Source organism: Gymnogyps californianus, chromosome 2 (genome assembly GCF_018139145.2).
Source record: "Gymnogyps californianus isolate 813 chromosome 2, ASM1813914v2, whole genome shotgun sequence".
In the NCBI taxonomy this organism is placed as follows: Eukaryota; Metazoa; Chordata; class Aves; order Accipitriformes; family Cathartidae; genus Gymnogyps; species Gymnogyps californianus.
Genome location: NC_059472.1, coordinates 74,040,986 through 74,113,074, shown reverse-complemented (window position 1 = coordinate 74,113,074; position 72,089 = coordinate 74,040,986).

The following is a 72,089-nucleotide window of genomic DNA, read 5'->3' as shown; positions in this document are numbered from 1 at the left end:
GGTCTGATTTGTAACATTTTGTGCCCTTAATACTACAAATATAGATAGATTGATAGCTATAGAGATAGAGATAGATAGAGATAGATACAGATACAAAAAAAATTCAGATGGCCCTGTTACATTATGTTTCATTCTAGATCCAAAATTTTTCTGGTATTCCACATTTTGATTCAATCTGATCTCTTACATTCATCATAAACACTGAAAACACACCACTTGAAACAAAAGTACAGCCTTGAAAAGAACTGAACACATCTGTCAAAGGTTTAACATGCTTTGTTATCATTAATGTCAGTATAATTTGAAGATGTTGAATATCTCACACAATCAAGCTATAATGTGGGATTGGATTGCCACCTTTACTTCTTGTGATTAATATCATACTCTACAGAGAGTTTTGTTGATTGATATCAGCCAATTTAATCAGAAAATGAGGGTGACATCTCAAAGTAATCAATTCCAGAAAAGAAACTTTCAGAAGGATGGCTGGTAGAGCAAGATCATGGTGCAATGCTTTGTTCCATCTTTTTTTTTTTGTAATATCAAGTTTTAAAATCCAACTGTGTTTTTATTAAAGAACCCGGCTGCCATACATGTTGTACTAAAGTTCTGTACTATCTGAACACCCTTTATTGTTTCACAGAAAAAACAATCCTGAGCAATGATGCCAGCTCTTACGTGATGACAGTTTTTCAGTGAAGCTCAAAAAGGATCTTTTTTCAACATGATCAACTGGATGATCTTTTACATCTATTTTTAAATAATCTTTCTTTTCCCTCTCTAATGAACACATTGTATCTATGCAAGTGTACAAGCCACAGAACAAATTATCATCGTCAAATCTCCTCAGGCGGACTGCCTGTTCTCCAAGACAACTAGTAAAGCTGCTGTTAGGGTTTTTTTCTTAGGTACCCACAAATATCTTCAAAAAGCTAAAGAAGTGTCTGAGAGTCCCAACTTCTAGGAATAGGCTAAGGTTGTGTCACTTTGCATATGTATCTTATCCCCTGCTACTCGAAAATATACTCAAAAGTAAATTTGTCTTGAGACTATGAAAGGCATTGACAGCACCAACACATCCACGCCTAATTTAGGAGGCTAGTCTGTCTCCACTCCCGGTACAGACAGGGGAGACAGGTAAGTCCTTCAGGGGTCATTCAGAGTGCGCACTCAAGGAAGTATTCACTGTATTAAAACCTGGTATCTGCATTAGCCAACTAATTGCCTAGACTCCCTCTGCAGTGATTGAAAAGGAATAAGCCCATCAAGAAGGTATATCAAGCAGCCCCACATTAAGCTGCTGCTCCAAATCACTCTCTCTCTCTTTCTCTGGCATATTATGAAGAATGGCCTCCTACAATTGAGGCATAAACTTCTGCAGAAGAATAATCTTTCCCCACTTTGTTGACTTCTTAGTCAATTTTTCTCAGCAGCCTGGACCTAGATATATTCCATCTATCTATCATAAAGTCACCATACTACCCTTTTATAATGGAAATATACCTAATTCGGAAAGTCTTTCTGGTTTCGAAAATGAATAGAGCGGTCAGATTCTAGCGGGCTTAAGTACACATTTGAACATCCCTGGATAAGAACTTTGGAACTAAGCATACAAAGCCAGGTTTTAGCAATAGGAAATTGAGTAGTGAATAGTACAATGCTCTTCCAGTATGCTGTGTTCCTGCATGTGATATTTTAAGGATTTTTAAGGCTTTTTCCCTCAAGAAAAGATAAAAAATACTAATTAGCTTCACATTACCAAACTTATAGATTTTTTTTTTAAAGAAATCATCACTATTCTAGCAAATGGAACTCAGAAAATGCACTACGCATAATATACAGAAAATATCACTTAGCTGTTATGGTGAACTTTTCAAAACAGAATTCAAAGTGCTTTGTAGAAAGGGAAGTCTCAAGTGTCATTACTCATACAGAGCGCGGAAATTAAGGTATACAGACATAAGGTGACAACTTCCAAGAAAAAGTAAATGTAAATGATGCTGCAAATGCTATCTCAATTCCCTACACAATGAATTAATGTTTACCTCTTTCCTTGATTTGTATTGCCTTCTTGGTAACAAACATATATATAAAGCGTGCATATAAACCTTACACTATGTTTCCCCCTTTGCCAGTGCTTGTCTTCTCTGACTTTATTACTTCTTTATTTCTGTTCATAAGACACAGTTAGTATAGCTGACAGGATAAATCACCAGAACATCTCAAGACCTCCATGAAGTTTTGTAGAACTGAACTCAAAGTCATAGCATCTGAAAAGAAAGCAAGCAAGGAAGAGAGAAAGAGGAAGAGAAGGGCGGGTGGCAGAGAGAGAGAGAGAAACAAAGAAAGCAAGCCTACAGATCCTGAATTTGATGATGTTTTGTTCCATTTCCAATTTCCACACCTTGAACGAACCTCTAGTCAAATATAACCTGATGTTCCTGTTCATCGCTACAGGCTGTATTTAATGAAATCTTTAAATTTTGTAGCTATTTAGGGATTCTAAGTGCCTCAGTCCTTGAGAAAATAATTTGAAAATCCATTATGGAAAATGGACTTTAAAAAGCACTACACTGGTTGAATTTCTGACTTTTTCTGTTTATTGTTTACACTTTTTCGCATTAGAGTTACGATCAGTTAGATAGTGGTATATTTTTAAGTTACTAATACAGTGGCATGTCACTAGCATATATATATTACTTGCATTTTTGTTCTGTATTATTTAAACTGTACTAATCATTTTACATCACATAGCCGCCTGAGAGGTACACAGAGTATATAACCAGAATAACATATTTGTAATATATTCAATATAAGCACTTGCAATAAGGCAATTTCCAATATCATAGTATTTAGCACCCTTAGTGGTTTCTTTTCTTTGCCAATCTGTGTGTCCTGGTTTCGGCTAGGACAGAGTTAATTTTCTTCCTAGTAGCTGGTATAGTGCTGTGTTTTGGATTTAGTAGGAAAATAACATTGACAACACACTGATGTTTTTAGTTGTTGCTAAGTAGCGTTTATACTAAGTCAAGGATTTTTCAGCTTCTCATGCCCAGCCAGCAAGAAAGCTGGAGGGGCACAAGAAGCTGGGAGGGGACACCGCCAGGACAGCTGACCCAAACTGGCCAAAGAGCTATTCCATACCATATGACATCATGCCCAGCATATAAACTGGGGGAGTTGGCCGGGAGGGGCAGATCACGGCTAGGGAACTAACTGGGCATTGGTCAACGAGTGGTGAGCAATTGCATTGTGCACCACTTGCTTTGTATAGTTTAATTCTTTTAGTATTACTGTTGTCATATTATCATTATCACTGTTTTTCCTTCCTTTCTGTCCTATTAAACTGTCTGTATCTCAACTCACGAGGTTTTTTTCCTGATTCTCTCCCCCATCCCAGGGGTGGGGGGGGAGTGAGCGAGCGGCTGCATGGTGCTCAGTTGCTGGCTGGGGTTAAACCACGACAGTCCTTTTTGACGCCCAACGTGGGGCACAACTGGTTGAGATAACAACAAATCTGACTGGAATGTGTTAGAACAAATTTGTTGTAAACATTCGTTATATTAGTTCAATAGTCGCTGGTCACAATGTTGCTGTATTTGCTCTCAAAGTTGGTGCACTTGTTCTTAAAGGTGCGTTATGTCATACCTTACTTGCAGTATATGCTCCCTGTTGTGCTGTTTGTCACCCGTGGGAACTGGGCCAGAGTTATCATGTTGTCCTACTTTGTAACACTGGCTTATGATACCATAGATTTGCTGGTCATGAAACTAATCTGGTATTTGTACTCAGCATTGCCATCACCTCCATACTTCGGGAGCCATCTATCAGAAACTATTAATAATTACACCTTCTACCTTTTCTCATCGGAGAGCCAATCCACAGGGGAGACACATTTCTTCAGCTTCCCCTTCTCCTCCAGGCAAATTACAGTAGCTTTTGAGAATTTTGAAGATCCTTGGGATGTTCAAACCAGCATGTTCCTATTGCTATGTCTCCTGAATGTGTTCCAGGTCTTGTTTAAGGTCTTATTTAAGAATACCACCCAGAGATCTGCCCCGAGGCTGGATAGCCATGGGTGGCATGGCATGTGGGAGAATATGGGCAGGTATCTAGAGAACTTCTCACCTCCAATGGTTTGGAACTTCACTCCCAAACAACTACAGGACCCTGATAAAGTGATAGAATATCTGAAAGGAAAATGCTGTGGCTATTCCAAAGAGGCACAACTTATTGCACTGTGCTGGGCCCTGGCCAGTATCTACCAAACACTGCTCCATATTATGCAGCACCCGCAGGGGGAAGGGAGGGAAAACAGACCAACAGACACTGCAGCTACTCCAACCCCAGTGACAGGCACGGCGGCTACTTGAACCAACTCCAAATACACAAAAAGATCAGTTCGCTTCACGAAGGATGAAGATGAACCAGGGTCATCACGAGAACAGGAGGAAGAGGCAGAACCAGAGGTAATCACCCAACCCCTATCCCTGAGTGAGCTGCGGGATATGCAAAAAGATTTCAGCCATCATCCAGGTGAGCACATTATCACCTGGCTGCTCCGATGCTGGGACAATGGGGCTAGTAGCCTGGAATTAGAGGGTAGGGAAGCCAAGCAGCTGGGATCACTTGCTAGGGAAGGTCACATTGACAAGGTGATTGGACCCTAGATGCACGGGTGTGTGTATTGAAAGGAAAAACAACCACAAAAGGGGATTCTTCCAGTAAAAATGCCACTCCACGTTCCAGCAAGCAATTCCCCAGACAGAGTAGGAGGGCTTCTGACCCTCTTGAAGGGACCTCTAAGTCATTTTTACAAGAAGTGAGTAACGAATACTCTGACCAGGATTAGAGGGGCCCTGCCTCCAGCCAGGTGGAGGAAAGGGACAGCCGGGTTTATTGGACTGTGTGGATTCGATGGCCTGGCACATCACACCCACAGGAGTATAAGGCTCTAGTGGATATCGGTGCACAGTGTACTCTAATGCCATCAAGTTATAGAGGGGCAGAACCCGTCTGTATTTCTGGGGTGACAGGGGGATCCCAACAGCTAACTGTATTGGAGGCTGAAGTCAGCCTAACTGGGAAGGAGTGGCAGAAACACCCCATTGTGACTGGCCCAGAGGCTCCATGCATCTTTGGCATAGACTATCTCAGGAGAGGGTATTTTGAGGACCCAAAGGGGTATCAGCGGGCTTTTGGTATAGCTGCCTTGGAGACAGAGGCAATTGGACAGTTGTCCACCTTGCCTGGTCTCTCTGAGGACCCTTTGGTTGTGGGGTTGCTGAGGGTCAAAGAACAACAGGTGCCAATCACTACCACAATGGTGCACCAGCAGCAATATCGCACCAACCGAGACGCCCTGATTCCCATCCATACGCTGATTCGTCAACTGGAGAGCCAAGGAGTGATCAGCAGGACTCGCTCACCCTTTAACAGCCCCATTTGGCCAGTGCGAAAGTCTAATGGAGAATGGAGACTAACAGTAGACTACCGTGGCCTGAATGAAGTCCCACCACTGCTGAGTGCTGCTGTGTTAGACATGCTAGAACTTCAATATGAACTGGAGTCAAAAGCAGCCAAGTGGTACGCCACAATTGATATTGCTAATGCATTTTTCTCAATCCCTTTGGTAGCAGAGTGCCGGTCACAGTTTGCTTTCACTTGGAGGGGCATCCAGTACACCTGGAATCGACTGCCCCAGGGGTGGAAACACAGCCCCACCATTTGCCATGGACACTATTGCACAGGTCATCCATGAATGTAAAACATGCGCTGCAATTAAGCAAGCCAAGCGGTTAAAGCCTCTTTGGTATGGGGGACAATGGCTGAAATATAAATATGGGGAGGCCTGGCAGATTGGCTATATCGCACTCCCACAAACCCGTCAAGGCAAGCGCTATGTGCTTACAATGGTGGAAGCAACCACCGGATGGCTGGAAACGTATCCCGTGCCCCATGCCACTGCCTGGAACACTATCCTGGGCCTTGAGAAGCAAATCTTATGGCGACACGGTACCCCAGAAAGAATTGAGTCAGACAACGGGACTCGTTTCCAAAACAACCTCATAGACACCTGGGCCAAAGAGCATGGCATTGAGTGGGTGTATCACATCCCCTATCATGCACCAGCCTCTGGGAAAATCGAGCGATACAATGGGTTGTTAAAGACTACATTGAGAGCAATGGGGGGCGGGACCTTTCAACATTGGGATACACATTTAGCAAAGGCCACCTGGTTAGTCAACACTAGAGGATCTGCCAATCGGGCTGGCCCTGCCCAATCAGAACTTTTACGTACTGTAGAAGGGGATAAAGTCCCTGTAGTGCACATAAAAAGTATGCTAGGGAAGACAGTCTGGGTTAGTCCTGCCTCAGGCAAAGGCAACCCATTCGTGGAATCGCTTTTGCTCAAGGACCTGGGTGCACTTGGTGGGTGATGTGGAAAGATGGGAAAGTCCGATGTGTGCCTCAAGGGGATTTGATTTTAGGTGAGAATAGCCAGTGAATTAAGTTGTATGATGTTAATTGCTATATAACCCTGCCACTGTATGTCATCACTACTATAGTTTTTATGTGTTATATCAACAGTATTACAGTAAGAATTATTTAAATTAATGAAGAATGAACTTTGATAAAACCGAGTGGAACGCAGTAGTGATGGAACCAGAACTGACTGCAGCATGCAACAATCCGACACCACACACCATCCTCCTGCTGCGCCCAATGTCACCTGCCCGCCACACCACACTGAAGCCCGATCCTGTTTTGCTGACTGAGCGGACTTTGCATCATCCCTCCTGCCGAGACAGACTATTATGACAGACAGAGCCCAAAGTCATGGACTGAATGAACTCAATGAACATTTTAAAGGGACATTTAAATGGATATTTTAAAGGCTTTTAGATTAAGGGAATGATATCTGTGCATATATGTATCAAAAGACAGGAAAAGTGGTGGTGATTAATTGAAAATGTATTGGAAAGTGTGGGACCTGGACATGACGTAGATGGTATAGAATAAGGGGTGGATACTGTCCTGGTTTTGGCTGGGATAGAGTTAATTTTCTTCCTAGTAGCTGGTATAGTGCTGTGTTTTGGATTTAGTAGGAAAATAATGTTGATAACACACTGATGGTTTTAGTTGCTGCTAAGTAGTGTTTATACTAAGTCAAGGATTTTTCAGCTTCTCATGCCCAGCCAGCAAGAAGGCTGGAGGGGCACAAGAAGTTGGGAGGGGACACCACCAGGACAGCTGACCCAAACTGGCCAAAGAGCTATTCCATACCATATGACATCATGCCCTGTATATAAACTGGGGGGAGTTGGCTGGGAGGGGCAGGCGGATCACAGCTCGGGAACTAACTGGGCATTGGTCAACGAGTGGTGAGCAATTGCATTGTGCACCACTTGCTTTGTATAGTTTAATTCTTTTAGTATTACTATTGTCATATTATTATTATCATTGTAATTGTTTTTCATTCATTTCTGTCCTATTAAACTGTCTATCTCAACTCACGAGGGTTTTTTTTCCCCAATTCTCTCCCCCATCCCGGGGAGGGGGGGAGTGAGCGAGCTGCTGCGTGGTGCTTAGTTGCCAGCTGGGGTTAAACCACGACACTGTGTTAGTTGCTCTGTGTTAATCTCTGCCAATTAACACAAACATTTACAAAGGAGAGACTATTGAACAGACGTATATACACAAACACATATTCCAACTAAGTGCCTATTCTGAATTGCATATTTGCTTGTAAAAACTGCTGTTTGGCATTTACAAACTGTAGTGTCTCTCTGTTTAAGTCCTGTGGTATTGCTCCTGTTTAATTAGATGATTCCTATAACTAAATTGCTCATCAGAAATAGTTATTCACATTATACTCATTTTTCTTCTCAACACCTCTTGTGAGGGCTAAAAAGTATAACCCCTTGACCAAACCACCTCAGCTTCATGGGAGGGATGAAAAGCATTAAGTGAATTCAAAGCTTATGGCACTGGGAAAAGGCTCCTCACTCTATATCCTTGCTCTTTTTCTTGCGAGGAAGCACTGTCATGTCAGGAAAAACAGTATTCCGCAGAGTTTGGAGTTGTAGCCACTCCAGTCAAAAAGCACAGAGAAACCTCAAGTTTTTTAATATAATAATGACAGAGGAAGATTCTTTCAGTCTTGATATTTATACTGAAGAAAGACTTAAAGCTTAATGGGCATATCTATTAAGTTGTCCTTGCAATACTTTTTGAAAGAAAACTGGCCTTTGATTTGTGGATTCAGAGATCCAGTGAGGCCAGTCATAAAACCAGAAACTTCTCCCATAGGAATACATACAAGAAGAAAGCTCATGTGGAACACTCCCATTGGGAAAGTTTGGTTGGCTTGTTTGGGCTTTTTTCTGGTGAGAAAAAGTGAAATACTAGGAAAGACAGGGTGAAGAAGGATATTGTTTTTCTCCCTTATTCATTCTTGATATATATTTTTTTCTACTTGCCTAACTGCAAAACTATTACAAAAGGTTTTTCTGTATTTTATTGCAAGTTTTCATCTACAGTCAAACCATTATTTGTTATTTTCTTTAACTTCAGGGGGCAACAGATTAAAAACAGAAAAAAAGTACTGTTTCCAGAGGACCTATTCCTTATTCCAGAGGACTTATTCCATTATTTTTCTGCAGATGAAAGAATTTTGTCAGGAAAAAACCCATGCTTTCACTGCACCCTTTCCATCTATTTAAAAGTTTGCTTAAAAAATCCTGAAATCTAGAAAAAGTGATGTACTTTGTGAGAGAAACTATTGATTTTACATAGGGATGAAAACACCTAATAGAGTACATCTAGATTTTACCAGATGACTTCGATTTCTTATTGGCATGAGCAGGATGACAATAATCCGTGGGTTTACTTTAGTAGTGCTGTTATACGACTCCCTGTCTAAACTTTCCATTTAGGAGGATGGGCACATGGGTGTAGGAGGCTATGAATTGTGAACACTGTCCTACCAGCCTTATTCTAGTTATTGAAAAAAAGCTTTTTTCTCAAAATGAATACCTTCAATAGCCTGCATTTAAATGGTCACAAAAGCAGCACACTCATGATCTATGGATTTTACTGTCCAGATGGGATTATTACAATTCTGTATTTATAGGTCTCTCCCAGAATGCTGGCCATAAATTGTAACTCATTTGGAATGCAACAGCTTAGGTACTTACTCAGATAAAAAAAAGGACTCATATTCTTTCAACCTAGCTGCATTGCACTGGCTTCCTATTTGACAGCGTATTGATTTTTATTTCTTATTAACTGTCTATTATTGTTTATTAGGTAATGTTCCATCATACCCATCTTGGCTGATAAATACGGGCTCTCCTGCCTGTTCATTATGATCCACTTTAGGCTATCAGCTGTTGGCAATAGAATATTAGCATTTTATGGATTAAAATGCTAAAATTATTGATGACAGTAAGAACCCCCAGTTGTACCAGTTTCAAAAAGCAAAGAGAAAAGCCCATGGCCCACTTTGTGATTATGCATTAAGACAGTCAATTCTAGCCAGTATTCTACACCATATATTTCTTAAACATGCAGTAGTTTGTGTAGTCTTATTCCAGTAAATACAGAAAACTTGGGGAAATTTCCTTCTTGTCAAGCATTTCTATTTCCTTTCAAATTTTATCTACTGAGGTTACCGGAGGCCTGTATTGTCCCTTTTTTTCCAGCACCACAACATGCAAGAGTAGAAATCACTGTGTGACAACCCAACCATAAGAGTACAGATGATCTTTCTGTTAATAATTATAGTGCTATTCATCTGGCATTCTACTTCAGGTTATAATATGAGCTGGTATTAACCTTTGATTTAGCAAACTGTTTGACCAGTGATGTTTTATTGGATGTCTGATATAGTTTACAGTGAAAGTACTTAACTTAGGCACTTTGTTGGAAGGTGAAAGGAAAGCACCTGGTTAGATCTTTAGCCTTAACCTTATACATGAAACAATAACACATTATAAAACACAATTTATTAGTGCATAGGTTCCTACAGATAACTACGCTAGCATTGCTCTCAGTGTCATTAAAGACTTGTGTGACTGTCACACCGAGAAAAGGTTTCTAGTCTCTTACTACATATTCAGGAACTGTAAGCAATATATTTACAGGGAATCAGAATTTGTCAATGAAAATGTTGACCATGCTGCTGAAGTTGGACAGTCTCTTATCTTTCAATATTTTTGTGGATAGCTATCCTCACTGTTTAAATCTTTGCTGAGTCTTTTAAGAAGTTTATCTTGTAGCAATTAAATACATTATAATTATTCTGCCTTCGTCTTTTTCTGAAGACTGAGAGCCTATTTAGAGAACAAAACTAAGGGAGCGCTTCAAGCCTAGGTTTTAGAGAGAGAGGTATTAGAAAAATTAATTTTATAAGGTTATTTTAATGTCTGTCAACAGCTTTCATGTAAAATTCTCAGAAAGTTTAAGAAAGATGTGTATTAATTAACCTCCAATATGCAAAGAGAACATGAAGGGACTAGTGAGGGGAAAGATCCATACACTGTGTATAAAGCAGCATAGCTTTTCTGAATCACTCTGTGATTCACACTAGCTGAGGAGAGACTACAGGAATGCAGTGAATTGTTCATTGGATGGTAAGGACAGAGACAGAAGATGAGTTTTATTCTTCTGTTATTGAGCATGTAACCACAAGGTTTCCATTTTCCTGTAACAATTCATTTTTGCTGCAGCTATGCCAATTCCAACTCAAGCATGACCCAAAGCTGCACTCCACTGGCCAGCCTACAAAGGCTGTATGCTAAAATGGCAGCTACATCATTTGCCAGCTGCTGCTGTGACTACTGAATATGAGAAACACCAGCTAATACCATCCATGTGGTGACAGCCCTCCAAATTCTCCCCTTATTTTAACCCATGTGCTCAGAAAAGACAAAGACAGATTTTTCCATTATTCACAGAGAAAAAGATTCATAGACTGGCCTATTTCAGCCTAAAGAAGTCCTAATGTCCACACAAGAATTACAGACCTACAGTGGCTGTGGTTGTTGTTTTGCACTCTGGGAATGGCCTCTGGACGTGCCGTTCTGGTGCCAGCTGCACCGAGGCAAGAGACTCTCCAGCTACTCTCCAGCACTACAGGATCCCAGCCCTGCTGATCCTCTGGCAGAGCAGTTCACTCACGTGCTAATTTTGTTGGAGAGAAAGCCATTCCGGTTCAATTAAATGAAAACAGCAGAACATGCCACTCTGTGTGAGGTGAATTAGGTCATGTTCACACAGCCTCTCTACCAGCTATCAGGACCTTTCAGCAAGAACAGGCCCAAGAAGGACCAGGGGGCGGCAACTGCTGTCACAGCTCAGAAAAGCCCTTTGTCTACAATCAAATTTAAGAGCAGCATCTCCAGTGCAGATAATCGGAATTGCAGTGGAAAGGCATTTTAGACTTTGGTAGGCTCTGGCTTACCTCTGTTTTCATGAGACCAAGCAACTTTTGTCTTCCCCTCCCCGCCCCACCCCCCAAACTATTAATTAGTATATCTTATAAATTATTTAGGGATTTAACCTATACCAACACATTATGCCTTTCTTTCAAGCCAGTGTTACCATACAGACTTGAACCGCAAAAAGCCAGCCCAGCCCAGGCAACTGATTCAGTTATTTCACTTCCCTTTGCTACATTGACAAGGTCGTAACCTCTGTTTCTGATTTCCTAAGTGCTTATTTCCCCAAATACTTGATATTTAAACATAAACAGATGAATAATTTTTTGGATTATTATTCATTACAGGGTGGGAATGACATTCCACATACTTGAGCTATTTACTTGCTTCGTTGTGACTGATCTGAATGAACTTTTATATATGCTATTTTAAAACTAGCATATGGTTTCTGTGAGAACATGGGTACTAATAAAACTCCACTGCTGAAAAATTGTCCTAAACAAAATACAAAGGAAGATATGTGCATATTCACAATAAATCTATTACAAATGAGACCAAATATATGCAGAAAGTACTTTGTATTATTTATCCTATTCTACATCTGTCTCACTGGTGGAAAAACAGCAAACCTTCATTTTTCTGTATCTGATTTACATTGGTTTTATACTTACTCTCTTACACTTTGGGAGAGACACAATTGGACTTGAAAAATAAGGAGAGACACTTTTAAAATCCAGACAGTTGTAGCATTTAAATGCCTGATGACATTATGTCTTAGGAAAAAAAATTTGGAAATACAGAAATAACAACACTGAAGCTAGGTGATACAACAGCACACTTGAAACTCAGTAGGAAGGTTTCTCATAAAATGACAGTGGCCTCTCTCTAGAGATCAAACGCTCCGCTTTGTGGAAAGTAAGATTAAGAACTATGTAAGAAAAAAAAAGAAAATGGAAACATTCAAAGTAGTGTCAGTTACAATAACATAATTTAAAGTGTAACATAAATAATTTAAGGTGTAGCATAACATAAAATACAGATATACTGATACCTAATATACTTTATAACTTGCACACAACACAGTACGACTCATTACCTCTTTACCGTGGCATTCTCTCATCTGCCTGGAAGCTGCTGCTTTGTACTTCCATGCAATGAGAAACCAAGGCCTTTAGAGTATGCATGCTATCCATTAGATACTTCTGGAAAAATGAAAGATAATTTTAGACTATATAAATATTATTAATATGTTTTCTGTAACAAGCTGATTGCTCTCCTTCTTCCTCTGTCATAAAGAGAAATAAAAAATATCTAGAAAGCTTTAAATTAACTGTAGATCTAACCTAAAATGTGGATACAAACATGGTTTTGTTCTTATGGGAAAGTTTTAGAATTTCTAAGAAAGCTGGTATGCTGGAATTAGTTTCTGTAGGAAAGTGACTTCAGGTCCCACCTTTGCTGTATCCTAAGTACAGTGTACAGCAGCTTGGTCAGGGAAGATGGAAAATATCCCCTCTTACAGTGCTTATCAATAGACGTGTATCTAATTATCCTTACCTTAACACTTGAAAGGGAACAGATTGTTGTATTATTTTCCTACTGAGTGTAACTACACATGTGCTGCAGAATTAGAGTAATTTGGCTTCACTGGGATGGTATGTAAATCTAAATATTAATGAAATTGTAATAATAAATTCTCAGTAAATGCACGCACCCACACACATATAAAAATAATGTTAAAGGGCAATGCCATACTGTAAATTCTTTTATTTGTTTTTCCCTTTCATTTCCAAAACACTCAACATAGCAAAAAGCGTTTTATAGGCACTGTCCCTGATTTCTTCAGTAACTGAGATACTGAAAAATACAATAATTCATTTTAAATTTTACTCCATCTAACTGAAAGAACACTTCAATATGTTAAATATTAATTCCTTATTTTCATAATAAATCATCCTGGATATTTGACAATTCCAGTCAATTTGACAGGTGTCACTATTTCTGAAGAACTTATGAATTTTGCAAACTGATTTTAAATACGCCTGTATTAGCGGTGATAGCTGGGGCCTCTAAACCCATAAACCCAGGCATAAACCTGTATCCATTTTACCTTTTTTCATCACAGAGATTTCACCAAATCCAACTACTTGCAATACCTGAAACAAAATGATTCTATCAAATCAGAAGCAGGCTTTTGGGGTTTTTCTAAATGTAAAACATCACTTTCTCTTTGATATAAGTGACTCTTACTGATGTTTCAAAGACTTACAAGCCAGAAAATACCATAGAGAAATCTGCAGCATCTCTGCCTTTGAAGTACATGTGAGACCTGTTTTAAGCAATGAGAAACTGTGGTTCAGGGGAAAAGAAGTTTCTAATACTGCACACAGTCTATTAGATTTTTAATACTCTTCTGAATCACTCTTCTGAACCTTTTGAGGTTTGCCCATCTCTACTAATTATATTCATTCTTTACTCTTATGTAGCTAATTTTTCAGTTGTAAATTATTTCAATTGAAGTATTAATTTTAGTTTCCTTGAAAGTTAAGAACAGATTAATTTTGTGAGCTAAGGATGGATATGAATGTGAAAGTAGGACAGTAAAAGGATTCAGATCAGCTAAAAGTGCCATACCACCTTCATTGTCTAAGAACTATTTTTAAGCAAATGCTTAAAATATAGATAGGGATAGAGTTAATTTTCTTTCTAGTAGCTGGTACAGTGTGTTTTGGATTTAGTGTGAGAATAATGTTGATAACACACTGATGGTTTAGTTGTTGCTAAGGAGCTCTTATCCTAAGTTAAGGATTTTTCAGTTTCCCATGCTCTGCCAGCAAGCAGGTGTGCAAGAAGCTGGGAGGGAGCAGAGCCAGGGCAGCTGACCTGAACTAGCCAAAGGGGTATTCCATACCATAGAACATCATGCTCAGTATATAAACTGGGGGGAGTTGGCTGGGAGGGGCAGATCGCTGTTCAGGCATCAGTCAGTGGGTGGCGAGCAATTGCATTCTGCATCACTGTTTTTCTCTTGGGTTTTATTTCTTTCTTTTTTTTTCCCCCTTTTTTTTTGGTTATATTCCTTTTCATTATTATTATTATTATTATTATTATTATTATTGTTAGTATTATATTTTATTTTACTTTAGTTATTAAACTGTTCTTATCTCAACCCACGAGTTTTACTTTTTTTGATTCTCCTCCCCATCCCACTGGGAGAGGGGGAGGAGTGAGCAAGCAGCTGCGTGGTGCTTAGTTGCTGGGTGGGGTGAAACCACGACACTAGCGGGTGATTAACAAGAAAGCATTTATTTGACTAATTCAGACCCTTCTTCTACCTACAAAAGGCTCATGGGTAGTTCTTGATTTCCAGTAATGTATTGATTCTGTGAATGCATTCTGGAAGTAACTTTCAGAATGGGTTTGTTCCGGGTACATTACAAAGATGTGAATTCAAAGTAGATTACTGCATTGTGAGATAAGTCACATGATACTGGTTTTGACTTCCCAATGAATGAAATCCAGAATTCCCCTTGAAATCCTTTTTTCACCTCACACACACATGAGTACAGTTAAAATATATCAGTGGAATAATTATTGAAAGCAAACATGATAGGGGAATAAATGTTCTCTGAATGAAAGTGTTTAAAAATTCAAGCCTGTATTTAGAGATAATATTTTCCATTATTCATCCAGTTCTTGTTTCAAGTTGCTATTTTCCACCCTCCCTTCAGAAAGTATTTACTCAAGTGTCATTCCCTGATGCTACTAGTGGGAGCCATTAAGCTGTTGTCCTTTTACAAAGGGGCTTTGGTGGGAGTTTGCCTGTGGGATCTTCCTCTCCATTTTTATGACCTGATTAGAGGGAAGCTTATTTTGGCCTTTTTGTATCTGTCTATATTTTATTCCTACATTATTGGTTGGCTTTTGGTTCAAGGGCCTTGTGTCCTCTGCATATGACTGTTTCTGGCAAACAGCTGCCTCAATGTCTTAAAATTATTGCCTAGAACTTAGGAACTACTGTAATGGATTAAACCAGTCATTCATCTAAGTGGGTCAGATCTGTTGGTCTTATATTAATATTGTTGAAAGAAGTAGGTGTTCAGAATTCAAGCAGTCAGTCATGACTGATGTTTTGCATAACGGGAAGAAAAAAAAAAAGAACAAAATAAAGAGCTTAAAACTATTGCCTTTCAGCCTCAAGATTAACCATTAACAACATTTCTTTCAAAGTACCCCTGTAAAGCACTGTGGCTTTATGGAACATGCATTCATTTGTTTGAGGGCTACTTCTTTACTGTTTGTTCTGGTAATGAAGCTCGAGGCACAAATGCTGTCACATCTTCAAGGAGCACCAGAGCATCCAGGGAACAGCTAGAAGAGGATAAGCACTTTATTTGTTACATTTAACAAAAAACAGGAGAAATGAGAGGCAAAATGACAGAAAAGTGATCTTGGAACATTCAGTTCCCTACAAATTTGGGAAAATAGTTTTGTTCTTATTACCCATGCTTCCTCTATTTTTTTTTTTTAAATTCAAAAGAGGTGGGATAGTGCCTATCTAAATTAACAGTTGATATGTTTGGCATCAAATCAAATAAAAAGCTGAAAAAAATCCAACATAAATGCGTTGTCACATTGTACCGAGACACTCTGCAGTCATGACTCTTGACTTATGGCCAAGGCCTTATCACTGGAAACCGTCCAGTGAAACATGATGCAGCATATTCAAAACATTTCAATTTTTTTTTTTTTAATGGATGCCAAACTTATTGTTGAATACCAAGAAACTTTTATCAGTAATTAACAGATGATGCTGCTAGTTAAATTCGCTACACTGTTTGCTGCACATTTTATTCTTGTATTATCAGTGGATGTGTTTGGACTACAGGCCTTCACACGCAGTGCACCTCTGCTCTTTGATGAATGATGCATTTTTTTAGGAAATTCTTTTTAAAGTTGTGGTGGTTTATCATGCTTTTTGGAGGAAAAAGGTTCACTGGAAGAAAAGATACTTCAATGTTTATTTCACAGTTGTGATATGTAAACTACGCCCTGCTGCTGTGAGTCTCCCTGTATCTTTCTCTCTCACACACACATCATCCATTTACATTCAGAACATGACAAACAAGCTAGGGATATGATTCCAACAAGGAAAAGATTATATTCTGATAAAGTACTATCATATTACCACTGAAGCAGTGAAGAGACTCCCACTGGCACCAACAGGAATTGAGCTGGATCCCCAGGAACCTCCTCTTCCCTGCATCCAGACCCAGCAAACAGTGAAGCAGGGTGTCTGCAATTTAGATGCAGAAGAAGAAAAAAATACTGTCCCAGACTCTACCTGCCTGATATACCAGCATGACACAGTAGGTTTAGGTCAGTGCAACTGTGTGAAATCAACAGTTATTGCAACCGAGTTCAATATGCATGAGGAAGATTGAGAAACACAACTGAATTAAAGTGGAAATCAAAATGGGAGGTGTATTTTCGCATGTAAGGGGAGTACTTCATGTGCTGGAACTTCCCAAGAAAGAAATGGAAATCTTACTAGAATATCTAAGTTCTGCTTTCAGTAATATTTTGACCATTTATTTGGAGGCATAATAGATACCTGATATAGGCTTCACTTCTAAAAGTCTCTGAGCCTCAGCTTTCCTTTAAAAAAAAGTTTATTCCTCCTAAAGTTGTGAATAGAATCTTGAAAAAGTGATGTACATCACTGATGTAATCAGTTCAGGCATCTCTGCCTTATATTTATGTTTTTATCAGAGAGTAACTGCACTACCAGGTAAGCAGGGGTAGAGCCAGTAACATGAACAGTAAGGATACAGTGAGACCCTCTTAGTTCATTTAATTCTCTTTTTCTGACTTGAGAATGAAGAGGAAAATACTTTTCTGATAAATTACATAAACTCATGTTTAACTTCAGTGTGTTCTCCTATTATGTTACCAGCACATTACTTTTACTAGTCTGGCCTACCTCATTCTGCTTCTACTAGTTTTACAGAAGTCTTGATGGATATCCAGTGAATTGAGGTGCACTGGTTTATGAACAGGAACTGCGTATGTGTTGGAAAGCCAAAGGCATTTGCTGTGATATATTTTACAGCAATTTGCAAAGGGCAAGATAATTTTGTTCATTATTTTTATTCTGAGTTTTCCGAAAATGCTGGGGACTGCTCTGGAGACTTTCTTCCACTGTCTTCTACGAGAGCTAGAAGGCCTTCAGGGCATCTTGGGACAAAATAGAGTGCATGAGAAAACATCACATTTTAAAGTTATTGGCCCTTCCAACAACTATTAGAGCAAAAGGAAGACAAATGTTTGTCTATTTCTTCATGTTGTTCACTCTCCTTCTCACTTTACTGGTTTTCATGGTTTCTCGCATGTGTTCCTGAAGAGATTATTTTATAAACTCCTTCCCACTACTTTCTGCAAATACCTGCAAATGTTTGTAAGTCACTGTTTGTTTCTATGTCCTAACCATTAATTTCAAGAAAACATGTCCTGCAGCTTGACTCTTTGACACAGCTTACAACACTTTTTTTAGAAATTTAGAACAACTTCCAGCAAGCAAAAGTACATACCTTGTGAGATATATTAGTCAGTACAAAGCATTGTCTGTGAAATACCTTGAACAATTTGTCAAGCTATTTATCTAGTTGAAATCAACGAACACAGCATTTCGTACTGACTGATATCATTGCCTGAACTTGAAAGTTAGGATCCACCTTTTTATTTACAAATATATTGTATGTAAAATGGGGAATGAACAAAAAAGTAAATAATAGAAAAAATAATGGAGGAAACAAGAAAACACCTGCGGAAAAAAATGGGGAAAATTGGGACATTAAATAAAATAAGAAACTTACAGGGAAAATTAAATAATCCAGGTCTGCCAGATAAACAGAAGGATAAAAGCATCATATAACTCAGCAGACAATGTACAAAGATTGGGCATTCAAAATATACAAACAGAGGCCTAGCAGCTAAAAAAAGCACCAAGAACCAAAGTATTAACATAGTGTCAAATTACATTACATGGAAACACAATCTAGGCAGTGATGCAAACTGTGGAAAAGGTGAATAGACAACAAATTGCAATGACAACATGGATGCACAAAAGGAGCATTCTGAAAATGTGCTAAACCTTGCACTCCCATTCAGGTACAAGCATTGCACCCTCATAAGTGAACCAGGCAGCCTGCAAGACAAGTTCGAGGACACATCCACCAACAACAAAAGAAACAAGATAAGCTGCCAAGATTTCATACACTGTGACGTATTCTTTGCCACAGGTGCTTTACAGAACTGATGAAGTGATCAACATACTATGTGTAAAAGATAGCAACTGTTCATACTTCGACCATTAAGTATATTATTCTGCAAATCTGAAGAAGTCGCATAAGTGAAGCAGATAAAAGGACTACTGTAACAAAATTTCTTTGACAGGCAGCAGGAGTGGAAGGACTTTTAAGACAAGTAAATGCAAGAGGGAAGTAGGATATGAAACCAAGATGATGGATTGGCTCTCAGGGACCATTTTTACTGAAGGCCTGTGGAGCCTTTGGCTGTACTTAGGATTGTGTAAGTTCCAAGGATAGGAGAGCGCATCCACCATTCGCTCCACCATCAGTTCTCTAAGACCTGTGAATAACTGTGATCAAAAAAATTATGACGGCATGGAGCTTGCTGCCTCTTTGTTGTTCACAAACAGATGATAGATTGTCAAAGACAATCATAGAAACATAGCCATGGTTAATCCAGCCACCAACTGATGGCCACATGTACTAGGACATGAGTGCTCTAGGCTTGATGGTGGCATAGGACACAAAACCACCAACATCACAGATCTTCCTTTTTCAAATACATTTGGTATTGTAAACAAGTAGAACATTTTACTGTTGTTCCTAGCCATGTAGTTCATTTTTAGAGGATAGTTGTTAATGACATGCAAATCTTTAACTCCTTCAACTCAGAAGAACTTCAACACAGTTCTATCAACCACTAATTAAAGAGAGGAGGCTTGCAATGTATGCATAAACACAAAATATGCAAATTATCTCTAGTTTTCTTCATTATAATGGGAACTTAGGAACAGAGCAATTCAGATTCATTTATAGATACAACATCAAAAATATTTCTTCCTTTGATGGTAGCAACAGTAGGCAACTTCACTCCAGGCCTTGATTAGAGCTCATCTTATTAAATACAGAATCAGAACACATGAAACATCTATTCCAAGGACCTGCTAGTTTATAAACTAAAGAACAGATCTCCAAGGAAGAAAAAATATACTTCTGCTGAAACAGGTATGACCTGCAGATGCTTCAACAATTTTCTTAAATTACAGTGAATTCTTTTTCATTAATATGTCTGTGCAGCAACAAAGTATAAGCTAATTCTCTAAGCAATTATTTTTACCATTTTTGCTACTAAAATATGAGAAGACAATTTTTCAACCCATTCCATGCATTTCACGTAGTAGACTGATACTGGCTGTGAGTATTACAGTAGCAACATCTGTAGGGTGGGGGTTCCTTGCTGATATCTTCCCCAGATTGGCAGATTCTTATTATTTCAATCCTATCACATCAGTTATTAACATTTCAGAAGAGCTGTGATTTAGCAATATGCTCAGCTAAAGGAAAAATAGAGGTATTATCCCTCTACAGTTTCACACATCAGTACTGTTCAACGGAAGTAATCCACTACTGACCTAAGAAAAAGCAACTCTTCTTTGTGAAGAATGTTTATTTTCTTACAAATAATGGAGGCAGGCAGAGATCCTCCATCTGTGTAGACAAATACCTTCTTAGAGTAATGTGCTGGTTTGGGCTGGGATAGAGTTAATTTTCTTCACAGTACCTAGTATGGGGCAATGCTTTGGATTTGTGCTGGAAACTGTTGATAATACAGGGATGTTGTAGTTATTGCTGAGCAGTGCTTACACAGAGTCAAGGCCTTTTCTGCTTCTCACACCACCCCACCAGCGAGGGGCTGGGGTGCACAAGAAGTTGGGAGGGGACACAGTGGGACAGCTGACCCCAGCTGACCAGAGGGATATTCCATACCATATGGCATCATGCTCAGCATATAAAGCTGGGGGAAGAAGAAGGAAGGGGGGACGTTTGGAGTGATGGTGTTTGTCTTCCCAAGTAACCGTTACGCGTGATGGAGCCCTGCTTTCCTGGAGATGGCTGAACACCTGGCTGCCGATGGGAAGTGGTGAATGAATTCCTTGTTTTGCTTTGCTTGCATGCAGGTTTTTTGCTTTCCCTGTTAAATTGTCTTTGTCTCAACCCACGAGTTTTCTCACTTTTACTCTTCCGATTCTCTCCCCCATCCCGCTGTGGGTGAGTGAGCGAGTGGCTGTGTGGTGCTTAGTTGCCAGTTGGGGTTAAACCATGACAAGTAATGATTACCTTCTGTGTTATTATGTTGGATAAGAGGATTGTTTTGGGGGTTTTTTTAGTAAACTTTGGATGACAATGCTTGTGCTTGTAATTTTTTTTTTGTTACTTTAATCTATTTGAAAGAAACTGGGATATCATATAACATCCTTGTATATATATTGTACTTTGCAGAATATGTGAATGCTCATTTTTCCCATGCTGACATTCTGCCATATCAAATAAGATCCCTACTCAGCCTTAAAGAAGGAACATTGTGTTATAAAAATCAGTTTGGACAATTCATCTGTTAAATAATCAGACTCAGTATATTTATGTACATTTAGCAGTGAATATTTTACACTCACATACCTGTACAAATGCATAACTCTAATTTTGCTAAACATTCTGACTGAAATTTGAAAGGCAGAACAGGCTTAATATCACTGGTTTTCCTCACTATTTTACCAGCTGTAGTAATCTAGCTTCCATGGATGAAGTGAAAAAACGAATAGATATGGAATCATGTGTACAAAAAAAAAGGAATAAAACCAAAGCACAATTTGTAAACTGATCCTTGTAATAAAATATCCTCTCACAAGAAACATACCAGAATCAGCAGGAATTTTATTTTCTGTAGTTTTCCATATGGCCAATGTTCACTATGAACAGTGAGCTTTAAACCTGCGCGGCACTTCTGCAAAACCATTCAGTATTTTCTGCAGAAATTTGAAAGGAATAAAAAAGAAATTCCAAATTGCACAAAAGAACACTTTTTATCTAACAAAGTTCTGGAGTATAAAACTTGGGGTTTTTTCTGATTTAAAAAGATTCCAATATCTTTTGATGGCTGGCTGGCACGTGTATTATGATCTTCTTGCTGTTTTAAATCACGCATCACAACAGTGTAGCTCATACTGGCTTTTCACAGAAGCCTCCAAATATGGGTGTACCATGGACTACACTGAGCTCATGACAGCAAACGAGTGCAGAATGAAACTGGAAATTAAGTCATCAAAATTAATTATTCATAAATCAGACTTAAATAAAAGCCAGAATACAGAGGGTATTCTTTTTTAAGATGCTTAGAAATTATTTCAAAAAAGAAAAGTTCCTTGAGAGACCAGACTTTTTTGTGACAATAAACAAAAAGTCCAAAATAATTTTTTTTAAAACTCCAGTATATAACTTCTCTGAAAGACCTTGAACAACCTCTTGTGGAACCACACCCACTCTGGCAATAAGGAAACTTCAAATAGCAAAAACACCTTGATGTAAACTATGCCATTCCTATGCCAAATTTTCTACTGAATATTCTCTATTTTCATCTGGTCATGGGTTATATTTACAGTTGCAAAATACCATTGTGCCTGCAGCTACATTAGCTTCAGCACTAGGGGAACAGCCATGAATAGGACCAATTGTCTGCATAATAGTTCAGAATTATTTATGTGTATCAATCTCATCCTTATTTAACTTAGAGGTGATGCACTTCTGTTTTAACTTATCAATACATTTTACTGAAATATTAAAAGCTTAAGTTAAATCTGAAGCTGTATCCAAAGTATCTTTTTTTAAACACAGATTGACAAATGAAAAAGACATAGTTGTTCTTACAAGTAAAATATTAAACTGCAAAGCTTTGATTCAAAAGAAGCCAAATAGCTAGTGCTGACAAAGACCTGGAAATACATCTTTTGAAGGTCGTTTATTTAGTTTGTTCAGGTGGTTTGTTCAGGCTGCCTAAGCTTTTCCAGTTTTGCCACATAGAGATTCTGTCTTAGACTGCAGAATTCATTAATGGCACTTGTAATCCTCTGACTCCCTTTCTGGAAACACTGCATTTACAAGAAACGTCATTACTGACTACCTACCTATGGGTGCATTTACGCTATGTTTCTGTTCAGATCAGAAGTACACTTTTGATGTGAATGTCCCAAATGTCCCCACTTGCCACACTTCAGTTGACACTTCAGTGCACATACTGGATTTATTTCAGGCAAAACTAAACCTAGAGATTCTCTCTAGGAACACAACTAATGGGGTCCAGCCAGTAACAGGCATCCATCTGCAGGATCAGACTTAAGCAAGTTCAAAGTACATCCTCTAGAGGGGTCTACTGGTGGTATTTCACTTTACATGTCTGCCTCTACTGGGCTGCAGTGCTAGCTAATGTAGATATGGCCTTGAAGAACTCATTTAGGGCCTGCTGTGTCATTTTGAATTTTGGGAGAGCAAAAACCAAAGTATGGCCAGTTTTCTCTCCTCTCGATCTACAGATTATGAAAGTGAGGCTGATGTTCTGCCCATCCAGCCCATCTTCCTAATTACATTAATATGAATTGAAAAAGAATCTAAAGACACTGCAGTTACAACAGAGCAACTATTAGCAGCTCACATTATGCCTGGTTGAAATGCAGTAATGATCTGATCATGATCCAAGTTGTTTTACACTGCTTAATTCCAAACAAAAATTACCAGATCCCACCCTCCCTAACTAAAAGGAGATTTGACACAGACAGATGTAAAGTCCCACTAAATACAGCAACAGTGGGGTTAGTTAGGTGCAATGAGAACATCTGCCCCATCCCCACTGTACTGAAAGATCTACTGGCTGTCTTGCGGTCACCTTCCACTACTTCATGTAACACTGATGTTCTGGAGACAGACAAATGATAAGTGCCACAGAAACATATTTACACAAATAATGAACAGGTATAATATGTTAGGCACTAGCAATTGATATATTTAGGATCTTGATCACTGGGATGTTTTAATAATTTATTACAACTGAAATTGTAAACAATTACAATTACTGTTTTCTATATCAATTGTAATTAAAATTATGTATGATTTAATGACTTGCCAAATGCAGAATATATTTTTCCACTTGTATTTCTTACCTACTCTTTAAGTTGCTTGCTTACCAACTGCAGTGATAAGCTGTTCCCCTAAATGGCCATTCAGCTGCATGAGCTGCATGATTGACTGACTGATTGATGGTGTGTTCGGTTCAAACACAGATGATCACAGCTTGAATAAAGAATTAATTGATAGAGGCAAAAAAACTGTGGCAATCATTTGAATGGATTATCATCCCTCTAAGGAAAGATTTTTTTAACAGGTACAAATAACACAGTATCAAATTTACCAAGCTTATTTTTAAAAACAAAACAAAAAATTCAGTTTCTCTGTTCATCTCTCCTATTTTTTTACCCACCAAGTTATGTTACACTATTTCAATTCACAAATTATTGCTGAGTCAATTCATTAGATGTCTACGCTCACAGGGAAGTTCTGAAGTCTTTATTCAGCATTTACTCACTTCTTAAGACTGAGGTCTCAGTAACATTGTCAAGACCTGGCTCAGTTATAGTGAAGAGAGTGACAATCCCATCTAAACAATATTTGGATCAACTGAAATAAGTCAAATATTGACACAATTTCCCTTCAATCTGTAGCCAATTCCTTTGACATCAGTTTAGGTCTCAAAACTTCATTTTTCTAAATATAGCTGTAGGCAAGAGGAAAAAGACTAAAGGTTACCAAAATTACTTGCATATTAGTTTGTAACATTCAGTACTAGCTGGAACTAACCTTGTTGTTGTTTTTATACAGGCAAAATTTTATGGCATGTTAAGATGACAGTGGCCTTTGGCAGAAGTTTGTACTAACAGAAAGGGAAATGTGCATAAAGTCCTAAAACAATTACAGGGAGGCACAGAAGGCTCTGTATTAGGCTAGAAGCAGTTATTCTAGTAGCTGGATGCCATTCTGACTGTATCTACCCTGGCAAGGCCAGTGCTCCACTTAGTCACCTCTAAATCCCCAGGCGAAGGGATAGAGAGAGGCACCTCCGAGACCGAGGCCACTGGAGTAGACTGACCCTGTCCACATTGCCTGGTGTTCAGCCTGGTCTCCTCCTGGCTGTATGTGGTACTTCTATGGCGCTTAAACATCATTATTACTTTTGTTGTTGTTTTTTTTCTAGCTCCAAGTGCCAAAATAATATGAGGGATTTGTTTCAGCCCTCCAGAGTGGTATTTATAGCATGACGTGCATGTTTCATTTCGTGTGCATGGTATGGGCACTGTGTGCAGGCATTTGAGGGTATGGAAGACTTGGTGGGATAGAGGGGGCCAAATGTGGTGTAGTCATATGCCTGTTTTTCCTCTAGGGATGAATAAAAATTGTAATGGAAATTACTTTTTTTTTTTTTAACAAATGAATCTCTAGAGAAATTTTCTGATGTAAATGATAGGGACAAGAAACTAAATAGATTTTAAAATCATATTTTCAAATGTGCATAAAAAGAATTATAAGAGTTGTTTGCATGCAGTGGAAAGAAATTTTAATCTATGGCCTGGATGGTGCCTTCTAGCCCTGTCTTTCTCTGCTTCTGACAGTTTTTTTTCCCCTGATACTATCTTCTTTCATTGTTCACCTGTGCCCTGAGCCTGGCTTCAAAGAGCATTATTTACTGAGGTAAGTGCAACTAAAAGTTTGAATGGCATTTCAAAGGGATTCAAAGCAGTTGCTCTTGAATGGCTCCAGGTGAATAGTTTCACCTAATGAATAGTTTCAAGAATAGTTGGTTTCTTTTCTCTAACCTTTTTATTTCTTCTCTCTTTCTGACTGACTTTCACTCACTGCAGAAGTATAAAGAGAGGACCAGGCTGAAATGAGCACAGGAGGAAAAAGGCAAGTGTGAGGAGACAGGTGGAAAAGCAGGCATTTTTAAGAACTGGAAAAGTAGTAATTACAATAAAATGTGGCAACAAGGTCCTTCTAGATATCGCTAGCCAGAAAACACAAAATTTCAATAAACACTAACTTTTATGTTACTTTAAAGGTGTTAATCTTTAGCCTTGGAGCAAAAAAAAAATCATTCTCACATGGCTATAGTTTGTCTTGGAAAGTTTCTTTTTACTTTAAGTTTCCCAGCTTTGCAACTGAATCTAAAACAACATTAGGTCACAGTAAATGATCAAAAGTAACCAGAGTAATTTTGTACAGCTTAAATCAATGCATGGGTCTGGTCTATGAAGATGATCATGATACGTGCCTGAACTTTCACTGACATTTCAAATTTATAATGAACTGACTTAACAGTTGCTTGCACATGTGATGAATCAGCATTAGCAAACACAATAGGCTTCTTACATCTGTTACTATGCATCATTGAACCATTTATGATTAGCATTTGTGTTCGGGATATAGCTGGCTGAATAACAGATGTCAATGTCCTTAGTAGGATATTCAAAGTAGTTTGGAATTCAGTTGTCCATTTCCTTTTGAAAGTATGTCTTGATCCTCTTGTCGTAATTAATATTTTGGAGTCAACTACTCTTTTACAAAAGACCTTTCAGAGTTTCAAGTTTCCTGACTATTATTTCACAAAACGTTCAGCACATTGAGGCCACTGGTTTTAAGTCTGTGTATCTCCTGAGGACAGGAGACACAGTGATATGGAGACATGAGATACTAAAGCATTTGACAAGGGGAATATAGGAAATTTTTAACAGGTCCAGAAAATCCATGGAGAATGTTTATGGTTATAAAATGTGGGTTTTTTTTCCCAAATCACAAAGCTGAAAACCACTGTAACAACAGTATTACACAAATATGTTACTGTTGTGTTGCCATTCAGTCAGGAAGAATAGCAAAGGCATACTATTAAAGACATAATATTACTGCTTCTCAATAGTTAATAATTTGTTTTACGCATGAAAAGCAATATACACCATTTCTCCCAAACTGTTATAATACCTTAGTATATTCTTAACACAGACTATTGACATACAATCCCCTTCTGGGATGTCTTAGCTGTAGATAATGGAGAAGAAAACCTGACTTTAGTAGAAAACTACTAAATCTGCCAGGCTGAAACATCTAAAGTTTTCATCCTTCATTCAAAGCCCTTTTGAAGAGTCCCAGCAATCTACATATCTGTTGTGGTTTAACCCCAGCTGGCAACTAAGCACCACACAGACACTTGCTCACTCACCCCCAGTGGGATGGGGGAGAGAATAGGAAGAGTAAAAGTGAGAAAACTCACGGGTTGAGATAAAGACAGTTTAACAGGGAAAGCAAAAAACCTGCATGCAAGCAAAGCAAAACAAGGAATTCATTCACCACTTCCCATCAGCAGGCAGGTGTTCAGCCACCTCCAGGAAAGCAGGGCTCCATCACATGTAACCCTTACTTCGAAAGACAAACGCCATCACTCCAAATGTCCCCCCCTTCCTTCTTCTTCCCCCACTTTTATATGCTGAGCAATGACGTCATATGGTATGGAATATCCCTTTGGTCAGCTGGGGTCAGCTGTCCCGGCTGTGTCCCCTCCCAACTTCTTGTGCACCCCCAGACTCCTTGCTGGTGGGGTGGTGTGAGAAGCAGAAAAGGCCTTGACTGTGTAAGCACTGCTCAGCAATAACTACAACATCCCTGTATTATCAACGCTGTTTCCAGCACAAATCCAAAACATAGCCCATACTAGCTCCTATGAAGAAAATTAACTCTCTCTCCCAGCCAAAACCAGCACAACATCCAAAACCGTTAGCCATTTTTTATAGACCTGATCATAATTTTTATTCGTATTTTATTCTTTGAGCTCATTTCACAGTAGTCCAGATGCAGCCTTCAGGAACTAATGCTGGCTGGTGTAAAAGGGGCCTGGCAGCGAGCAAGTCACCATCTTCCTGCATGGGATGAGTGCATAACACTTCATAAGATTTAGATGGTGAACTGAGTGGAAGGCGGGGGGCAAGGAAGATTAGGGGTTAACAGGCTTATGATATGAAGAATATAGGTTGCAACATCATAACATGGAAGCAGAATAACAGCACCATCAGCACATGGCATATGCTACACCAGCTACTGCTGCAGTTCAGAGGAGTCTTTATTTTTATAGCAGGATATAAGAGCAGTACCCTGGCCTGTGACACTACATACTCACCATTATGTTCTTCTACAGAGCTCCTAATAAATTTCACTGATGAAGGACCCTGCATAAAAAAAATAAGGTGTTCACTGCAGTATTTGAAGTTGTCTGTTTCCACGACCTTGTATTCAAATACCTGGATTAGCAGAGGAGAGCTCAGTAAGAAAATGTGTTTTGTAACTTTGGAATTAACTTTAAGTTTAATGAAAAAATGAATAGAATATTTTTTAGTCACAGCAGATAAAGTAATTTGTTAAGTGAAATTTGCACACCAAACATTTCTAAAATGCAGCACTTACTTAACCTAATGCAGTGTTATTTAGGGAAATTCACTATTCCTTTACCTCTTGGGAAGGATACAGTGAGAATTAAAAAATGCTTTGTTAAACAGTTTTCCTTCCTAAAGATTCATCCTGCTCATCAAATGCTGCTTTGTTCCACATCTTCTATATATTTATTCTTTTCTCATTGTTCTTCTGAACAGCTTTTGGACATTGTTTCAGGGCTGTTGTTTTACTGACAGAAATTCTTGAAACAGAATTGTTTTTCAATGCACTGATAAAAGATGTTCATTTGAGGTGAACAACAGCTTGGATAGCTTCCCCTGTTGACTGATTGACAATAATGCTGAAGAAAGGATTTGCTTTTGAGCTTACTGTTTCACAGTCAAAAAGCTTGCCAGATCCAATAAATCTGCATTTACGCTTAACTGTTCCTTGCATCTTTGCTTTCTGGGCTACAGAACACATTTAGGAAAGCAAACGAGCTAAAAGCTCCATCAAACTAGTACACAGACCATTATGTCTAAAGTCTCCTTGTTAGACTTCAGATTTAAAATAATTTGCATACCATCAGCAACAATACTTTTTTCTGCTTTCTAAGGTCGTCTCTCTCCACTCCACATGACCTGCATGTTTGTGTGTGCTTTATGAACTAATGGTGTGAATCACAAATGCCATACTAGTGAGGGAGAGGTGGAGACAATGTCACTTATGCCTTTCTCAGAGTAAAACTCTCTTTTGTACAGCTGTGCTGATGAGATAAAAGTCCAGGTCTTTCCTTTCCACTGAGCTGTCAAAGTGTGAACTAAGCGAAGAAAATTTAGAGAATAGTTCAAAGCCTGTTGCGTTAATGAGAATGTAACCATTGTCCTCAATGTGCTTTGGAGGAAACCTGGAAGTGCTGCGTCAGGTGTCCAGCATCCCACCATAGCCTAAGGCAGAGTGCTCATCTGGGTTGAAGATGTGATTTAGTTCCTTGGGTTCCTGTCGAAGACCATCACACTCTAACTGGGAAAAACCACTGTGGGAAATATTTTCCTGTAACTTCCAGTGAGACCTTGTAGAATTCATGCCTATGTTTGAAGTGCAGAATTATTTTAAAGCTAGTGTTTCACCTTAGGTCAGTCCGCAACAATAACTTCAGCTGGGCAAGAAGTCAGACATTTCCTCCCATCAGATGTAAGATGCCAGCCACATAGTAGAATTGTGTAGCCATGCTCCCCTCATGAGCAAACCAGCATTCAGCATAGAAGAGAAGCAAAACAAACAAAAGTTTGGGATTATGTTCACAGATAGAAGGGGTAGAGCAACTACCCTACTCCTCTTAGACTACTTTCACCCCAACTCTATCTCATTTTTTATCACAGAAAATCAGGGAGCCCCATATCCTAAGTATTGCACAAATTCTTTAAACAGGGTCAACTGGCTGTCCTTACAGACCTTACAGTCAAACTTGCAAAGGTTAAGACAGTAAAAGGGCATAAAGCAGGCCACAGAAATCCATACAACATTCTCCAAATTACCACAGAGTATAAGGGAGGTCAAGAGCCATCCACCTTGTGCTCTCCTCTCCCTGTGCCTGGAGAGCCTTCTACCTGTCCATTCCCTTCCCTAGTTCACTGGTATCAATTTTTACAAGGTCATTCGGGACACTGAAGGGCAGTGGCAGGTGGAGGTCATTTTATCAGGTTTTATGGCCTGTAGATAGGCAGATCTCAATGTTGTTCTGATAATCAAATCCATAAAATAACACATCCAATTCCAGTTTGAGAGACCTAGAAAACGCCTGTGTCTCAGTATTTATTTTTTTATTAAATAATTCCTGGTCCTTGGGCCTGGGTTCAGCAAATGTTTCAGACTGGGGTTTTCAGAAGTATTTTTAGCAGTGGGACCTCTAAATTGTACAACTTCCATTATTCATGAAATGCTTCAGGTTTTTTCCCCACCTCCACTGTATGTTGCTTAAAAAATTTTCTATCTTCAGCTAATCCATTGAGCATTTGCTGTACATTCAGTAGTGTGGTAGTGTGGTCATGTTGTATAAATGCGTTCTTTCCTCACTTTGCTCTATGTCAGTTTGGCTATACCTCAGAAAATAGCATTTTCTTCAGGGATAGAAACACTGCAGCTGATTTTAAGAAACTCTAGTAACTGTACACTACCTAGACTAAAATTTGAAGGCATAAGACTGGAATCTGATAAAAGTAGTATCACTAGAGAGAGGCTCTGCTTTTGCAGACAATTTGACTTCAATTTAAACAATTCGCCCTTGGTTTTTTGGATTTTTTTTCCCCCTTATGCAATAAAGGGTTGAGAAAACAAGAGAAAAAAAGTTGCTTTGATGGATGCACATGGACCAGATTGTATTGTTTCTCTATTTTTACATTTTAATGCGTAACACATTCTGATGATTACCTTTTGGTTTTCAAATACAGTCCTGTTGTTCCTCAAAATGCATTTTAAACCTATTTTCCTGCCTCCACTTCACCAATACATCTCCTGTTATATCTACAAAAAAGGTAGAAACCTATGGCCACCACTTGTCTGTATCACAGATTGATAACAGGGGAAGAAAAAACCTGTCTAACCCTGGGAAATATAATTGAGAGTCAGAAAATTTTTCATAGCTGAAATTCTAATGAGAAGGCAAAATATAAAAAATATAATAGTATGCCATGTAAATAAATTTAGCATTCCTTGTTTAATTTTGACCAGTTATTTCCTTTATTTTTACACAATACAGCTGAAATTTTCAGCTGGACTCACATAATATTATCCTATACATTCATTGTTAGAAGTGAACAAATGAACTTCTTATTCTAAAAGGATCAAATAAGACATCTTAGTAGCTTAAAAAATCGTATAAACAATGATTAAAATCCACACTTTCCTGCGAGATGTTTTAGTTTCAGATTCGCTGTTGTTCCTCTTAAAAAGCAAGGAATCCTTTAAATAATCCCTTCCTAGTATTTCTGGGCTGTTTATTTTTATCGGCTTACCTCCTTAAAAGGAATAATGCATAGTTGTCTTTGTTAATCTGAAGCCAGACCAATCTTTCTGTGTTTGGGTATCTATCTGCTGTAGTGGAATGCCATTTACATGCAACCTGGAATGGAGAAGTCCACATACTGATTATAAAAGATTGGCTTATGCTACCTGGATAATACAACCACAATTTAAACTTTTTCTGTAATTTGCATGTTTGCTTTGGGCTTTTTGTTTCTCCTCTCTTTTTTTTTTTTAAATGACAGCCGGAGATTTGAATTTGGGATTTTGGCCATATGAATATCTATTTGCTCCACCGAGACTGTAACAGCTCTTGTCAGAACTGGAAAATGGAGAACTGCTGCAAAATGTCTGGAACAGCACTTCACTGAATTGAGGCCTGGGGGAAAAATATTTACAGTGCTCAAGAACCATTACTTGCTAGTACCTCCAATCATAGGCTATCCCTTACAAATGCAAGTTTAACATTATGATTACACTAGCTATAACTGAACTTCAAAAATATAGTCACGCAATATCATCATATACATTCATTAAGACAAGTTACATTTTACAGTTAATGATTGCTAGTAATGTTGTAGATGATAGATAAAAAATTATCCTTGATTCTATTTCTAGCAATACAGGCAAATGACACAAAGCAGGCATGACATTTTAAATGAAATTTTGGGCTCTCTTTATCTGCAGTGAGACTTAGTATTTTAAGAAACTTCCAGAGATGCAAATTATGTCTTTCACATAATTTTACTAGCATCTTAGTAGTTAGACAACGAATTTTCTTCTTGGTTCTAAAACAGTTCTCTCCCATAAATACCCTAGATGCTGGACAGAAAATTTCATAAGCAGAGGTATAAGTGTTAACAGGTAAGTAAGAAGAAGTAATGGGAAAGCAATATAGAATCCTTCGCTTTTAAAATAACGATTAAAAAACAGTACACGAACCTGATCCCATAATTATGTCAGAGAAAGAAGGTAATGCTTGGCAAACTACTTTACTCTTGATTCATTTACTGAACACCCTTCTTTTTGTTCCTGAAAAATGTGCTGAGAATTGTACAACATTCAGTTTGCACTGTCTGAAACGTAAACATGAACAGGAATTTCATAAGAAGCTGTGTGTTAACCACAACTAAGAAGTAATTTCAAAATACCCTACAGATAGCACATTTATTCCACTCTAAGGGTTACAGTGAGCTTTTTCAGAGGATAGAGATAAGCTATATGAGATGAACTACTAAAGATAAGATACATAAATTGATCTGCATCAAAATTAAGCTTTCAATTTTATTATTTTTTTCAGATATATGCTTTTTAAAAAGGCACTTTCTTCAGAAAAGTAAAGTCTTTTTACTTCAAAAGAATCATAGTACTTTATGGGATTTTGACTTCAGTTTTGCAGTACTGAAGCCGAAGTAGCAAGCTTCTGGGGTTTTTTCCCTACTATGAATACTTTTGGACAATCTGATCATTAGCCTTTCAGTCATCTCATGCTGTTCAGCTCATTTTGCAAGAAATCCCCTATATTTCCATGCCTATGAGGTTTAAACAGTAAATGCTAAATGAACTGCATGAGTCATGCACCTATATGACATTTTGACTGAAACAATTAAAAGGGATTTGGAGTGAGCTCTTGTCTGTAATAACAAATGCAGGAATCTTTCAAAGCGCTGAGAAAAATGCTCTTCCTGCTGGACAATCACTATTACTTTGCCAATCTTGAATGCAGTACGTAATTCAAATGGGAATTTGCATGGTAGCATTTTTACTAGGTATATTCAGACAATGGACGCATCAAGAAAAATGTCAATAAAAATGTCTAAATTATTTTAAAAGATTAAAGGTGTATGGCATGTACGGGACAACCAGGTGATCAGGCCCAGTCAGTATCGGTTTATGAAAGGCAGGTCCTGCTTGACTAACCTGATCTTGTATGACAAAGTGACCCACTTAGTGGATGAGGGAAAGGCTGTGGATGTTGCCTACCTAGACTTTAGTAAAGCCTTTGACACCGTTTCCCACAGCATTCTCCTGGAGAAACTGAGTGCTCGTGGCTTGGATGGGCGTACCCTTCACTGGGTAAATAACTGGCCGGCTGGCAGGGCCCAAAGAGTTGTGGTGAATGGAGTTAAATCCAGTTGACGGCCAGTCACAAGTGGTGTTCCCCAGGGCTCAGTATTGGCACCAGTTCTGTTTAGTATCTTTATCAGCGATCTGGACGAGGGGATCAGTAAGTTTGCAGACGACACCAAGTTGGGCAGGAGTGTTGATCTGCTTGAGGGTAGGAAGGCTCTACAGAGGGATCTGGACAGGCTGGATCAATGGGCCGAGGCCAATTGTATGAGATTCAGCAGGGCTGAGTGCTGCGTCCTGTACTTGGGTCACAGCAGCCCCAGGCAATGCTACAGGCTTGGGAAAGAGTGGCTGGAAAGCTGCCTGGCGGAAAAGGACCTGGGGGTGTTGGTTGACAGCCAGCTGAATATGAGCCGGCAGTGTGCCCAGGTGGCCAAGAAGGCCCATAGCATCCTGGCTTGTATCAGAAATAGCGTGGCCAGCAGGACTAGGGAAGTGATTGTCTCTTTGTACTCAGCACTGGTGAGGCCGCACCTCGAATACTGTGTTCACTTTTGGGCCCCTCACTACAAGAAAGACATGGACACGTGCTGAGGTGTGCCCAAAGAAGAGCAACGAAGCTAGTGAAGGGTCTAGAGAACAAATCTTATGAGGAGCAGCTGAGGGAACTGGGGTTGTTTAGTTTGGAGAAAAGCAGGCTGAGGGGAGACCTTATCACTCTCTACAACTGTCTGAGAGGACGTTGTAGCAAGGTGGGTGTCAGTCTCTTCTCCCAAGTAGCAAGTGATAGGACAAAAGGAAATGGCCTCAAGTTGCGCCAGGGAAGGTTTAGATTGGCTATTAGGAAAAATTTCTTCACTGAAAGGGTAGTCAAGCACTGGAACAGGCTGCCCAGGGAAGTGGTTGAGTCACCATCCTTGGCGGTATTTAAGAGACATGTAGATGTGACGCTTAGGGACATGGTTTACTGGTGGACTTGGCAGTGTTAGGTTTACAGTTGGACTCGATGATCTTAAAGGTCTTTTTCGACCTAAATGATTCTGTGAGTATATGAGTATATGGTGTTCCCTTAAACAGGCTACTGAGGCTGGCATAAGCTATCACTTAATTTTCCCTGGCATACATCATTCTCATGCCACAGCTGTTAAAATCAGAACCACTTTCTGTTTGAAAGAATTGGGGTTGAAGCCTCTTGCATTCTTTATATGCAATACTTAGTAAAACAGAAATTCAAGACAAGGAGGAAACTAGCGTGAGTAAATAAAGAGAATGAGTTTTGGATTAAGGGTTATCTCATTTTTGCAGGTTTTCCAGAGAACAAAAAAACAGAGGAAAATTGGAAGCTCATGTTGCCAGAAGCAAATTTGATAATTAAATGTCCCCTTGCTTCTTTTTTTTTTTTTAATTTGGAATTTACTTTTGTTTCACTTCAGTAACAACCTGTTCTCTGAGGTCAAGTAGGGATTCAGAACATACAGCTTTAATAGAGAGCCCCTGGCTCTTAATGTGGTAAAAATCTATGTAGGATTGGCCTGTCTTCCTCTCCCACTGGACTACAAACAAACAGGAATATTATCATATTTAAGTTACAGTACTAGAAAGAAAGAGAAAAGAACACCATCATTAAAATGGAGTCACTTTACTTAATATATGTATTAATTAGAATGGAAAAATGGAAATAAAATGGTGTATTCTTGAGACACCTATTTAATATCCTGCTCTGAATCACCCACTGCTGCAGCCTTTCTGTCTCATGGCTTATTATGCACCTGCCCATAGAGATTAGTCTCTTAACTTAGGCATCTTGAATTACAACCCTAAGTTTGGGAAGTACAAGTTTACCTTTCTCTTCCCAAAGTTTTCACACACTATAAATTTCTTTCTTCTTTTTTAGGCATAAATAAAGAATTACTGACCTGACACCAAGAGTCACAACAATGTAACTGCAGTATAAAAGAATAAATGGTTACTGTACTTTCTTTTTTTCTTCAGTAATGTGCTGAGTACTTACTTTTAATGACTCCTTGGTCTGTGTCATTTGTGCTGGTTATTGATACTTTGCAAATGTCAATGTAATGTCAAAATATGTGTTCCTGTAAGAAGGTGATATTTCACATGGTGTCCAATATAAAACTACAGCTGAATGGTATTAATCTATCATGGAAACATGGTCAGTACAAAAAAATAAATTGAGTGTAAACCAGAAGACATTGTCTGTTTTAATAATTTATCTGATTCTTTCATCTGCAGCTTTATCTGGAAAGCAGAATTGTGAAGATATTTCTCAGGCCTGAATGAATTATCAACAACATATCAATAGTTCTTATCTCATATAGAGTAGCAGAGGGGAAAACAGAACAAAAAAAAAAGAGAATCTATCATTTAAAGTTAGTAAACTAGACTCCAGATGACTCTTCAGCAATTACATAAAATTATGAGTCCTGTAGTAGAAACAAATAGCTGATGAAGTTAGGACAGAAGTAGGGCTAGCAGGAGAAAAATAAAAACAAACAAAAGAATACAGTAAAAGATTTGTCAAAACATGACACAAAATCATTTTCCCAAAAAAGCTCACACAGACTTAATCGTTTTCAATACTATACTAGGTATTTCAAGAGAGAGCAGTATAATTGTTGGGAGAGAGCAATGCTACACATTCGTAGAAGTCATAGCATAAGCACACCAAAGTAACTTGAGGAGCACCGCTCCAAGTTGTAATGTGTGAACAGGAAAAGTATGTTGCAAGGAATATTTTGACATCTTTTTTTTAAATAAGCAAGTTAGAAAGAGTAAATTCTGTTTGTCTCTGCAGGATGTTGGTTTGCTCTCTGTATGAATGGAGATTTAATTGCAACAGCTTTTCCTGAGCTGTAAACTCAGTATACTATACATAACCTGCTGTTTCAAGATATCTTCACTCAAATCCTAACAGAGTTCTTAATTCTACTTCAACTAGAGCCATTATCTCAGAATATGAGGGGCAAAATAACACACATTAGACAGTTGTCTGGAGATGGCTTACTTATATTTTTTTGCCCATATTTCTTGTCCATATGTTTTCATATAGATTAGGAAGTCTGAAATGTGGATTTCGAAGCCACCATGCTCTGAATGCCCAGAATGGACCTAATACCTTCAGAGGGGAGAGAAGCGTTGCTGGCTAACAGCGTGCTTTTCTAGCACACGAATAATTCCTGTTATATTTCCTGAACTTACCCTTATTTAAAAATATGATCATTTTAATACTTAGTTGGAGTGCAATTTTCTGCAGCCTGGCTTTTGACATAATTCTTGGAGCTAGTTTTACTGGTCACTTCATCCACTTCCTCTTCCACATGTTTCCATTGTGCTTTACAGCAGAGGTAGCCTGTCCCTTTCAGATCAATAACACAGTCCCTAAGTCAGCACAAACTACCTTTGGCATAACTGATTCTCCTCCAGAGCTGTAGGGGTGTATAATTTTGTCTTCCTGTTGCTCTGCTGTGTTTTTCTCATTTAACCTCTTTATGTGCAAGCTTTTGGACTCTGGGACTATCCTTGTTATGTTTATTTGCAATTCTTACTACAACAAAAGCCTATTGGAATATTGTAGCCTGGCCATAATAGACAGACAATACAAAAGTAACAAGAAATACTTCTGAAGAAGAGTTTAATAAATGCACATTTGATTTAAGGCAAGGTATTTCTTATTTTGAAAATCTGATTAAGGAATGAATGATGTTTGATGAGTTGTTAGTCCAGCTGTATTTTATTTTGGTGGGATGGGACATTAAGTCTTCCTAGCTGAATATGAGAACACAGACACTTGCAATATGAATGACAAAGTCACATTAAAGATGAGACAGAAAAGGAATAAAAAAGTGAGAGAAAGTGAAAGCTCTAGATGTAGTATGTTTCAGCACACGATACTTCCATAACAAAGCTCTTGATAAACAATACAGTTTCATTTTTCATTGGTGTCAAGACACCCTTGGTTGCTTTCTTGGAGCTGTTTTATTCAAAAGAAAGGTCATGCAGTTTACAAAATAATGCCCTTAAAACCAATGCTCAGGGCATCTTTTCGTTACCTGCTTAGAACTGTTTGGATCAGGTACTACCTAGCCAGCAAGCAAAGATCATGCTGCATTTAATGAGGGTCACAGCTTTCATTATTTGGCAACTACAGTAATTTGGGAAGGCAGATGACTGAAGCCTCCTTTTACTCTTTAAATGTTTTGCTTCATCTTTTAAAGACAAAGGAGAAGTACTTCTCTCTTCCACATCACTTACCTCAATGATCACTTAAGCATAAAATTAGAGAAAAGAGAAGAAAATCAAGGATGCTGTCAACTCCTAAGCACTATGCTAATGAAATCACTACCTTCTGCATATGCTTTTTGCATAAAATTGTCTCCAAGTCTTAAAATAGCTTTTCCAACACAGTTCTTCTGACATTATTCTTTCATTAAATCATCGCCTGGTTAATTGTATCCTATTGATGATAGCAATCCATTGATGCTCTATTTTCTTTTTATCAAGTAAAAGGTCACATCAACTGAAACCTGCTATTAAGCAAATAGCAAAGAAATTGAAAGCAGTAATAATAGTCTCTGCCTGCATACACAAGGTTGATGATGAAACGAAGGTGGAAATACCCATTTAAAACTAACCCATGTAAAAATATTGCAATATCTGAAGAAAAAATTATATGATAAAATGCTCTGTTTACACATAAAAAGAAGCAGAACTGAATTTATAACAATAATGAAAACTATATACGATGTCATTGGAGAAAAAATTATAGTATTGCTATCTACTATATTTGTATCTTGATAACTGTTGATAAACTACCTTAGGAACTCAATTACACTTATAAATAATTCAGCTTATAATTGTCTTAAATTGAGTGTTCCTTAGTGAATTTGGCCTTGAGCAGGAATACAATATTACTAATTCTCATGAGAAGGGGGGACATTTTACTCTTCACTTCTTAATTATCTGTCCTTAGCAGTTACCTGCCATTGTCATAAGTACACATGCTTGAAAACAGAGAAAGTAATAGACCTTAAGAAGAACAGCAAGTTACATAGCACAACTGTCAGACGATGTCAGTCACAGAGTGGGATTCACTATACATTATATATTTCGGTTCCTTAGCAGTTCCAAAAAAATCAAATGAAAAAATTTTTTGCAGATAACCTGAAACAATTACCTTTCTTAGAAAATATGGAAAATTGAGAAGCTGGAGAAAAAAAAACTTATTTCAGATGAAGAAGATAGTTTGTTACCCTTTGTTTTGGTTCAACCAGCACGGAAACTTTTGGAAGATAAAAGACTGCTTCTCAACTTAAAAATAAATTAGACATTCCAATTGGAAATGTCAAAATGAAAAGTTTGACTTTTCCTGCTTTGCATTTTTCCACAATACAAACACTTCAATGACTAGAAATTAATTCAGAAAATATTTCAGCGTCACCAAAGATGTGTTCATTTATTTTTATTACACGAAAAAATGACAGCCAAATTATTTCATCCAGTTCTCCTCTAGATACCCATTCTATTGTGCAGCTGCTATTATTATCTGAGCAATTCACAATCTTGAATGTATTTATAGTCATAATAACTCTCTAAGGTAGGAAAATAGTACTGGTATGTACAGAGGGACAGCTCTAAAAAGGGGTCATAGCCCAGGGATATTCATTACTGGGTGGAATTCACATGCCTGAGTCAAGCATCTAACACCTCTGTATATTAAAAGGCAAGAATTACATGCCAAGAAAAGAATCTGCAGTCTCCAGCATGCTGAAGAGAGAACAACAAAGGCAGCCAATAATTAACGCTGAAACAAATAAACAAAATTATCTTCAACACAGTTAAATATCTATCTGTAATTCTCTCCGAAACCCATTTGTGTTCACAAAAAAAACCAAACCAAAAAACCTTCTTAACTCCAGGGGTTAAGTTCCTATTTACCGAGAAAATTAACTCACCATGGGTCTCGCTGAAAATATGATCACTCCAGCCAGCGGCAGTTATGAGGCAGAAAGTCACTCAAGTTTCAGAGTAAAAAGAGATGATTGGAGATAGAAAACCTAGATTCCTGTCTTTGTCCCTAAATCTCTCTCTGTTCTTTCTTACAGCCGATGTAAAATGGATAAATAGTTCAGGGAGCTGGGACTGCCACTAGAAATTCCCTTTCTCCCCTGTGAGTTCTCATATGGGTTTACCTACTGAGGTACAGTTTGATCTAAATGAAGTTATGGGGCTTCCAAACCTGAGCTGGCCAACTCACTCGGGGCTGCTGGGCACCTATGCAGAATTGCCAGCCCCCCTCTGCCAGCTCATGCTTCTCTGCTCTGCCAGCACTTGAAAAAATCAAATTTGAGAAATATTTGTGACCAATATTTATTATACATGATGATTGTTTAAGTGGCATCATATCTTGAGCTCCAGATGTTGAACTGATAGGTCATTAGATGCAGGCTTATACTCTGATATACATTGAATAGGAACAATGCTCCTTTCCCTAAAATCTTCTAAAGAATTACCATTTATCAGTAAGTCAAATAATCTGTGAGAGCAGTATGTTGAAATAAATTGGTAAGAAACTAATGGGCTAACCTTAACACAAATCATTAAATGTATGGGAAACTGTGCTCTTCAAGACCAGAGCATGAGGCGGGACTCGTTAAGAACAGCCACACTGGGTCAGTTCAATGGTGGCGTATTCTTCATCTCCAGAAGCACAGCAGCAAATTCTTAGGTGTAAGTACATTTCGATCTCATTTTATTCTTCATGAAATGGAGTATTTTCCTGGCTTGAGTCCTAAGAATACCTTTTACCATGCAATCTACAGAGCTAACATCTTCTCCTCAAGACACTCATGATGTTTTCAATCTCTTCCTCCACTCTTGAGCTGGATCCCGTACAGCGACTGAAACGTTCCTTTCCCAATACTGGCACTAACTGCTGCTGCTCACTGGGTGTAGTGTCTGGCCAGCAATTTAATGACTGGGAAGGCTACAATCCAACCACACTTCTGACCCTGCTAGTTTTAACAATTCTTAGCTTGTTGCTTTTATTTCAAAATACATTTTGGTGAATCTTTAAGGAGCAGAGGCAACCAAGAGATAAAAAGGAGTTATAAGCTGGTTTTACCCTTTTCATTCACAGATTCACTCCTGTGACTTTAAAATCTGATAGGGAAGCATGATTACTGTTTCAAATACATATGGCAGAGGACATTGCTTACATTAACAATAATGGTTAACTCATTGCACAGAATTATTTTGCAGCCTATTTATCACAAAAACAAGACTGATGGAACAGATGTGATTATAAAGGATGAGTTCACATTTTCAATAGGTCCCAATTATTAATTTACCAGTGGATCCACTTGTACTGCTTTTAGGCATGTTGACAAACAACTGAAATTAGAGACTCAAATGAGCTAAGGCACGATCACAGCGAATGGGGCACAGAGAATGAGAAGAAGGTGAAATATCATGGTAGTGAAAAAAACCACCACAATGACACATTCATGTCAGAACTTGAGAATCAGTGGGCGTGAGCCTCCTAAGCTGAGTGGCATATAAACACAAAAAAAGACTGTATTTTATCATAAGGTTATTGAAAACTAAAGCAAGCAGATTTTTAAGTAGGAAAGGTTATGTATGGCTGCCCCATACTGGCCTTTGGGATCTGTAAAACAGCTAACCACATGATTTTCAGTTTTCAGAAGAGTGACGCACAATTCTATACGACTGCCAAAAAAAGCTGAGAATGGCTCTGAATATGTTAATAGCAACCACCAACAGGCCTGCTATTAGTCTGGCCATTGTAACAGGTGGCTGTAGTTAGCAAGGGATATTAACACAGGGTTTTTTCTGTACTTCACCATATGGTTCCCATTAATTTAATACACACACAAAAAGGAAGAATATTTGTCAGCAAGCAAATCTTCCTCTTTAAGCACCTTGTCCAAACCCCAGGTACCTGTGAGATAATTTTGCTGAATAAAACATCATGGCCCACATGCTTTTCCATGTAATAAGCCGTAATGGATATTTTAACAAATCTATGGCAGCCTCCTCAGGTTGACAGTGTGATGTATGCCCTTAACGAGAAAGAACACAGTGCAGTAGATGGCAGTAATAGTTATACAATGTCAAATCCAATAGTACATTACAGAGCCACAGCTTATCTTTAACGGGTCATCGGACAAAAAAAATAGGGTCCAGCATTAAGAAATTCTCTCCTGTATTGCTAACCTGCACATAGTGATCTGTTTCCACACTGTTCTACTGCATCCAAACAAAACCATTTGAGCTAGGGGAGATGCTCCCTGATTTTGCAATAGCAAATACACCTGTAAAGGTCTGCCTGGAAAAGATTTGGAAGAAAATTGAGGGAAAAGAAGATTAAAGGGCTATAAAATTACAAGTACCATAAAGAAGACAAAGAGAAGTTAAGCATTAATCACTGTCCACACAATGCAGGAAGAAGGGGGTATCACATGAAGTGATGAGGCAGCAGGTTACAAATGAAGAAAAGCGGTATTTTTTTTCTACTGTGTTTAATTTTTTCAAGGAAACTCATTGCCAAAAGATACTGTAGATTCCAAACATTTAGATGAGTTTAAATGGCAGTAACACAAATTCAGGAAAAAAGAAATCATTGAGGTCTCTTATAAACAAGTATGTTCTTAAACTTACTGCATATTACTGGCAGCGGGGAATCAGAGGAATTATCACTGTTTTTCCTCTCTTTTGCTGGCCACTCAGGCAGGCTTTTTTGGCTAGACTGCCTCATCTTGAATGGTGTTTCCTGTGCTCTTAAGAGCTGTGCAAATAAATATACATATAAGTCAGTTCTTTGCAGTATACATCAGTCTGCTCTCTTGCACATTTTAAGTTTTTGTAAAGACTTCCTTGTAGGAAGGTTGTGCTTTTGTTGGCAATATTGTTAAGGAAATATGTAAATTAAACCCCTTTTGGATTAGTTCCATTGGGACCAATGAAGAATGAGCTTCAAATATTGCATTAGAAAAAAGGCTTTTTTAGGATTCAAGGAGGGTATGCACAGTGTGAATACACTGGAATTTGGAGAGGACTTAGATTGTTCATAACCATAAATAGTGCTATAGAAATCATTGCCATCATCAATTTTCAAGTTTGAGAGACTTGCTGCAATAGTATCGAGTTAACTGCACTCTGACTTTGGCTTGCTTAGGTTTTTCCAATAAAGATATAAACTCTAAACTTATTCATTAAAAAGTTTTATGATATATACACGCAAGATGAATAAAAATCACTACCATGTCAAGAGCTTGCATATGAGCCTTTGAACCATTATATCTGTACTGAGGTGTCTGTCTAGCCTTAATCTAGTATTATAGGCTATAGACATACACTTGGATGAAAGTAAGTGCTGACCTGGTTTGCAAGTATTTGTTCCAAGTCCAAATTCCTGTGCTTGAGTGTTTCAAAAGACTTGTGCAAAGAGGTGAGCCACCATTTTTATTAAAAGCTTAACTATTTCAATGGCAGCAATAGGCCGTGGAATCCACCTATCTGTCATGAAACAAACCACACTAAGGTTACAAAATCAAACAGAATTTTGATGTTGCAGACATGATTAAAGAAGGTGTGAATATGAAAGGAGGGACAGAAGAGAAATTCAAATTGAGGAGAGAATGCCTCAGTAAAGTCAATAGAATATTGGGTGGATATAAATGATCTATTTTTTGTGGGGAAACATATCTCATTGCCTCCCAAATTTGAATTATTTCTATATCATATGAACTTATTGAATATCAGCAAAATAAAGTTTCTAACACTTCCATTTTGCATTGCAGTGTCTTTCCTATACTTAAAGCAACAAGAGTTAGAACAATCCTTTGGATGGGGGTCAGAGTGCCTGTCACAGTTTACTGTATTTTGAATGCTGCAGTGGATTGTTCGTGGTGTAGAAGGGTCTTCAGTCAAAGACAGACTTTGGCAACGATTGGCATGAGGCTTGTTTTGCTATTCTGTCAAAGATTTAGCATGCCAGTCAATGTGAGATGATAAATAGTCACTTAAAATTGATCATAATTCATTAAACGTTGATCAGGACACTGAACTCCAGTAATGAGTTGCAGTTGATGCCAAGTATTTTTGGCTATACTTTCACATGCCATTATTTTGAATGCCCTCAGGACATTCATCAGAATGACAGCTGTTTCTCTGTTAATATATAGAATAATAGATGAGATACAGCAAAATAATTCTGTTGAAGGGTTCTGATGACATCACACTCCGGAAAAAACCCAGAGCTTATATGATTTATTATATTAAGAGTATCCAGAGGGAGTTATTTTCATGTTTTACTGTAGCCCATACATTTATTTAAATAATATATGGAACTGTGACTTTGAGACTTTCACAGAAGCATGGCAGAACTCTCTGACTTGTCTTAGCATGCAACTAATTGTGGATGTGAGCAAGATCCAGGAAGGTACAGGGAGGATTTTTGCAAAGACTCCAGCATTACTTGTCAGCGTTGCCACTAGCAGTGCATTATGTGACTGGATGAGAAGTACGATAACATTTTTTTCCACAGTATTGCCTGATAATGTACAGCTCGAATCACTTCCCTCCCTGTAATGCACTTGTCTAATGTGATTTTGTTGGGGTTTTTAACATATTTGCCACGCAGCATGCTGGCTATTTTCTCCTGACCTCAATGAACAAGACAAAGAATTATGTGCTGAAGGCCTGTTTCTATTGTGGCCCCATTCTCGTAACTCCCATGGTATTTAGAGGGAAAGTCCTTTTGAAACAGATACAGCTGTTTCCTTCATCCTCTTGCCCCTTCTCTTGCCTCCTGCACTTCCCAGTGGCAGAAAAAAGTTGTCTTTACATTACTAATTTCATCTCTGAATTTTTCCAGGGTGCTTTTCCCCCTTCTTCACTCACACAAGTTCATTTCCTTTATAAAAATAAACTCAAAGACGAAGTGAAAGTTGTTGAGCACTAGGGTCTTATAGAACAGACAGGCTTTCTGTTACCTCATAAAAGTGAGGTCAAATTCCTCCACTGCTAATTAAAAAAAATAGAGAATCTGATTAATTTTGCACAGCGGATTCAAGGTAATGTTAGAAGACCATGTGAAAATCACAGGGTTGTGTAGGTGCCTTCATCCTATTTCGTGAAAGCTTATGTATCTAAATGGGACTGAGAAAACTGCAGAAACTGCATGTTTGTGGCCCCCACTGTTAGCATAATTTTAAAATGTCCCCAGAACCAGTTGTGCATAAAGTCTGTAAGGTCCAGCCCCACAGAGATACTGAGATACTTCACTCCCAAAAGTTCCATCAAGTTCTCCTAGCAAAACCAATGCACCTTGACTAACCTTTACCACATACGTTACCTGTGGGGTTTTTTCCATTGAGGTCAGGAGAAAATGCCTTTGTGGACCTGGGCCTAGTCTCATTTTCAGAAAGAGACTTTGGGATGTGAGAGCTTGCTGGCTGAGTGTGCAGGCTAGATTTTCAAATGCATTCAGATAAATATACATATAGTTACACAGACATTCCCTTTGTAATTCCTGAAAGTGTTATGGAGGGTGTATGCCTATCTCTCTCATTACCATATTTTCGGAAATCCTTCTTTAACCAGCTAGACTTTTTATGTTATCTAACCCTTGATCAGCACTTTGAAAAGTTATGAAAAATCATCAGAGTAATTTCTGAAAAATCTGTGTCAAATAAAGTTTGTTGAAAGAGGCACCACAGGCACAGACTGCAAGACCTGCAGCAGTAACTTGCCTTGGTAATCATCTTTACTTATTTTAATTATGATGAATCAAGCAAAGAATGCCACAATTAGACAAAGGGATTAATCTTAGATTTACAAAGAAATACAATTACATTTAAGAATCATGGGACTGGAAAAACACTAAAATTCTGAATCCATTTACAGAAAATGAGTTAGAAATACATGTGAGAACTTATGTCATACACCATGTATCTGGACAAACTTAAATAATATGATGACAAAGTTCTTTTAAAGCCAAATATATTTGTCTTCAATGGAATAATAATCATTTTCTAATGAATTAATTAATGCTTTGCATTAAAAGAAAATGTTCATACATAATCAAGGAGAGAAAACTGTGACAAAGCATTAAGACATCATTACGAACTTGAAAGTACATTTACCTTCATTTCCATTAATGGACATAAAAATTTGGTTTTAATTTATTACTATACAAATAAAGAAAATTAACCCATCAATATATTCAATTAAGGTATCATTCTTTGGTTATGTAATGAATAAAAATTAGACTAGTGCTCCTTTAGAAGGCATAAATGAACGAACTAGGTTTTCTCCCTGCCATCTTGCTAAATCAATAACTTAGTTCTCCCTGACAATCAGGATTTTTCCTCACTAATATCACACAAATCAAGTGAAAAGTGAACATTTCACAACAAAACTAAAGCCAAATAAAAAGCTAATAAAACTACTATCCCAATCAGATAAAAAAGGCTCTACTCTACAACTTAAATAGTGCCAGCCCATCTAATTAAATCAAGGTACAACCTGTCTCTTTTGAAGTTTTGTCACCAACCTCAGTACAACCAGGATTTCATGTGCTCCCTATAAAGAGAAATGTATGCCCTCTTTTGGAGACACCAAAAAGAAAAATCTCTGTAGGTTTGAAAAAACAGTCTCTTTTGGCTGCCAATCTAAAATAGTTAAATTTAACAACTGATCAGAAGGAGCCATCATCCCATTTCAACCCGCCTTATTTTAACTAATCTTGTTCTGTTTCTGTGATAAGCTTTAAAAAATCAAATTTAATTTGATAAAGTTACATGATAAAATTGAGATATCAGGTAATGCTATAATCTAAGACATGGCTGTTCTGTTATTGAAAAGCAACACAACACATCAGGTAAAATACTGTCCTATTTTGAAGGATAAGGGTAGTTAGGATAAAACATTGGCTGAACTATCAGAAGCTGTGGTTTTTGGTGCCATCTTAGAGAGACATCTCACCACAGGGAATTAAAAAAAAAGGAAAAAAAAGAAAAGGACGATGCCACCCTTCAGCAGGATGAGTTGGGACCATCCATGAAGTTTTCCTGGCAGCCACGTCTTCACTCTATGTGAGAACAGCTCTCTTGCTTGACAGCAAGTGGAGAAGGAGGTTGCTCTGGCCCTTCTGCCTGTGTGTTGTGGATAGAGTCATACACTTCACTCGTAAGAGAGAAGCAACACTATACTTTATTGATAGAACAAAGTTCAATGGTAAATGTGACAGTGGTTTAACAAGATTTGATGGCAAGGTACACTTGATTATTTACTGCATAGAGGACAGGGTCAGACAAAACTGCCAGGGAGACCCTCCCGTTGAGTCATTAGGATCAGAAAGGACCCCCTTGCTTTCTAAACACCTTCTCAGAGAGGAGTCTAGGTGCGGCTGGATCCACTCCTAGTCCCAGACTTGGTCAATGGTTTATGTCTAAAGGATTATATATGTGCAATCAATCCTTTATACCACTTAGCTAAGATTTCAAAGTTTAGCATGCTATTAATCACTTACCGAGAATCTCTTGCGGCAAGGAATCTCTCAACCTCAAGGAGTAACCTTGAGAGGTGTCCCTGCTCAAGGGGAGATCCTGGCATGCCCACAGCCATGCAGGAGAGCTCAACAGGCTCTGGGCTGTCCACCACCAAGACATCTGGGTCACCCTTCCAGCCAGCCCTTGGCTACCATGTTGCCACCCATCCCTCAAAGTCCAGAGTAAGGCTGGATGCAGCCATCACAACCCCCACTAGTGGTTATGCCTTAAGCGGGGCGGGGGGAGCACACTGCCACACTCTAGGATGACAAACCCTTGTGCTGAGCAGCTGTGAAGGGGTAAGCATGCCACATCCTACAAGCAAAGGAGGATTTTAGCTGTTTGGATCGTTAGTAATAACTCTGATCTCTCTTGTACTTCTCTGCTACAGCTCCTTCCCGCAATTTTATCAGGTAGGCTATTTCATCTGCTGTCACTTGCCCTTGTTATAGCCCAAGGACTCCTACTCAGACACTAACTTGGGCTGCGATTTTCTCTCTGGAATGAAGGTGCTCGCTCCAAGGGTCATCACTCCCTTCTTCCCATGCTCATGGGTCCCACCACTCCTCTTCCTCCTGCATACCAAGCAAGCCTGTGCACAGTTACACAGTCAGAGACTTCTCTGCTATTCACATCTGTAAAGGAGGGGAGGAATGTGAGTTTGGTACTTCTAGACATTCGATTGCTTAACTGCAAAAATTTAATCCTCTCGATCCTGTCCTTTGTAATGGGCCCAAGAGGAAGCACATTTTTCTGATTACAGAGGGCAGTCACTGGAGGTGAAATCCTGGCCTTGTTGAAATCAATGGCAAACTTCCATCAACTGACTTGTTCATCCTCTTAATCCTCCGTTAATCCTCTGTAGGGCTAGATCAAATGCAATCCTTTGAATTGTACCCAGAAAAGAAGGGGAAGCCAGTGCAAATATTGGAGTGCTGTGTAATGCATTCCCTCTCACTCATCCCACCTGGCAGATGAACAGCCACTGTCTGAATGTTTTGTAGATGTGGCTTTTGACTTCTCTTTAAGTGTTGTCCTCTTCAAAATGCATTGCAATATTCTAAATCCCAAGTCAAAAAGGTCTGGTTCATTGTCAAACTATCCTGACAAGAGAAAAACATGCATTTTATCAGACATTTTATGACAGAAATAAATTTCAACAAAGCAAAGAACAACTTAAGCTCCAGGTCTATGAGAGGCATGTTGAAGCTGATATTCTCTGGCTTTGAGGACAAAGAAATCATTTAAAAAAGGGACAAAAATACCTTTCTTTACATACTTCCCTGGTGTCACCAGCTTCACTTCTGTCTTGTTTGTGAATTAATCGCCCTCTAGTTAATCACAGTCTGAATTTCAGTTGGTCACTGAGAAAAACACTTAAGATGAATCGACTCAGTCTGAGGAAATACGAGTTCAAAACTTGGTGTCACCTGGCCATCTATGATGCTACAACCCAAGCCACACGTCTGCACCTCCTGCAACTGCTCATAAAAATAAGAAGCAAGAGATGAACAAGGTTTACAGGAAACTTGCTACCAACCAATTGAAACGTAACACAAACCTACTATGAATTGTACTAGATGCTACTAGCCTGCACACAGTTTGATGCAACGCTGTCTCTGTAGTTTGGCTAAATACCCACCACAGCAGGGTGATAATGCTATTAAAAATTAAGTACACTTTTCTCATCTACCCTGCAATATCTGATACCCTTATGTAGTAGCTACAGCTGACAGTTTTACATTTAAATAACAGTACAAAAGCAGTCGTCGTGGCATTACCTCAGCATAAGTGACACTACGGTTTAATGCTATGGGCTGATCCTCAAAATATCATAGCTCCCTTGATTTTAGGGCTTTCTCTTTTCTGTTTTTTTTATATTTTGATACAGCTCATATTTAAATAATAAATATCAGTAGTCCCTTCCCACAGCCTCGAAACCATAAGCTATACTGCCTAGACACTGATGCTTTTCTAAAAGGAAAGAGTACAGCTAGCAAGGGGGTTGTTTTCAATAGCTTTTTTTCCCCCCAGAGCGGAAAGTCATTAAAAAATCTACTTGTTCCTTTACTTCATATTTATTCTGGCTGTGTTATAAATATTTAAGAAGTTAGTTAGTGTCTTCTTGTGCCAAAATTTGGGGTTGGAGCAATATTTAGAAAATCACCTCTCATTACATCTGGACTGTGGTTGGCTGTACCGATTCTGACAACTGGAGATCAGAAGCAGAATTCACCAAGAGGTAAGGTGAAAAGTCAGGCGGCATCCTCCTGCACCTCACTGTTCAAACCTGAATCAGCTCTCAGAGAAATAAATAATAAAGCAAGAGTTGGCTGAATATCAGGGAGATTTGAATGACAAGGTGCTGCAACTTGAATGCCAAGGGGCTGGGAAAATGTCAGATTCCACGCTATCACTCTGTCAAACAGTCATATGTCCTTTCCAGTTCAAGCCTTTTGAGTTAAAGCAGATATGAACTGAAATCTCACAAAGGTTAAGGCTAACCAAAGCAGAGTTCCTTTATTCCAGACAGACATATTAAATGATTGGTTTCCTATTGTATGGTTGTGTTGACTCTGGCAATAAACACAAGCGCATTGATTTCAGAAGAGTTTGATCCACTTGACTTTTGTTAGCACTCCTCCTTTCACTTCCTGTTTTAATTTTTATCTTCTTTTAAACTTTGAAATGACCCCTTTAGACACTTCAGAACAACCAGGGATATATGTAAATCAATTTTATTTTTCGTAGAAGAATTAATTTCTGGACATAAGACATCACCAATTTTTCCCCAGCAAGGGAACAAAGAATAAGCTTGTTAATATTAAGTGAATATCTAGATTTTTGTTTCTTCTGTTCAATTTCAAAATCTGCTCAGAGCAAAGTAGGAGTTACAGATTTTGTTTTCTTTTCCTTAAAACTCTTTAAAGGAGCATTTTGCATTTCAAAAACAGTGAACAAAATGAAACACTGAGGGAAGCTTTATCGCTTTAAAGGAGCGGCTTCCAAAGAGCCACCTCTAGCTTTCACCTCAGTTCATTGTGATTAGCTTTCAGGCTGTGTGGAAAAGTGAGGGTTTTGCTGTTTTTGTACTGACTTCAGACTGTTTCTGTCTGAGCAGTGTGCATGCAAGGTAGAGGAGAGCCAAGACCTTGCCTTACAAAACACTCTACAGAGCTACATCTCATTCCTTTCATGTGCGAGTAACCAATAAAAATCAGTGGAGTTATGTTGCTATAAAACTGATATAAGGATGAAGAAATCCGACCCTGTGAGTTGTGATCCCAGTATAATAGGAACAGACAGCTCGATTCTTATTCAGGCCTTCTCCTCACTGAATGCTAACTGCATGGCAAGTAAACACGTGCTTTACAAAACTTTTCAGACTTCTGAAATGAGACTGTATTGTGTATATCAACAAATAGCAATCACACCATTTTAAAACTTTTGTGACCTTTATCAGCAAAATCCTAACACAGCCTATAAATCTGCAGTGCGATAGATCCTACACTTTGCGATTAGCAAAGTTCAGAGATGCTGATTTAAAATGGACCTCACGATTTTTTCGTGTTGCTTATACTCTGTCTCTTATCAGGAGACATCAGTGGGGGGCTGGAAACTCATTTCTGGGGCCACAGGAGATGAGACAGTAAAGAGAAGGTAAATAGGACAAGCTTGCTCAGTTTGAAATAATGCGGTTTTATGATGAAAGTACTGTCTTTGGGTTCTGGATGCACACAAAGATGTTACTTCGGGTTCGACTGCAGGATTTGAGCTTGACTGCAAAATATTCAAGTTACATCCAAAAGATGGGGCCTCGGAACTCTTTTCAATGGCCAAGTTCAGATGTTTACATTGCCTACATGCTGGAGGTAGACTAAGGCATGTACTGCCTGATCTCCTCTGTGCCCTGGTATCTGTAGGAAGGAAGCCTGGATGCAGAAGGGACCTACACTATGCTCTCATGGGAAACTGTATCTGGAGTAAAGGTGACCAGGATCTTGGGGTATTCCCAAAAGTGCCCCTCCTGTGCTGGACTAAGTATCATTGGGCAGAACTAGCTATTGCTTTTCTAATTACAAAAAATTACTAGCCGCAGGTATATTTTAACCACACGAATCTGCGGAAAACTTGGGTAGTCATGGAATAAAATGTTAGCCTGTAGAAGTATAGCACAGTTTATTAGGGAGTGTTTTCTTGGGGGATGTTTTTGATTTTCTGTTACTGTTCCTGTCTAGCACCCAAGACAAGTACATGATAAGAGTGATACTGCTGGAGGTATAGTGCTCCTGGCTCATTGACTGCCTCTCTTGACAAGTGCTCATTATTTTTTATGGTTCAAGGTAACATGAAGCAAGGCTGTAGAAGGTGACTTCAAGAACAGTTTTATAGAAGTTTTACCTTTTGTTAGGATGTGGCTACAAATCTATTAAGCTTTCTATTAATGCCTTTACATTCGGAAATTATCAGCCTCTACAAATTGCAGTTTACATGTGTTTTCTCCATGGTGTTTAACTGTGTGACTGGAAAATAAGTTGAAAGGCAAAAGGGCTTAGTAAAGAAAATGATTTTGCACTTGTATTTAAGCTGAAATAATATAACAGAATACAATAATTTTATGTAATATAAAATTATTATATATTAGAATAATAGTATTATGACGTAGAAACTATCCAAACACCTTACAGTGTTGATAATAATAGAATATGGAGCAGCCTCCAACTTACCAGTCTTTGAGAAGTCTCTCTCTTCTTTCCTTTCTACAGAAAAATTCTATGGCTCACCTGAAACATGCAAGGGGAAAGTTGCTGTCAAGCAGAAAGACCGTCCCCTCCTCTCTACAAGGACAGCCACACGTGGCAACCTTGACTTTTTCATAAACATCTGGCACTGTAAGCACCCCAGCCTAGCTCCACAGTCTCTCTTAGGAGGCCAGTGAATCATACCCTTACTTTAAACCTCTGAGAAGCCCAACATGAGCTCCTTCATCTTCATTCAGAGCTGCTCCCCAGGCTGATTAATCTTCTTCAGGACCACTGGCTCCTGAGATGTATGCATTTAAACATTTCTACATTCATCCTTATAATACTGAAGTCATGCAACTTGTTCAGCCCACACCAATATTGTTACATATTTGTATAGTCAAATGACTTCACTCTGTTTTATGTTTTTCCAAAGAAAAGTGCTCGTTGTTTCAAACATGACAGGTGGTTTAAAATAAATAAATAATTAAAACAAGCAGATCAGCTTTTTGGATGCTAAATCCCTCTAATATGAAGGTGATCATTCCAAACACATTTCAGAGAACGTCAGGTCAGTTCTTACTGGTGATATAGGAAGGGACTGGAGGCATTAGATTTCTCACTTGGAGGTTTCCCGGCTACATTTTGTCACTGGATTAACAGTGCAGTAGCCACACACATTAGAAAAATGAGTGCTTGCATTGGTTTTGATGCCAGTATAGGTATATGCAAACATAACAAAAGCTTAAGGAAAACATCCCCAGGGAGGTAAGGTCTTACACTAAAGCCATTTTACATGGTTTAGGAAATTTAAATCCTGTGCATTGCTTTAGTGTTACAGAAGACCGATTGCATGTAAACCCAAAGTACCTCATCAAAGTAATAATCTATGTACTTGGGTTCCCTGTCTATTGTATCTTGTGCAATCCATTATTAAATTATCCACCTTTCATTCCTTCACTGAGATGCAGTCTCACAGAAGCCATGCAAGCTGACATTTGGCAATTTATGTACGTTACAGGCAGCAGTAGTGATCAGATTAATTAAAAACATTTTAACCTCTGAGATACCAGTGTATTTCCAGTGGAATTACTTTGTGCATACAGTAGTACAAATGAGATGAGAGGCTTTCTATAAAGCATGAAAGAATTAATTTGGCTGTTGGCATGCTTGAGACAGTTTCAAGCAGAAGAAATGTCAGTGTCTAATCAGACACAGAGGCAGAGGGTATGGGATTCTCCAATTCTCATCTCTGACTCAGCGTTACCCTTTTCGCAGAAAGGGCACAAGAACCAAGTCTTTTAATCAGAAAAGGTTGCCTTACTGTCTTGCACCACCCAGAGATCCCAGGAGACAAACATCTCAACAGATCTTTCCATTTCCCCAGGGACAGAGAGGGCAGACTTGGGAATGACCTCCTCCTGTATCATGAAGAACAAGGCTCTTCATTCCCTCACAAAGACATTTACAAGGAACCTATATTTTATCCTTTGAAGGAGACTTGAGCAAGAATTTTATCTTTTTGGCAACTTGTTAATTTTTATAGCATGAAACCCCTAGGAATCCTGTAGGGAGGATTATGAGTCATTGTCTATTGTTCAATCAAAAATTGATACTAGATCAATAGATATTCATTATGGCTTAAATGGATTCATTTTGAACAGCAAACATGCATTATATTTCCCTCTGTCCTAAATATCTGTATTATATCTGAATTAAAGTCCGGTTTTTAAATTTCAGCAGCAACTGTAGCATTCATGTTGCTTAAATGAGATTGGCTCTCCCATCATTTTTCAGGGCAAGAAGATAGCAATTAACACCACATCTTTTTGCATCTTTTGGAGGTCACAGTCCTTTTTGTGCATCGTGTAAGCTGAAAACATTTAAATGTGAAATTATAGTATGATCAAATAGGTTCTGATTTATTTGGGTTAAGTTCATGTAGTGTAGTCAGTGCAATTTCTCCTTAGATTGCAAAGATTATTATTTAAAACATTACAACTGAAGCAGTCCTAAGTAGCAGTGTTATTTTTTGAGATCTGTCAGTAGTTTAGTAATTCTTATTTTTCAACTATGGAAATACTCTGTTTATTAGGTCTAAAAAAAATAAATCTCTAGGCCAATTTAAAAATACATATAAACTCAAAACTGAATGTATTTGTTGCTTTAGATGCACTCTGCTGCATAATACAAATCTTTCTGAAATATTATTTCACTGATGAGTTACCATAGATATAAGGCTGTTAGGCAGCTTTAAAAAGCATAAGTAGATAGGAAAACATACCCAAAATAGAGCCTGGACAATGTTAGAGCACACTGGTGGTCCTTCCCCTCTCTAAAATATATTAGAGAACAACCAACAATAGTTGAGCAAGGACTAAAGAAAACAATAAAAGGAAAAATAAATTCACAGTTTCATGCACAAATAAAGGATGATTCCCATCTGCTGGGACCAAAATGCTGCTGGGCAGTACTCCCTCCTTGGCACTTCATATGGGGTAGAATTGCTCCAATATTTCTCCACAAGCAAACACAACCGCTGAAAAATATTAGTAATTGTATTTATCAACAGAAAAATTACCCATCCTAGATGTTTGTACTGCCATATTGCCTGAGATGAGTTTTTCCATTCTCAGTCTGTGGTGGGTTAACCGTGGGTTGGGGAGGGTTGGAGAGACAGCCTTGATACTGTGTGAGCACTGCTCAACAGTAGCCAAAACATTGATGTGTTATCAACACCATTCTAGTTACAAATACAAAGCATAGCACTATGAGGGCTGCTGTGGGGAAAGTTAACTTCAGCCCAGCCATACCCAATACACAGTCCCACAAAAAACCCGTGGTTAATGGATCAGGAATGTTTTCTTCTTCTGTTACAGAAACATGGGTTGCCTGGCAAAGGCAACGGCTATCTACTAATCAAAAATAACAGGAGAGAGGCAGATCCATTAGCCACATCAGAAAATAGCTGGAGAGCTACAAGCTCCTGTCTTAGGACATAATGGAGTAAAGGGGGCCTGCCTTACTGGTCAGCCATAACCATTGTGTCCCCTTCAATCAACACCACCATGAAACATGCACAGGCAACTTATGCGACCTAGAGGTCCAGGAAAAATGAAGGAGGCTTGTGTTTTTTCCTCAACACAGAAGACTTCAGAGCTGTATTCTGGCAGATTTTATCCTTCTCCCCCCACCTCACCCTTACATCTGCTCATTTCTGAGATCAGCAGGTTACATCAAGGAACAAGTAGTCATTCCCATAGGCTGCTACCTTGCATTTGGTGTCAAGAATTTTTTCAGAAAGTGCAAGGATAGAAACGACCAGCTGGGAAGAGGAGGGTGCCTGGTGAAGGAGTGCTCAGCTCTTCTTTCAGGGCATCCCATTCCAGTTCGAGGACCTTTGGAACTTTAAATTCTGATCTGCATTCATCTACTTTGTTTTTGGTTTTTTAATTGGTCACCTCTCCACCTCTGGAGTGGGACTGTAATCTTCACTGGTCACATCTACCTTATCCATGCATTGATCAGATGCTCAAGCAAAGCTCTGTGACGTCATTTTTTCATGGCTTTCCTGCCTTTTCTTTCTTAAAGACCTGTCAAATACTAACTCTATAGCAAAGGTCATGCAAAGTGAACCAATTTCATTCTGGGCTAGGTTAAGGATTACCTTCCATTTACTGTTGCTGTTCCTGATGATTTGCTGTTTTTTAACAAATGGTTTGGTATGTTAAATATCTACATAGTATCTCTCTTTCTCTCCTGATAGGTGCTGTCTGAGTTTCTAAGTACTTGGCAACAATATCAGTGTCTGCAAAGTCACTAGGACAGAAGCCTTCCATTTGAAAGGAACCTCATGGCACAACGAGTGGCCTTAAGGTTAATTATCTAATTTCCAAAGAAATCCTCAGCCTTATAGCTACCTCTGCTACAAGCCCTAATCTTTGTCTTCCCGCCCCTTCAGCTCATTATGCTTAGTTAATCTCATCACTTCTTTCTGGGCAAGACGGCAGATACATTTTGTCATCTTATTCATGTTCTCCTGTCACTCACTCCTCCTTTTGACATCTGGCTTTACTGTCTTTGTGTCAAAGAACATAAACCTTCTGTCCCCTCTCCTATCACATAAAAAGATAAGAGATATGTGCCATCTCATGAACTTCGACATGTAGATAGGCCCTCAGCCAGTGACATCAGCCAAATCAAACATTCACATTGCTCTCTTGAAGATTGACTGCTGAGAAATCAGTGAGCTTTCAAGCCCTTATTCTACAAGGCTAAATATAGCCATACAAGCCAGTGTTCAGAAGCCTGGCACAAAAATGAACCACAAATGGCATATAAATTGTACTTTTGTGTACATGTTACACTTGCTTCCATGAACCGTGGTATGCAAGGTAGACCAACTAGACTCCTTTTCAGAGCAGTGGTTTATATGTATATGATCTAGCAAAGTGTAAATGAGACCTTAAATTCATAGTATAAAAGAGGTCTAAGGATTCCATAGTTGGCTATCACTTGTGTTTTGGTCCTTTGATTTTACTGCTATTTAATGTTACCAAAAAACAAATCTCAGAGAATGTGAAATGCAATCAAGTCTCTGAACACAGCACAGCAACAATGTCAAAGCACATACAACAGCCAGAATATCCTTTTTGCCCTAACTATAATGCAAAAAAAAGAAAAATAAAAAAAACCACTGGCTCTTCCACTCTCTCCCTTTGAAATGAACTGGTATTGTTACCAGCCTCTTTGTTAGGCTTCTGTTTCATAAAAGGATTTTCTCATATTTTCTCTGAAAAGAGCTGAACAAATGATTGCAGAGAAGACCTTTCCCATAGACAATGACAATGAAGTTTAAATTCATTGTTTAACAAGGAAGTATATGAAGGAGACCGTTCATTCTGAGGGGACAATAACAATTGAAATTATTCTCATAATTCAGTTATAATTCATACTACAAGATGAATCTGTGGTAGTAACACAGGACTAGGAATTAAGACACTTCGTTTCCCTTTGTGCTCTGCCACAAAACCCTGTTTTAACCCTTCATAAATAACAAGAATAGTTTCTCAAATAATCGAATATTCAATCTAAAAGTTGGGCATCCAGAATGGGTTAGCATGACACGTACTTAAACTGACATTTTGTTTGATTTTCATGTTTCTGTGCGAACACAGTTCTCTCTCAGCCCATGGGAAGAGATAGGCAGACATCTCAAGATATGTATGCTATAGAGATCTTCAATATCACTTGCATGATCAGGTTTCTATTTACTGTGAATCTCAGTTTCGTCTCCTACAAGACAGGGGAAATTTGACTGCTTAAAAGTAGTATCATGAGATTCTTCAGGGGAAGCTTTTTGTAATTTGCAGAATATTCTATGTACTTCTCCTTGTATGAACAGAGGCTCACAAAAAGTAAGCCAAAGCCAGTAAAAGCATCTTACATTGAAGCAAGCTTTTTCACTTATTTTATGCTCCATGGGGACCTAAACCTCATTTTGACCTTTGTCACAACAATAATTTTCAGTCTTAGATATTTGTTATGTACTCACATAACACACACACACACAAAAAAAAAACCCCAAACAAACAAAGAAACCACAGAAAGATAATTTCTATGATTTTGAGGTCAGGACTTGTAGTTATGATGTAACACATGATACAACTTCATTGGACTCTGTGGTGTGTTGGTACTAGGGCACACCTCACTGTAGGAACAAACACTAGATTGTGAGAGGACCCATGTCCAGAATATAGGACCAAGATTCTAGGCTCTGTTCTCACTCCAAGCTTTATCCGTTAAGTCCCAGCTTGCTCCTCAGGTCTTGCTTCCGTCTTCCTTACTCTCACTAAAGTCTTCTGTTCCTGCTACCCTCACTAAAGTCTTCTCTTCTTGCTACCATCTCAAATTCTTCCACACTTACTAGCTTTTAGGGTTTTTTTTTCTCCAGGTTAACTTGTGTGCCATTGAGAAACAGTATAATTTTTCCTGCTACTTGAGAAATTGGTGAACCATTTTGACTGTCGTATTTTCAAAGACAGCCTCATGCAAATATCTTGCAATGAACATTTCAATCAAAATGGCTAACTTCTGACAAAATTATCAGTAATTAAAAATAGAGCCTTTCAATGGGGATCAAGAGACAGCCTCAGAAGATAGTCTTTTTATTAGCTTTGCCTAAAAACTTGGTAGTTTAAATAAAAAGCAGTTTCTTCTTCAGTTTCTTCTTTCCTTTTTCTTTTTCCCTAAACAGGAAATATACTTACAGAAAGACACAAGTAATGTTAGCAAGAAAATTACTACTTTTCTGAAGGTTTTTGGACAACCTTATGTAATTTGAGATAAAATCCTGCTTTTTTCTCTATAGAATATTGAGGATATGGTTAAAAACTGCAACAGACAGGATAGTGCTTTGTATTCAGTCCTACAGGTTAGTAAGAGTAATTTCTGTAGAACATTATTGGTTTAAGTCATGTTAAATCCTTTAGGGCTTTTCCCTAAGAGCTATTTGAGTTGTTTTACCAAGCAATTTGGCTTTAGAAAGGTTTCCTCTTAGCAGGCAATTGCTCCTGTATTTTCCTGTTAGCCAGCTGTCCACGTCTAATGCCGAGCTGAATGTAAATTTTAACAGCCCATAAGACATTGATGGAGTGGTTCCAAATTCAGTAAAGTTTGGTCATCAGATGGTCCAGTAGATTAAGTGAGACTCCTCTTGTCTTCTATCAAGCTGAATACTAAATTAATGCAAAGTAACCATTTTGATAATCAAGCCACAAACATTGTTAAAATTAAGCTTCAGAATCACAAACAAACAAATTATTCCATTTTCACCAAAAGAAGGTAAAATTCCTTAAGTACTTTCAACATATTGCATATGGTCAAAGTTTACCCTCCTCACTTCCTTGTAGCTTTGCTATAAAAAATAACAAGCTTAACCTGCTACTAGGTCTTTTTATTGTAGGACCCCATTAACCAAACTCAAGTATCTCTGCTTCTTGAACAAGTCTTTCTTTTCAGGTAACTCTGTTGGCCCTAGCACAGATCCAATGGCTAATATAAGTCAACCACTTGATAGCTACCTCCTGTTACATGTCTGATAGTAACAATCCATCAGTTGAGGGGGCTGCAGGGTCTGATAACTCGTTGTACAAAACCACACTGATCTACACAAAAGTGTAACTTGGAAGGAGTTAAGCTAAAACATTTCACTAGGTGGTGTGAGAACTTCAATCAATATTAACCTGGTTTATATTAATTCTTGTTATATTCTTTAAGGAAAAGCTGTAAGCTAAAAGACCTTCTATTTAGGCTATAAATCATAAACTTTTAAAGAACTTTTATAACTAGTTTAGGTTAAGCTGAACAACTGTTAAAGGTTAAGACACAAAGTACAAACTGTACAAATTATTGGTGGGGACACTTTGATTCCATATGTGCTTAACATGACCTTATTTGCTTTCTTAAAAGGGCATTTACTGAGGAAGAGAAACTGATTACAAGGCAAGCATAAACTTGCTTGCTTTGTAGACAGAAACCAGGATAAAAATATATGTGAAGCAGCACAGGAATAAAAATTAGAGATATAGATAGATCATCCACATTACTCTTATAAACTGAAGATATTTTATGTCTTCAGGTCTCATTAACATGTTTCAAAAAATTCTGCTGAAATTATGTAATGATCAACTGAAAAACTGCATTGCCACACATTTATAGAAATGCACAAAGATCTAGTATTTCTGGCTTGAGAAACAGCCTAGTTAGTCCTGAACATTTGAATGGGGCTGCTTTAGAGCTGAAGCTTATGAAACTGGGACTACTTTATAGTTCAAACTATCAAAGAACAGATGCAGAGTGTCATCTTTATTTAAAGGGTGATAGGAGCAGCTCCTTCAGAGGCCAGTTTCTTGAGTTTCACTGGAGAATCTCCTTTGTAGAATAAGTTATGTTTAGCAATTAGAGATTTCTCTTTCAAATAGGACAGTTTTTTGAACTGTCTGGAAGAGAACAGAAAAAAAAATTATCACATTGTTAAGTTCTCACACTGGAAAGTTATTGTGACGATACAATACGGGAATGGCCAATAGAAGGCTAGGCTCTGTCACAAGGGAATAAACAGCACTCAGCATCTAATCATCTGGTATTTAAAAGAATTTATTATTTCATAATACAAGCTCAGCAATGCACAGGCTCAGAAACCCAAGATATGTTTTTGGAGAAAACCATTTGCTTTTTCTAGTTATTTGCCACTCAAATTAATGTAAAGCAAATTCTGCAGATCTTTAATCTTATGAATAATCCCTTTGAGTCTAGCCAGGTATGTGAAAGAAGCCTTGAGACAGAGTTTCAGAAGTAGGCCCTTATCTCCCTTCCAGATGTTTAAATGAACAGTTTCTAAAAATAAAAATGCTACAGTATTCCCTAAAGTACTAGTTATTTCTGACAACACCGTCTATCATTTCTTCACCATTCATATGTAATGCCACCATATCAGACACATGCCAATGAATCTTAACTCCACAGCACACAACATAAATTACCAAACATATGCCTTATTAGCCAAAATGGGCTCATGCATACTTACTAGATAGAGTAAGTTATAAAACAGACATGTAAAAAATAACCTTTAAGCTCCAACTTTTTTCCCCAAACAAGGTCATTTAGTGACTTGGGGGAAAAATAAAATTTCCATGGCCGTTAGAGGTAAACAGACGTGACATGGGAAGATACTGTGCTTCAAGGAGACATAGTGCCCTTTAGTCGACACTCACAGTTCATGTCAATGATGTAATGACCGAAGCAACACTAGGTGAAGTGAAAAAGATGCATGTTGGCAACGGCAAAAATGAAAACTATGAGGGTGAAACATTTATCCTAGGTTTTCAGGTATGGAGAGAAATAATTTCAACTGGTCACTGAACATTTGTTTCACATAAGGCACTATGGGGAACAGTATAACCCAAGAGAAGTTGCTTGCTTTTCCCTCCATGCAGCTAGGAGCAATATAGCTGGGTTTCTAGCTGTACAGATGTTGTGGTTTAACCCCAGTCAGCAACTCAGCACCACGCAGCCGTTTCCCCCTCCCCCTCCCAGTGGGGTGAGGAGGAGGAAAGCAAAGGAAAAAGAGTAAAACTTGTGGGTTGAGATAAGAACAGTTTAATAACTAAAGTAAAATCTAATACTAACAATAATAATAATGAAATATAATAATAATAGTAATGAAAAGGAATGCAACAAAAAAAAAGGGGGGGGAAGGAAAAAAACCAGTGATGCACAATGCAATTGCTCACCACCCGCTGACCGATGCCCAGTTAGTTTCCGAACCGCGATCCGCGCCTCCCGGCCAGCTCCCCCCTGTTTATATACTGGGCATGACGTTCCATGGTATGGAATACCCTTTGGCTAGTTCAGGTCAGCTGCCCTGGCTCTGCTCCCTCCCAGCTTCTTGCACACCTGCTTGCTGGCAGAGCACGGGAGACTGAAAAGTCCTTGGCTTAGGATAAGCACTACTTAGCAACAACTAAAACCTCAGAGTGTTATCAACATCATTCTCACACCAAATCCAGAACACAGCACTGTACCAGCTACTAAAAAGAAAGTTAACTCTGTCCCAGCCGAAACCAGGACAACAGAAAAGATGAGAGAGAGATCACTCCTAAAGGATGGCTCCTCCTCTGCACACAAGGCCGGACTAAATCATCGTGCTCCTAAGGAGGGATGTGAAGCTCCAGCAGTTCACCCCCACATTGGTAAGTCTATGCCTCCTGAAACTCCCATCCAACTTATTATAGCATTAAAGAGGTCAGCCTCCCTACAGAGCAGGACTTAGGGGCCACTAAGCTCAGCATAAATAGTGTTCATTCTCTTTAACCAGTTAGTGGTACACTTAGGATCTCCACGGTGCCAACAGTTGTTCTAAATTAACAGTTCTCATTCATCTTTATCTGTATCTCTTCCCTTACTGAACTACAAATCAAGTACTTAACCTGGAGAATGGAAATTTCTTGTAAATTATAGAAGAGTTGAAGTTAATTATGTTTTCCACTGCTTGGTACACAAGGTGGTGGAGAGAGACAAGGAGGGCAAGAAAAAAAAATCCTGTATCATTCTTATAGTAATTGATTCTCACAAGTATAATTCTTTATGAAAAACAGAACCATATTTGTGGTTTAAATGGTCCATGCCATTTACAAGATATGAGCTGAAACAAAATGTATGGGTGGCATTTGGCTTTTTAGAAAAAGAAAGATGGAAAGTATTTTACAATGTGGAAAATAAATTTTAATTATTAATAACTATTTGTATTTTGCTAAATGTTCCACAGCCAGAAATCTCACCACAGTTTTGAGGTAAGTGTCCTTTTTTTTGAAGTCTCTTTTCAGTCCCTTTGAACTGTAAGTTATTATTTTAACCATTTATCTAGATTGTACTAAGAATCTATCAGTAATGCTGAGTGGCTGAAACAAACTGCTGGTAAAATGGAGGTTGAATGAGCCCTTCTGAACGTTCATTCTGCATGTGTGATGTCTCTTTATTGCAGCCATTTATCATTTTTTACCTTTCAGACAGTATTATAGAGGATAATTACATGGTAGTTAAATTGGTAGAAATTAATACATTACTCCTTCCAAGAAAGGTTCTTTTCTATTTTGAATCTACCATACACTGTAAAACACAAGCTTCTATGTGACAAATTGGATACTGTGAAGTAGTATATGCAATAAAAGTGATTAACACTATGAAAATAGGCTGACTTCATTTTCAGACAGATGTAGAAACATTTCATATGTTAGATGTTAAATACTGTAGGATTCTCATACTGAATAATTTGAACGCCTAAGGAGTTTTACTTTGTATTCCAAATTATAGTCATTAAAATGCTCTTGGAATAGTCTCCTTAATATTAACTGAGCATTCCTCATTACACAACAAGCAAAATGATTACTTCTGCTGAGTTTCTCTCTCATTCTTCAGTTCCAGCAGTCTTTAACATACAGTAAAGATCTCTGTGAACCAGACAAAATGCACAACAGTTTCTAAACCACAGAGTTCTGCTAGTGTACCAGAAAGCAAAACAAGACCATACCTTATATAAATATAGGGGAACGAGTTTTGATCTTACTTCCACTGGTTAAAATCTGAGAAATTTGCAAAGTCAGTATCTAACATTGAAATGGCTACTAATTCTGGTTTTTAAACACTTTCTCTTACACAATACTCCAATGTTGGCATAATACAACACAAACAATGTTCTTTAGCTTGGAGGCAAATCATCCCATTTGCAATTCTTATAGCATTGGCGAGGAGTTTTGATTCCTGATCTTGAAGATAAAACTAGTTTTCACTTTGAGAAAAATCTATGCATTTTATAGGAGCAGGTTCTAAGAGAACTTTTATGCAAAGGCAGCATGTTTTCAAGGCCATGGGGTCTTTTGGTGTGATTCTTAAAGAATGCGATCTTAATGAGATTATATACAAATTATTAGTAGGACACTTTGATACTGCAAAACAATGACCAGTTAAAGAAAGTAATTCAGAGGAAGGTAGGTTTGAGTGTATCATGGTTGCTCGCTGTAATAGCAGTTAAACATTGCAGCATCTGCAACATACATGGATTGGATTGGAAGAGCTAGACGATCTTTTCAGTCTTACACAACAGAAAAAGGAGTGAAATTGCTTCCACTCAAACAGAAAAGATTTAAATGCAATCTTATTAATATATTAGAAGGTTGTAGGTAAATGTAGGGAAGTGTAATGCATGACAGTACTACTCTTGGTTCTCTCTTTTAGATTTTATAGTCCTAGGCATGAATAGTTATACCTTTTATTACTAATTTATCTAATACATCCACCAAAATATTTTAACAATTCTATTAAAAACAAAAATCACAAATGCCCTACAAAAAATAATTAGAGGAAAATCCAAGGGCATTCCCTTTCTGCCTTTAACATTAAACCTGTTGAAAAAAGTCAGTCACTGGTCACACAGAAGATGTGGAATCTTTAATGTTCTAGAAAGCCTTATGAAGTTTTTTCCCATTGTTACAAATCAATACCAGTTAACAAAGAAGTAGATAGGGTAGAGGGGCAGGTTGTGAAAATGCCTAGCAATTAGAAGACTTATCTATAAAGTGAATCAATAAACTAGACTGTGACGTAAAGCCTTAGAGAACAATGAAAATCAATAACGGAATACTGTGCAAATGTGAGCAAACTAACAATAAATGGAGGACCACGCACAGTATGAACAGCAGTAGGGGCTCTACTCAGGGAAACCTAGGTTTATGTCAATGATCATCAAAGGCCTGATATTTGAAGTTCCAAGGGGACCTGTAAGTTTCCCCCATTGTAGTCTACGCTCACTGAACTAAATTTTACTGGTCTTCTTATTGAACATCTGATTCTGCAAAAATTACTAAGGCTTCTAGCAGGACTTATCACTTCTTCTTCAAATACCATTTTGGAGGAGAATTCCACATGCTTCTGCAAGGAAAATCTTCACAGAATTACAAAGCACTTTATCAGAAAAATTGGCATTATTAAATCCCACTCTCCACAGCTATGTACAAAAAGAAGATGTGAAATATGAGCTCACAAATGGATAGACTTGAATTTCCATCTGAAAATTGGCATCTATTAAAAAAATATTCCAGACTGTCAGAATCAACTGGGAAAACAGAAGGTTGACAAAGCCATATAATTCTTTTTTTATTCTATATAATATAATGAAATACTTTACTAAACAAGTATATTAATCTTTGGACACTTGCTAAAGATTTTTTTAGAATGTTTAGTTTAACAGGATGAAGAATATCAGACTAAAGAACTGCTGATTTCTAGGACACTATTCATGAGTAAGTGCTAAGCAAATATTTGTAAATTCTTTTTTAAAATTAATGATATTTCAGTTAAAGACCTCATTATGCAGAGAGTTATGGTTGTATATATAGGACCATACTTAGCTAGTTTGTAAACTGCTCTTGATTTTCATCCTGTTTCCTTGTATTATTCAGTTATAAATAGAACACTGAGGAAGAGTCAAAGGTAACCTCTAGTAAGACTTCAGATTTAACTTTTTGTTCTGCCACATTTCTACATTTTAGTTCTTGTGATGGGGGAAAAAACCATTTTATGGGATCTTGCTTACTTTATTATGAGCAGTTTGCTAACCTTGCAGCAAAAGTTCATTTTATTCTCTTTCCTGTGTAGTTGAAGGTAGTAGCTATTACTTTGTTGTTCAAGTTAATAGAATGTCCTAAGGTCAATTCATGTTTTGTGATTTGTAGGTATTTTTGTGTACTCCAGTTCATGATGGATTTTTTTATGTTACACACTTCCTTTTCCCAGCTTACTCCACAATGTCTATCAGAATTCTTATTTCCGTAAAGACAATTGTTTTGCTTACTGTATTTTTTTTGCTGAGAAGTCTGTCAATGTCTTACAATGAACTTGCAGTTTTATTTTCTTATTTGTGAATGCATATTTGACTTTTATTTTTCTACTTCTTCCACAGAAAAGTTAGGTGTGTAAATGTGTGAGGCCAATGGAGACAGTCTGCAAATATATAATTCTAGTCTGGACCAATCTATTCTCTAAACTTACCTTTCTCTGATGGACATACTTAAGGTTAACTAATTAGGGTCACACGTACTAATTTCTTAGTAGTTTCTGCCTGCATTGGAAAATGCAATGAAAAGGGGGGTGGAGAGAGGTGGGGTGTGTCAAAGGCAAAGTGGTGTTAATTTGGCTACCACAGTATTTAACAAGGCATCTTCTACAGTGAACTTTCACATATCAAATAATTGTTGCTGCCTCTTCAGATGACTCATCTCCTAACTCCACTAACTCCATTGCTAAATGTCAATAGATGAACAGAAGCATGAGCCTACCATAGAGGGAAATCATCCTCCTCTGCCTCAGTATCTACATCTGAAACTGATATTTAACTCCATCTTTGCTTCCCATTCTAATATGCTACATAGTTTAAGATTTTTGGAAACAGACACTGCTCAAACTGTATCAAAGTATGCAACATAAAGGGAAGAGTTTCCAGCATTTACATGTTACTGTTTGAAAAATGGATCAAGCGGGAAGAAATAACAATTACTGCAATTTTTATCTGCCTTTTTAATGCAGGACTGAGGGTATGCTATCAGACATTGCGCAGTATTAAGACTATGCAAGTCTTAAGTGTACCTGTGCCCCAGCATTCAGAACTCAAAATTTACATGGAGCAATTATAGACTTGATTTCACTCCTGTTGAGGAGGACAAGATAATTCCCATGGACTCAGGTGACCCCATTTGAACAGGGACCTCTCTGAGGTTCTGTCTTTGTAACTCCTAAGATCTATTTTGGAGGAATAAAATCATGAGCGTATCCTTAAAAGGAGTAGAGCAGTAGAAGAAAAGTAGCTAACAACAGCGCAGGAGCAGGACGTCCCTACGTGCTGAAAGACGAGCCGGCGGGGAAGAAGACCGGCCTGGCTGAACAGAGAGCTTTGGCTGGAACTCAGGGAAAAAAGAGAGTTTATGACCTTTGGAAGAAGGGGCAGGCCACTCAGGAGGACGACAAAGATGTCGTGAGGTTATGCAGGGAGAAGATTAGAAGGGCCAAAGCCCCACTAGAACTTAATCTGGCTACTGCCGTAAAAGACAGTAAAAAATGTTTCTATAAATACATTAGCAACAAAAGGAGGGCTAAGGAGAATCTCCATCCTTTATTGGATGCAGGGGGTGTTGTGGTTTAACCCCAGCCAGCAACTAAGTACCACACAGCTGCTTCTCCCTCCCCCCTCCCAGTGCGGTGGGGAGGAGGAAAAAAAAGTAAAACTTGTGGGTTGAGATAAGAACAGTTTGATAACTAAAGTAAAATATAATACTAACAATAATAATAATGAAACATAATAATAATAATAGTAATGAAAAGGAATATAACAAAAAAAAAAAAAGAAATAACACCCAAGAAAAGACAAGTGATGCACAATGCAATCGCTCACCACCCGCTGACCAATGCCCCAGCAGCAATCCATGCCTCCCGGCCAACTCCCTCCTGTTTATATACTGGGCATGACGTTGCATGATATGGAATATCCCTTTGGCTAGTTCAGGTCAGCTGTCTTGGCTATGCTCCCTCCCAGCTTCTTGTACACCTGCTTGCTGGCAGAGCATGGGAGACTGAAAAGTCCTTGACTTAAGGTAAGTGCTCCTTAGCAACAACTAAACCATCAGTGTGTTATCAACAGTGTTCTCACACTAAATCCAAAACACAGCACTGTACCAGCTACTAGGAAGAAAATTAACTCCATCCCAGCCAAAACCAGGACGGGGGAAACATAGTGACAAAGGCTGAGGTACTTAATGCCTTCTTTGCCTCAGTCTTTAATAGTAAGACCAGTTGTTCTCTGGGTACCCAGCCCCCTGAGCTGGAAGACAGGGATGGGGAGCAGAGTGAAGCCCCGATAATCCAAGGGGAAATGATCAGCAACCTGCTACACCACTTAGACCCACACAAGTCTATGGGGCTGGATAGGATCCACCCAAGGGTAGTGAGGGAGCTGGCGGAAGTGCTCACCAAGACACCTTCCATCATTTCTCACCAGTCCTGGCTAACTGGGGAGGTCCCAGTTGACTGGAGGTTAGCAAATGTGATGCCCATGTACAAGAAGGGCCGGAAGAAGGATCCGGGGAACTGCAGGCCTGTCAGCCTGATGTCGGTGCCACGGAAGGTTATGGAGCAGATCATCTTGAGTGCAATCACATGGCATGTACAGGACAACCAGGTGATCAGGCGTAGCCAGCACGGGTTTATGAAAGGCAGGTCCTGCTTGACTAACCTGATCTCCTTCTATGACAAGGTGACCCACTTAGTGGACGAGGAAAAGGCTGTGGATATTGCCTACCTAGACTTTAGTAAAGCCTTTGACACCGTTTCCCACAGCATTCTCCTGGAGAAACTGAGTGCTCATGGCTTGGACGGGCGTACCCTTCACTGGGTAAATAACTGGCCGGCTGGCAGGGCCCAAAGAGTTGTGGTGAATGGAGTTAAATCCAGTTGACGGCCAGTCACAAGTGGTGTTCCCCAGGGCTCAGTACTGGCACCAGTTCTGTTTAATATCTTTATCAGCGATCTGGACGAGGGGATCAGTAAGTTTGCAGACGACACCAAGTTGGGCAGGAGTGTTGATCTGCTTGAGGGTAGGAAGGCTCTACAGAGGGATCTGGACAGGCTGGATCAATGGGCCGAGGCCAATTGTATGAGATTCAGCAGGGCTGAGTGCTGCGTCCTGTACTTGGGTCACAGCAGCCCCATGCAACGCTACAGGCTTGGGGAAGGGTGGCTGGAAAGCTGCCTGGCGGAAAAGGACCTGGGGGTGTTGGTTGACAGCCAGCTGAATATGAGCCGGCAGTGTGCCCAGGTGGCCAAGAAGGCCCATAGCATCCTGGCTTGTATCAGAAATAGCGTGGCCAGCAGGACTAGGGAAGTGATTGTCTCTTTGTACTCAGCACTGGTGAGGCCGCACCTCGAATACTGGGTCCACTTTTGGGCCCCTCACTACAAGAAAGACATGGACACGTGCTGAGGTGTGCCCAAAGAAGAGCAACGAAGCTAGTGAAGGGTCTAGAGAACAAATCTTATGAGGAGCAGCTGAGGGAACTGGGGTTGTTTAGTCTGGAGAAAAGCAGGCTGAGGGGAGACCTTATCACTCTCTACAACTGTCTGAGAGGACGTTGTAGCAAGGTGGGTGTCAGTCTCTTCTCCCAAGTAGCAAGTGATAGGACAAAAGGAAATGGCCTCAAGTTGCGCCAGGGAAGGTTTAGATTGGCTATTAGGAAAAATTTCTTCACTGAAAGGGTAGTCAAGCACTGGAACAGGCTGCCCAGGGAAGTGGTTGAGTCACCATCCCTGGCGGTATTTAAGAGACATGTAGATGTGGCGCTTAGGGACATGGTTTACTGGTGGACTTGGCAGTGTTAGGTTTACAGTTGGACTTGATGATCTTAAGGTCTTTACCAACCTAAATGATTCTATGATTCTATACTAGACAGAGTTAATGTATGCATATATGTATTTATGTATATATTCATCAACTAAGATATTATTTTTCCCAAAGCAAGATGATGAGAATAATAGATTTTGCAGCAGCAAAAAACTGAAATGAATGAAATAATCTTATTTTTTTTCTCTATTGCTCTTTAAAAAAAAACATTAAAAAATAAACACACCACAACTCTTTTATTGTACCTTTAGAAATAAAGTCTAGACAGAATTATTTCTCAAGCAGAGTGCTGTACTTTCCTTCTGTTTCCAAAGTTTGCTTCTTTTATCTCAACAAAACTATAAACATACAGGACATTTTGACTCAATAGGCTTTGGAAAGATAAGCTTTTTCAATTGCTATCAATGCCCCCTTTTGACATAGATCAATTCTGCCTTCCACTTCTAAAGGTGAAGGAACTGCAGCACTTCTCCCTAAAGCCAGCTTTTTATGGCTTGACATGGCAGGCCAGTTCCATTTTCACTGAGCAAAATAGAGTAATCGAAAGCTTCCCCTTGCCCAACATGCCGCATCTCTAACCCTTCGCGTGGGAGCAGCCTAAGGTCTGGCTCAGCCCCGAGCAGATGAAGGCAACTGTAGTAGCAGACTGTGAACAAATATGTCTAAGCAGCAAGACTTGGGAATTATTTGTGCAAAATTATAACTAAATGACTGTTTGACCCAAACCAGCTAGCATCTTTCTGTGGATAAATCAGACAAAAAAAGTACTCATTACTGACCTGGTAGGCTTGCCTCTCTTTTTAAAGTGTATATGTACTGTGCTATATGAAAATGTAAAGGCAACAATTGATAATGTAGTCATAGAAAAATGACTAGCCATGAGGATACGGAGGTCGGAACTTGCAGAGAGCCTACCAGCTTGAGTAAATAATTCAAAGTTCCTCAGGGCTTTATTCTGGTTGCACCTAATAGTCATCTCTGGCTGAATTAAGCTAGCACAGAAATGCTGCTATATATTACAGGAACAGAGTTATTTACCAATGCAACAGTCAATTTAAATTGCACTGGAGCTGGACATTTCATTATGCTATTCACTGCTGTTAACTCCCACTATGATTGTTTTTTTTTTTTATTCATAATAGCTATCTGGCAGCTTTTTTTCCCATGATTTGCACATGAAGAATATTAAACAGGAAACTTTGCTCAAAAAAAAAGGAAAAATATTTTGGTTATTTACGTAATATTTTTGCCCCCAGAAATCATTCATAAGGTCATCTGGTTATTTTTGTCCTTCTGTCTTTCAAAATGTCCATGGTAAATCTTGGGCACAACTGAATTGCAGCCAAAGTAAAGGTCTCTTCATATACTGTCTTTGGATTAGAGATTCCTGTTTTAACCACAGTAATTTAAGTTAGACATTTCTATGTTAGGATCTTGCAGGTTAGATAAAAATGTAATCCTATAAATCACACAAACATATCATCTGTGTCCCTTTGTTCATCTATGGTGATAGGACATAATTTCCTGAAATATTTTATAGACAATTACGGTATTTATGTGTCACCTTTGGTCATATCAGGGTCTGGTTTTTAGTCCAAGGAAAAAAGAAAAATGTCAGTCAAAATTAAAAAAAAAAAATCCTTCTAAATGATACTGCATTTTTCATCACAAGGATCAACCCATTCAATAAACATCAGATAATTAACATTTTTTGTCTGCTTTCCTGAAAGAACAGAGACTTCCACTCACACCTAAGTGTGAAGTTCTAGGGAAAAAAATCTTATCCTTGAAGTGAAAATATCTGCTTTTGTCTGCAGATGGGTAATTGTACTCTCCTCTGTTCCCACAACTCATTGACCTACCTGGGCACAACCATTTTAAGCAACTAAGGATTAAAGTCTATTAAATTTATAGGACAGGTTATAAGCTCTTATCTCATACTTGTCATGTAGCATCACTAGGTCAGTCACTGCATATCTAAGCTACTTCAAAAATGTCCTCTTAGCTTTTTCTCAGCATGGCTTCTTTCTCCATGGAGAATAAAGAAGGTTTCTTTTTTTTTTTTTTTTAACAAAACATTCAAAGTTGCAATAAATTAAACTACAGAATATGTACAGCTCAAATTTTTAAAAAATGTAAAACAGAATAGAGAAAAGAAAATAAGAATAGATAATAGTGAAATAATATATTGGTAGACACCAAATACTTTAAACATTAGCAAATTGTGTAGCCTTTTTTGCTTTCTGTCTCTGCTGTATTTGCAATACAGAACAATACATGTTATCTTCAGGTGACAGAAAATTTATGCTGCCTTTGCAAATTAGTCAATCAAGTAAAAATTTCAAATCTCACTGCTCTTCATCAGGCTGTTTCATTGAGCTCAGAATTTTCTCTTGCTGACTCAATTAACTTTGGTTTCCAATCAGGAGAAGCAAATTTTAATGCCATTTAGAAGCAGTATTTCAAGAGAAAGTCACATTTTCTACTTTGATATGATTTCAACATGTAGTTAAGACATTTTACGAAAGAAAAATGTCACTTTCATATATCCAATAATTCTGATGAAAACAGCTAAACATTTAACTTCAAATTTCTGTTGAGAAACACAAGGTAATTAGCATTTTTTCCAAATAAAAATTACACGTACTTTTAAATGACAAAAATACCCTGTATAATTTTTGTTTTTTTCACATCTCCAATCCTATTTTCTCACTTGTGCTGAATCTATTCCTAAAATGTTTTCCTCAAACACATTCTTGTTTGTCAGACATCCCCAACTAAACTACTGAATGAGATGTGTTCAGACTTTCGCACGCAAACAAGTAATTACAGCTTAATGGGTTACTGCTTTATGAGAGAACCTCCGTTTCTGGTCATGTGGAATCTTCCATCCCATGGCAAGCAAGAACACAAATGTGTTAACAAAGACCGAGGTGGAAGTTTTTAGGATGCTATAAAAGCTCTCAATTTTAAGATTTTTTTAAAACTGTGAGAGTGTGTGTGTATCTATCTATCTATCTATATCTCCATCCTTTTAAAGAAATGTTGCAATGGAATTCCTAAAGCCACCACTGCTTGTAATATCTGGGCAGTGAAGCAAAAGAGAAAAACACTCTTACGGAAATACGAACAGGTGTTGGAAAATATTCAGTGGACACGGAAATGCAGTGTGAATTGTGTCCTGTAAAGAATGAAATGCAGCATGGCACTACCTTGCAGGAAAGTTTATTCTCTCATTTAATGAGAGAATAGACAGGAAAGCAAACAGCATCTTCCTTCAGAAAAGCTGACTTTTTTTTTTAAATCACAATAGTAGTTGAAGTTTCATACTGTTAAACAGAACAAATAGCACGTGACTTTTGATTACAAAGGAATGATTTTTAGTCTAAATTTTATTTTAGAAGTCATGACTTTCATCAGTCATTTAAACTAGAAGGTTAAGACTTGTCTTCACAGTAATTTAGCAATAGTCAGGGTATCACATACTCATTCTAAGGTAACAACGGCTAAAGACTACTAGGCATAAGATCATTACTTTCTTTTTCCTACCTGTGTAGCTGACGTCTTTTACCCAAAACATATATTCTTTAAAAAGTAGAACACCATCTGAGTAAAAT